Genomic DNA, 72089 nt, shown 5'->3' with positions numbered 1-72089 from the left:
CTGAAGTTTCTTTAATTCTCTTTAAAATAAGCAACAAAATCATTTATTAAAAACAATGGGCAAGGCTGAAGAGTAGAGACACGAGGAAATAATTTTAAAATGGCTATTTTCAGGGAATGGGGAAGAGATGGGATGGTCATGAACATGACCACATTGCTGGACAACTAAGGCCCAGGTGAAATTAGATACTATAGATTTGCAGTAACCATGATCTATAAAGCTGTAATTTCTCCCCTTCTCCACCAGTTGTTATGTACTGGGTATTGAATGGCTCTAAAGCTAGATTTTTTGTAACATGTGTAGAAGAACAAAAAAGCAAGCTAATTATGCCAGTTGTCAATTTATTGTCTTTCAGTTCCAAATCCATCCTTCTTGACATGCCTGGTGATACTGGGGCTGCGCCCTGTAAACATTTCTCCTAGCCCTTTGGCACAATGTTAGGCCTTGTCAGGAGAGTGCTGGAGAGACACTGTAAAAGGGGTCCTTCTGTAAGGGGCTTCTTCTCCTCATACTGATGGTTTCCTTCTTGATCCATAGGTATAGCTGCTGAGGGTGGCCTCCTCATCAAGGACACTTCCTGGACTTGGGCAGCTTCTCTATCAGTGGTGTGCTGGACCCCAGTGGGTGGCTTCTTGGCAAATCTAGTCAGTACCTGGGGGCGGGGTGGGATGCTCTTTTGAGTTTGTTTCTTTCTTGAGTTATTTCCCATAGCCCAAGAGTGGTGGCTGTTCCTTACACTGCTTATTTCTTAGAGTTCTCTTTGTTCATCTTCGTAGTTAATCCCCTGTTACTATGTTTTTATGTTAAAATTGCCCTGCCCACAGTAATCACTGGTGTAGTTTTACCTTCTTACTTCATCCTGAATGATTACACTAATTGAGAATGTTTCCTTCAAAAATAGCAATTTGAATAAGTTAAAATCTCACAGAAGGTTGAATAATGAGATAAGTGATTTGAGGCAGGAAGTTTTGGTCAACTTTAACTACTTCTCCCTACACTCAGTGACAAATATTGGTTTATTTGAATATAAAGATGACCGATTCGCTACAAATGAAAGTAAAAGGAACTATTGAATGTCCACATAAGAGACCTGGAGAGCCATCATTGTGGCTAATAGTTTTGCAAAAGTACATTGTTATACGTGGATTTTCTTCCCATATTAACAGTGACAAAACATCTGCAGAAATTTGCCTCTTTCCAACTTGCTTGAAAGTTCACAGGATATATGAGATGTTTTGACAAATTATATTTAGCCAGATTGTTTTTATATGTTAATAAAATATAATTTTATGCTATACCAGCTCCAAATCTACTCCCACTTGCCCTGCTTTGTGATCCTGGGCTGGACCCTATAAACATTTCTCCTTGCCAGCTGGACGGTGTTAGGCCTTGTCAAGAGAGTGCCGGAGGGACACTGTAATAAGAAGGGGCTCCTTCTCATAATGGTGCTTTCACCACTTATTTTGAGGATAGTATTTATGACACATATAAAGCTCTACTTTTAAGGGGCACCTGGGTGGCTCAGTCGTTAAGCATCTGCCTTCGGCTCAGGTCATGATCCCAGGGTCCTTGGATCAAGCCCCACATCGGGCTCCCTGCTCAGTGGGGAGTCTGCTTCTTTCTCTTCCACTCCCCCTGCTTGTATTCCCTCTCTCGCTGTGTCTTTCTCTGCCAAATAAATAAAATCTTTAAAAAAAAAAAGCTCTACTTTTAATACATGACTGCTATAGGAAAGAAATATTCTCATTTAAGGAAAAATCTGACTTAAATACTTGTTATTTTCTATCATTAGGAAAGCAAAAGCAGGGTTCATGCTTTGTTGATATGCATTATCAGCATTTTTCTGGCCATGGGTGAACACTTTATTCATTCAACAAACATAATTACTGATCTCTGAATAATATACACATCACCATTAGGTGCCAGAGATACAGAGGTGCATAAGTCGTGATCATTGCCCTTGAGAAAATCTAAAATCAAGCAATTACTTTTTTTCACATATTCTAGAAGTCACACTTTTCCCCACATTTTGACATTTAATATCTAAAACTGGTAGCCCTGAGCTATGCCAGCCACCTAGCCGATGACATCTTATCACTTATAGTTACTGAGGACCAGGATGCAGCTGGGAAATCATTGTCATGGCCTACGCATGGGTGAACTTGGGCATAGCAATTCACCTGGTCATGTCAGTTATACAAATACACTACTAGTCAAAAGCCGGGTGGAAGGAGAGAAAAAAACAGACAGAATAGAATCCCTCCCTCAAAGGAACATGAACGAAGAAAGGTATTTCTCTGACCAGAAAGAGACTCCTCTAGGGTTTGTGGGTGGGACAGTGAAGTGGGGTACCTATCAAGTATGAAATTGATGGGTTAGAGGTCCTCCCTTACTGATCAAGCATGCTACTTTTTATTTAATTTTGTGGACATGCACTGGGAAAGCAAAAGGAAAAATCTCAATAATAAGTACAATGACTTTGTTGCTATGTCTGATGGCATGACTAAACAGCTGCAGCTCTGAACACCTTAGCCAACAAATATTAATTGCTCATTTAAAAAATAATGTGAGCCCTAATTGTTTGAAAACCTTCCACTGATTCCTTCTGGTAGACTTTTTAATGTCCGTATCTAATGCTTGAAAAGCAGATGTCAGTAATCTGGTAGAAAAGCCTGGACCCAAGAGTAGACCCTGTTCTTAGTATGTGATGTAGCAGCAATCTCCTGATGCCCCCAAGATGGTACAGAAGAAAACATGGGCATCAACACCTCTAATTCAGAAGAGTTGGACTCTGTAGGGAAAGAAGCTTTAGGAATGGTAAGCAACTTATTTTGGTAACATTTTTCTTACAATGTAAGCATGAGAGTTATATATGATAGAAATCTAGGTCCAAATATGTCCAAAAGAGCTCTTTCAATGAATGTAAAATTAAAAACCTATGATATAATTGGCAACTTTTTTCTTTCTAATGGTGTATAAAACAATGATGCATTTTATAATTGATAGCATCATAGTTTCAATGAAATGTGATTCATAAAATTGCTGCATAAAGAGATGACATAAAAAATATGAAGAGTTTCTTTGCTGTGGACTTGGAGCTTATTATCACATATTACAAAACATCAATTAACTTTTAACCTTTGGAAGGGACTAGATAAATATTTTACCAAGTGCTTAGAAATGAATTTCTCTATTTCCAGTCTCCCATTTCTTCAGATATATGAATCCTATATACAAGTTCTTAGAAGCAGAACAACTAGACTGAAAATCTAGTGTGGAAAGAATAACAAAATTCCATAATTCACATAATTGGTAGTAGATTCTGGAACTTTTTTGGTAAATTCATCACACTTCTATGCATCACTTCTAAGTCTAGCTTCTGTTAAATTCTGCTGTTAAATTCTGCCCCATGCCTCATTCCTTAAATCGTGAGTATGGATTGAGAGGGAGAGAGAGAGTTTATTTTTGTAGACTCACCCGTGAATGGGATCGGGTCTGTTAACTATGTTGCTCTTTCCATCCAAAGAGGCAAAGAGAAAGATTTCAATGATGCTTACAGGATGTTTATGACATTATGAATACCTGTATTTGCAGTGCAAGATAGGATGTGGAGCACGCCAGTTCCTTTGGACCCAGCAGTATGGCTGTCATAGACAGACACAGCCTAACGGTTTTTCCGTTGGTTTTCTGCAGTCCCAACCTAATGTTTCATTCTTCTGTCCTTGCTTATTTTATCCTCATTAGGTTCACAGAGAGTTTAAACTCGTTCCCCACCCAGAAACCCACAGGAATCAGGCAAATGTGTTTTGATGGATTTTTGTAGTTTCCTTTCAGATCCAGATGTTGGACAGCAGCCATCTTAGTAAAAACACTTGCTGCATGAGGCAGGTTAAAAAGGGAAGGAAATCTGAAGAAGGTGTCAATTGGGAGAAATCTATGTTCAGATAGAAACAAATTAACATTTTTATTAGTTACTAGATAGTAATAACTCAAAATTTGAAGTCTACAATCCCTGGAAGCGACACTGACTTCCACTTACCAAGGCTGACCTGGCTTCAGCCACTGCTGAGAGCTCAGTCAGCCAGCGCAGGGATACGACCCTGATACGACATCATGTACTGGGTTGACTGCATTGAAAAAAAAAAGGAAATAATTAGATTTTTGTAAGATTACTGGACACTGCCTCTAGAACTGATATCAATTCAAGGAGATTCAGAATGTCACTGTGGTCCACCAGTGAGAGCAGGGGCTTGTGGAGATCAAGATGATCAGTGGAGTTTGAGCTCAAGTCTCTCTCATAGTGGGTCCAAGTAGGTCCCGGAATTCATCCTCTGGTTATTTCCCCAGTTCCAGAAAGCATAATTGGAATAATAGGCATACTTAGCAAGTAGCAGAATCCCCAGCAGTTTCAAATACTAGTGGTATTAGAATTGCCTTGAAGGCTTATTCAAAAGCAAATTGCGGTGTTTTTGGCCCAGTAGGGCAGGGGTAGGGATTCAAGAAGTTGCATTTCCAACAAGTTCCCAAGTGATGCTGCTGCTGCTGGTAAGAGGCCATTCTTTGAGAGCCACTGAAATAAGCCATGATAATGATTAAATATTTTACTTTTAATTTCTTGCCATAAATATTAGAGACCACAGAGATGCTGTATGGGTCAGAGAAAGGTGTTTTGAGGGTCTGGATGGATCAGTGTAAGCATCCAGCCAATATAAATGATGAGATAATTTAGGCGCTATATCTATAGATACAAAACCAATGAGGGAAATCTGCACAATTCAGGAATTAATGTTTAAATTTTGTTAAGAGAGCTCTTATTAAGTTTGAAGTAAATGAAACTTTTTTCAGCCTTTCATTCTTTTCTGCAATGTGAAGATCATCTGAAATCACATGAACTAGAAGTGGAAATTTTTAAAATAGTATATTGTAAAGTATTTTCAGTAAGAGTTTGATAAAGAACTGTGTAGTAGTTTCTTAGGGTTGCCATAACAAATTACCACAAACTGGTTGGCTTAAAACAATGTAAATTTATTCTCTCACAGTTATGAAGGCCAAAAGTCTGAAATCAATATTATTGTCAGCAGGGCCATCCTACCTCTCAAGGCTTGCGAGTCTCATTAGCTTCTGGAGGCTCCAGGCATTCCTCGGCTTGTAGAAACATAACTCCAATCTCTGCTTCTGTCTTCACATGGCATTCTTCTCCCTGTGTTCCCAAGTCTTCTCTTCTTACAAGTACACTTGTCATTAGATTTAGGGCCCACCTCATCCAGTTAATCCAGGATAACCTCATCCTTTACCTAATTACATTTACAAAGACTCTTTTTCCAAAAAAAGTCACTTACATGGATTCTGGGGTTAGGGCTTGGACACATAATTTTAGGGGCATGTTCAAACCATAACTCATGAAGGAATCCTTTATACCTGATTTATTGTTCACTAAAATTTTACATATTTGGAATTTTAAGAAACACAGAGTGGGATGTACATTTGTAGTCAAACTGCTATGAAGCTATAGAAAAAAAAAACAATGATGATGGTTTTCACACCATTCTTTTATTGGGAAACACTTTTGTTACATCTTACTGAGGTAAAACAAGAGCAAAACCTTGTGTGGTAGATTGTCTGTAAAGTACGCTATCAGTGATTACTCCCATCCTGGTAAAAGAGGAGCCTCTTTTTTCCCTTGAATTTAGGTTGGCTCTTTGCCTTGCTTTGATCAGCCAAATGTGGCAGAAATTCTTTGGTATGATTTTATGGGCATAGGTCTTAAGAAGCTTTGCAGCATTTGTTTTTACATTCTTGGATGCCAGCTATGATATTAAAAAAAAAGTCAAATACACTGCAAGAAAGAGAAACCACATGAAAAGAGAGAGGCATTGGAGGAAAAGAGATTATAAACAGAAAAAGAGGGATAGGGTGCTTGGGTGGCTCAGTTGGTTAAGTGCCCAACTCATGGTTTCACACAGGTCATGATCTCAGGATTGTGAGATTGAGACCTGCATCAGGCTCTATGTGGAGCGTGGAGCCTGCTTAAGATTCTCTCTCCCTCTCCCTTTGCCCTTCCCCCTCTAAGGGCACATGCACACACTCTCTCTAAAAATAAAAAAGAAAGAAAGAAAAGAAAGAGAAAAAAGAAAAAGAGGGATGGCCAGCCCAGGCCCTTCCAGGCAGTTGAAATCATGTGAGTTAAGCCTTAGCTGAGCTGCCCTTATCAAAATTACATGGCACCAAGAAGAGCTGTCACTGCCAAGTGCTGCTCAAGTTACAGAATTATAAGCAAATAAGTAATCATATGCAGCAGTAGACAATTGAAACAGTTTGTTTTAAATTTAAACAATATCTATACATGTAGTACTTAATGAAACTGGTATTTCTTAGGATATAGAGAAAGTAAAAGCTCCCTTATTGTGAAAAAATTCATTTTACTTTTTATTGTTAAAAACTTTTTCAAAAGCATCAAATGACTGTTTTCTGATTTTCTAGTTTTTTCTTTTTTTAAATTTAAATTCAATTAATTAACATATAGTATATTATTAGTTTCAGAGATAGAGTTCAGTGATTCATCAGTCTTATATAATACCCAGTGCTCAATACATCACATGCCCTCCTTAATGTCCATCACGCAGTTACCCCATACCCCACCCCTCCCCTCCAGCAACCCTCAGTTTGTTTCTTATGATTAAGAGTCTCTTACGGTTTGTCTCCCTCTCTGATTCCACCTTGTTTTATTTTTCCCTCTCTTCCCCTGTGATCCTCTTTTTTGTTTCTTAAATTCCACACATGACTCAGATCATATGATAATTGTCTTTCTCTGATCGACTTATTTCGCTTAGCATAACACTCCCTAGTTCTAGCCACGTCATTGCAAATGGCAAGATTTCATTTTTAATGGCTGAATAGTATCCCATTGTGTGTGTGTGTATATAGAAGATGTGGTATATCTTCTTTATCCATTCATCTGTAGATGGACATCTGAGCTCTTTCCATAGTTTGGCTATCATTGCTGCTATAAACATTGGGGTACAGGTGCCCCTTCAGATCACTACATTTGTACCTTTGGGGTAAATACCTAGTAGTGCAATCGCTGGGTTGTAGGGTAGCTCTTTTTTCAGCTTTTTGAGGAACCTCCATACTGTTTTCCAGAGTGGCTGCACCAGCTTGCATTCCCACCAACAGCATAAGAGAGTTTCCCTTTCTCTGCATCCTCAGCAACAGCTGTCATTTCCTGACTTGTTAATTTTAGCCATTCTGATCAGTAGAGGAGGTACTCATTGTGGTTTTGATTTGTATTTCCCTGATGCTGAGTGATATTGAGCATTTTTTCATGTGTCTGTTGGCCATATGTATGTCTTCTTTGGAGAAATGTCTGCTCATGTCTTCTGCCCATTTCTTTTTTTTTCTTTTAAAGATTTTATTTATTTGAGAGAGAGAGAGACAGACAGAACATGAGCAGGGTGGAGGGGCAGAGGGAGAGGGAGAAGCAGACTCCCTGCTGAGCAGGGAGCCCAACATGGTACTTGATCCCAGGACCCAGAGATCATGACCTGAACTGAAGGCAGATGCTTAACCAACTGAGCCATCCAGGCACCCTTTCTGCCCATTTCTTGATTGGATTATTTGTTTTTTGGGTGTTGAGTTTGATAAGTTCTTTATAGATTTTTAGATACTAGCCCTTTATCTGATAAGACATTTGCAAATATCTCTAGTTATTTCTGTCACAGTTATTTATTTTGCCATGAGCTGAAGTGGTAAGACCTGGGAGGGTCAGTAAATAACTTGGTAAGAAGGGGAAGTTGTCAGAGGAGGATGTATTACTCCTTTCTACCTTTTTGCTTTTGCTAGGAATGGTTAGGTGACTGTGAACATATTAGAGATAGAGACATATTGGAGATAGAGCAGTACATGAAAATAAAGTTGTAAAGATATTGAGCCTAGTTGAGAACATTAAATTTCAACCCAAGGAATTTTGACTGGACATAAAGAGACATTTCATGTGATGGATTTGCAAAATATGTTAAGAAAGTTGAAGACTTTCACTTTCAGACTGGCATTCAATGTCTTACCACTGCTCACCAATTAATCTGTATGTATTATGGAGGTGAGGGTACCCAGTGGGAAGCCATTGCAGTGATCAAAAACTAGGATAGACATTAGAGATAAACTGTAAATGAGAGAGCCAATGAAGAACTAATGAACCACAACTTCCTGCACATTTTTCCATTAAAATGGGTTTTCTGTTGCTTGCAGGCATTATGAGCAGCAATCCTTGATAATAAAAGAAAATAGCAATGGAAGCTGCAGATGTAGGAAGCCAGTTAAGGAACCAGCTATAAAGGCTAGTTTTAATCATATTGAACTTAGGTGGCATCTAAACATTAACAGATGATTATGAAAGGAAAAGGAAAAAATATGTGTGTATACATTTTGAATTCACTTTCTCTTTAATGCAGAACAATATAGCAGAGGGGCTTAAAAAATGAGATCTGGAGAATAACTAGGTTGTAATTCTGGCTCTAATATTTAAGTCTGAGGCATTAAGAAATTTACCATCCTGTTGTTGAATCAGTTTTCTCATCTGTACAATGGAGATAATAAAAGAACTTATCCTCCAGGATTGCTGTGATGACTAAATGGGCTGATATATATAAGGCATTTAGAACAACATGTGGCACATAATACCTGTCATATAAATGTTAACAAATAATTATAAGGCAGTTGCCTTGCTGATATCCATTCTCCCCCTTGTTTTTTAGCAACAGAAATCCTGGATTTTTAGGGGTGGCAATGTTCTCAATTAAAAGAAAAACTACATTTCCAAATCTCTCTTATAGATATGGATGACAAATGATCTGTAAAGGAAGCTATTGGGTGTAACTTATGAAATTTCTTTAAGAGGGCTAATTCAGGTATTTAGAATAATTTTTAATTAGTCTTTTTCTCCTTTTCCTTTTGTGGAATAAATATATTATGACTGGAACTATAGGAACCCTCTTGGACCATGAGGGAAAGACCGAAAGAGCAGAACCTTTGATTCTGATATCTTTGAATCACTGAATCATGCCAGCAAACATTTTCAATCCTTGTTAGACTTCTCATTACATAAGAAAAATATAGATGTAAACCCTTGTGCATTTAAGTCATTGGAGACAGATCTCTTTTAATGTCTAACTTAATTCCTAATTGATAATGTATTACTATGAATGAGATGTCCAATTAAGAAATAATTGCCTTAGAAGAATGAAAGTAAATGGATCCAAAGGCAATGTGTCATGAAAGCCAAAAAAGAACAATATTTCCAAAAGGAGGGATTTATCTTAAATAGTAGTGACTTGCTTCTAGATGTTAGTTGTAATCTCCAAGGTAACCATGTACTAAAAAATATGCAAAAAGAGGAAATGAGGAGAGAATCAAAGGTTACACTAAAAAAATTAGGATGAAAAAAGGCACTGTTGGAGGATTTGAGTCACAAAAAAGATATGAGACTTATAGAACACAAATAGCAAAATGGCAGAAGTAAGTCTTTATCTAGAATCACTTTAAGTGTAAATAGATTAAACCAATCAATTAAAAAAGATTGGCAAAAAGGATTGAAAAAAATCCTATGATAACTATGTTCCATACAAATAGAACCCAAAAGAAAGCTGGATGGCTATGCTAATATCAGACTAAATAGACTTTAAAGTCAAAAATTGTTGCAAGTGACAAATAAGGATATTATCTAGTAAGATAAAGGTCAAATCATCAAGAAGACATCATAACTATGAACATATATGCATCAAACAATAGAGCCTCAAAATATGTAAAACAAAAGAGCAGAATTTAAGGCAGAAATAATTCTACAATATTAGTTGGAGACTCCACATCCCACTTTCAATAATGGACAGGAATAATGGATAGAAATGTACAGTTACAAAAACTGACTCAAGAGGAAAGAAATAGAAAATATGAACCTACCAATAACAAGAGATTGAATGAGTAATCAGGCTTTCCAACAAAGAAAAGCATAGTATTAGATGGCTTCACTGATGAATTCTACAAAACATTTAAAGAATTAACACCAGTTCTTCTCAAACTGTTCCAAAAACTAGAAGAGAAAGGAATACTTCCTAACTTGTTCTATGAGGCCAGTATTATTCTAATACCAAAGCCAAAGATATTAACAAAATAGAAACTGCAGACCAATGATTCTTATGAATATAGATGCCAAAATCAAATATATTTCCCCAAATATACTGACTAATGAACTGAATCCAATAGCATATTGAAAAAGACCAAGTGGGATTTATCCCAGGAATGCAAAGGTATTTCAATATAGGAAAATCAACCAGTGTAATATATATTACATTAATATAACAAAGAGAAAGATTATATGATCATCTCAATCAATGCAGGAAAAGTATTTGACATAATTCAACACCTTTTCATGATAAAAAGAAAGAAAAACACTTAGAAAACTAGGAATAGAAGGGTAATTTCTCACTGTGACAAGGGCACAAGATGACAACAATACCACAAGCTATAAATTCAATACAATGCCTATCAAAATTTCAATAATCTTTTTTTTTTTTTTTTTTGCAGAAATGGGAAGGCTGATCTTCAAATTCCTGTGTAATTTCAAGAGGCCCTCAAAAGTCAAGACAGTATTGGAAAAGAAGAATATTAAGGGTCATACTTCATAATTTCAAAATCTAATACAAAGCTACAATAATCAAGACTGCGTGCGTTACTGGCATAAATATGGACATATAGACCAGTGGAATAGAATTTAGAGTACAGAAAACAATCCAAATATAAGTGATAAAACAACCTAAATATATAAGTAGTAAATATAAGTGCTAAAACTGTAAAATTCTTAAGAGAAAACTTAATATTCAAAACCTTGGATTTAGGGGCACCTGGGTAGCTCAGTTGTTAAGCGTCTGCCTTTGGCTCAGATCATGATCCCAGGGTCCTGGGATTGAGCCCCACATCAGGCTCCCCACTACGTGGGAAGTCTGCTTCTCCCTCTCCCACTCCTCCTGTTGTGTTCCCTCTCTCACTGTCTCTCTCTCTGTCAAATAAATAAATAAAAATCTTAAAAAAAAAACAAAACCCCTCAGATTTGGCTAGCCAAAACAATCTTGAAAAAGAGCAAAGCTAGAAGTATCACAATTCTAGATTTCAAGTTATAACACAAAGCTGTAATAATCAAAACAGTACGGTATAAGCACAAAAATAGGCACATAGATCAATGGAATAGAATGAAAAGCCCAGAAATAAACTCACATTTATATGGTCAAATATAATCTTTTTTAAAATTTTTTTATTGTTATGTTAATCACCATACATTACATCATTAGTTTTAGATGGAGTGTTCCATGATTCATTGTTTATGCATAACACCCAGTGCTCCATGCAGAACGTGCCCTCTTTAATACCCATCACCAGACTAACCCATCCTCCTGCCCCCTCCCCTCTAGAACCCTCAGTTTGTTTTTCAGAGTCCATCACTTCTCATGGTTCCTATACCCCTCCGATTTCCCCCCCTTCATTCTTCCCCTCCTGCTACCTTCTTCTTCTTTTTTTTTTTTCTTAACATATATTGCATTATTTGTTTCAGAGGTACAGATCTGAGATTCAACAGTCTTGCACAATTCACAGCGCTTACCAGAGCACATACCCTCCCCAGTGTCTATCACCCAGTCACCCCATCCCTCCCACCCCACACCCCACTCCAGCAACACTCAGTTTGTTTCCTGAGATTAAGAATTCCTCTTATCACTGAGGTCATATGATACATGTCTTTCTCTGATAGACTTATTTCGCTCAGCATAATACCCTCCAGTTCCATCCACGTCGTTGCAAATGGCAAGATCTCATTCCTTTTGATGGCTGCATAATATTCCATTGTATATATATATCACTTCTTCTTTACCCATTCATCTGTTGATGGACATCTTGGCTCTTTCCGCAGTTTGGCTATTGTGGACATTGCTGCTATAAACATCGGGGTGCATGTACCCCTTCGGATCCCTACATTTGTATCTTTGGGGTAAATACAGAGTAGTACAATTGCTGGGTCATAGCGTAACTCTATTTTCAACTTTTTGAGGAACCTCCATACTGTTTTCCAGAGTGGCTGCACCAGCTTGCATTCCCACCAACAGTGTAGAAGGGTTCCCCTTTCTCCCCATCCTCGCCAGCATTTGTCATTTCCTGACTTGTTAATTTTAGCCATTCTGACTGGTGTGACGTGCTACCTCATTGAGGTTTTGATTTGGATTTCCCTGATGCCGAGCGATGTTGAGCACTTTTTCATGTGTCTGTTGGCCATTTGGATGTCTTCTTTGGAGAAACGTCTGTTCATGTCTTCTGCCCATTTCTTGATTGGATTCTTTCTTCTTTGGGTGTTGAGTTTGATCAGTTCTTTATAGATTTTGGATACTAGCCCTTTATCTGATATGTCATTGGCAAATATCTTCTCCCATTCTGTCGGTTGTCTCTTGGTTTTGTTGACTGTTTCTTTTGCTGTGCAAAAGCTTTTTATCTTGATGAAGTCCCAATAGTTCATTTTTGCCCTTGCTTCCCTTGCCTTTAGCAATGTTTCTAGGAAGAAGTTGCTGAGGTTGAGGTCGAAGAGGTTGCTGCCTGTGTTCTCCTTTCGGATTTTGATTGACTCCTGTCTCACATTTAGGTCTTTCAACCATTTGGAGTCTATTTTTGTGTGTGGTGTAAGGAAATGGTCCAGTTTCATTCTTCTGCATGTGGCTGTCCAGTTTTCCCAACACCATTTGTTGAAGAGACTGTCTTTTTCCATTGGACGTTCTTTCCTGCTTTGTCAAAGATGAGTTGACCATAGAGTTGAGGGTCCATTTCTGGGCTCTTTATTCTGTTCCATTGATCTATGTGTCTGTTTTTGTGCCAGTACCATGCTGTCTTGATGATGACAGCTTTGTAATAGAGCTGGAAGTCCGGAATTGTGATGCTGCCAGCTTTGCTTTTCTTTTTCAACATTCCTCTGGCTATGCGGGGTCTTTTCTGGTTCCATACAAATTTTAGGATGATCTGTTCCATTTCTTTGAAAACAGTGGATGGTATTTTGATGGGGATTGCATTGAATGTGTAGATTGCTCTAGGTAGCATTGACATCTTCACAATATTTGTTCTTCCAATCCATGAGCATGGAACGTTTTTCCATTTCTTTGTGTCTTCCTCAATTTCTCTCATGAGTATTTTATAGTTTCCTGAGTACAGATCCTTTGCCTCTTTGGTTAGATTTATTCCTAGGTATCTTATGGTTTTGGGTGCAATTGGAAATGGGATCGACTCCTTAATATCCCTTTCTTCTGTCTTGTTGTTGATGTATAGGGCTGCCACTGATTTCTGTGCATTGATTTTATATCCTGCCACTTTACTGAATTCCTGTATGAGTTCTAGCAGTTTTGGGGTGGAGTCCTTGGGGTTTTCCACATAAAGTATCATATCATCTGCAGAGTGAGAATTTCAATTCTTGGCCGATTTGGATGCCTTTGATTTCTTTTTGTTGTCTGATTGCTGTGGCTAGGACTTCTAGTACTATGTTGAATAGCAGTGGTGATAGTGGACATCCCTGCCGTGTTCCTGACCTTAGGGGAAAGCTCTCAGTTTTTCCCCATTGAGAATGATATTTGCTGTAGGTTTTTCATAGATGGCTTTTATGATATTGAGGTATGTACCCTCTATGCCTATACTCTGAAGAGTTTTGATCAAGAAAGGATGCTGTACTTTGTCAAATGCTTTTTCTGCATCTTTTGAGAGGATCATATGATTCTTGTTCTTTCTTTTGTTAATGTATTGTACCACGTTGATTGATTTGTGGATGTTGATCCAACCTTGCAGCCAGGGATAAGTCCCACTTGGTCATGGTGAATAATCCTTTTAATGTACTGTTGGATCCTATTGGCTAGTATTTTGGTGAGAATTTTTGCATCCATGTTCATCAGGGATATTGGTCTGTAGTTCTCCTTTTTGATGGGGTCTTTGTCTGGTTTTGGGATCAAGGTAATGGTGGCCTCATAAAACGAGTTTGGAAGTTTTCCTTCCATTTCTATTTTTTGGAACAGTTTCAGAAAAATGGGTATTAATTCTTCTTGAAATGTTTGGTAGAATTCCCCTGGGAAGCCATCTGGCCCTGGGCTTTTGTTTGTTGGGAGATTTTTTTTTTTTTTAATTTTTAAAATTTTTAATTATTATTATTTTTTTAATTCTTATGTTAATCCCCATACATTACAACATTAGTTTTAGATGAAGTGTTCCATGATTCATTGTTTGTGCACAACACCCAGTGCTCCATGCAGAATGTGCCCTCCTCAATACCTGCCACCAGGCTAACCCATCTTCCCACCCCCCTCCCCTCTAAAACCCTGTTTGTTTTTCAGAGTCCATCGTCTCTCATGGTTCTTCTACCCCTCCGATTTCCCCCGCTTCATTCTTCCCCTCCCACTACCTTCTTCTTCTTCTTCTTTTTTTTTTTTCCTTAACATATATTGCATTATTTGTTTCAGAGGTACAGATCTGAGATTCAACAGTCTTGCACAATTCACAGCGCTTACCAGAGCACATACCCTCCCCAGTGTCTATCACCCAGTCCCCCCATCCCTCCCACCCCACCCCCCACTCCAGCAACACTCAGTTTGTTTCCTGCGATTAAGAATTCCTCATATCAGTGAGATCATATGATACATGTCTTTCTCTTTTTGACTTATTTCACTCAACATAATACCCTCCAGTTCTATCCACGTCGTTGCAAATGGCAAGATCTCATTCCTTTTGATGGCTGCATAATATTCCATTGTATATATATACCACTTCTTTATCCATTCATCTGTCGATGGACATCTTGGCTCTTTCCACAGTTTGGCTATTGTGGACTTTGCTGCTATAAACATCGGGTGCACGTACCCCTTCGGATCCCTACATTTGTATCTTTGGAGTAAATACCCAGTAGTGCAATTGCTGGATCATATGGAAGCTCTATTTTCAACTTTTTGAGGAACCTCCATACAGTTTTCCAGAGTGGCTGCACCAGTTTGCATTCCCACCAACAGTGTAGGAGGGTTCCCCTTTCTCCGCATCCCCGCCAACATCTGCCGTTTCCTGACTTGTTAATTTTAGCCATTCTGACTGGTGTGAGGTGGTATCTCATTGAGGTTTTGATTTGGATTTCCCTGATGCCGAGCGATGTTGAGCACTTTTTCATGTGTCTGTTGGCCATTTGGATGTCTTCTTTGGAAAAATGTCTGTTCATGTCTTCTGCCCATTTCTTGATTGGATTCTTTGTTCTTTGGGTGTTGAGTTTGATGAGTTCTTTATAGATTTTGGATACGAGCCCTTTATCTGATATGTCATTTGCAAATATCTTCTCCCATTCTGTCGGTTGTCTTTTGGTTTTGTTGACTGTTTCCTTTGCTTTGCAAAAGCTTTTTATCTTGATGAAGTCCCAATAGTTCATTTTTGCCCTGGCTTCCCTTGCCTTTGGTGATGTTTCTAGGAAGAAGTTGCTTCGGCTGAGGTCAAAGAGGTTGCTGCCTGTGTTCTCCTTTAGGATTTTGATGGACTCCTGTCTCACATTGAGGTCTTTCAACCATTTGGAGTCTATTTTTGTGTGTGGTGTAAGGAAATGGTCCAGTTTCATTCTTCTGCATGTGGCTATCCAATTTTCCCAACACCATTTGTTGAAGAGACTGTCTTTGTTCCATTGGACATTCTTTCCTGCTTTGTCGAAGATGAGTTGACCATAGAGTTGAGGGTCCATTTCTGGGCTCTCTATTCTGTTCCATTGATCTATGTGTCTGTTTTTGTGCCAGTACCATGCTGTCTTGATGATGACAGCTTTGTAATAGAGCTGGAAGTCCGGAATTGTGATGCCACCGGCTTTGCTTTTCTTTTTCAATATTCCTCCAGCTATGCGGGGTCTTTTCTGGTTCCATACAAATTTTAGGATTATTTGTTCCATTTCTTTGAAAAAAGTGGATGGTATTTTGATGGGGATTGCATTGAATGTGTAGATTGCTCTAGGTAGCATTGACATCTTCACAATATTTGTTCTTCCAATCCATGAGCATGGAACGTTTTTCCATTTCTTTGTGTCTTCCTCAATTTCTTTTATGAGTATTTTATAGTTTTCTGAGTACAGATCCTTTGTCTCTTTGGTTAGATTTATTCCTAGGTATCTTATGGTTTTGGGTGCAATTGTAAATGGGATCGACTCCTTAATTTCTCTTTCTTCTGTCTTGTTGTGGGTGTATAGGAATGCCACTGACTTCTGTGCATTGATTTTATATCCTGCCACTTTGCTGAATTCCTGTATGAGTTCTAGCAGTTTTGAGGTGGAGTCTTTGGGGTTTTCCACATAAAGTATCATATCATCTGCAAAGAGTGAGAGTTTGACTTCTTCTTTGCCAATTTGGATGCCTTTGATTTCTTTTTGTTGTCTGATTGCTGTGGCTAGGACTTCCAATACTATCTTGAATAGCAGTGGTGATAGTGGACATCCCTGCCGCGTTCCTGACCTTAGGGGGAAAGCTCTCAGTTTTTCCCCATTGAGAATAATATTTGCTGTAGGTTTTTCATAGATGGCTTTTATGATATTGAGGTATGTACCCTCTATGCCTATACTCTGAAGAGTTTTGATCAAGAAAGGATGCTGTACTTTGTCAAAAGCTTTTTCTGCATCTATTGAGACGATCATATGATTCTTGTTCTTTCTTTTGTTAATGTATTGTATCACATTGATTGATTTGTGGATGTTGAACCAACCTTGCAGCCCAGGGATAAATCCCACTTGGTCATGGTGAATAATCCTTTTAATGTACTGTTGGATCCTATTGGCTAGTATTTTGGTGAGAATTTTTGCATCCATGTTCATCAGGGATATTGGTCTGTAATTCTTCTTTTTGATGGGGTCTTTGTCTGGTTTTGGGATCAAGGTAATGCTGGCCTCATAAAATGAGTTCAGAAGTTTTCCTTCCGTTTCTATTTTTTGGAACAGTTTCAGAAGAATAGGTATTAATTCTTCTTGAAATGTTTGGTAGAATTCCCCTGGGAAGCCATCTGGCCCTGGGCTTTTGTTTTTTGGGAGATTTTTGATTATGGCTTCAATTTCCTTAGTGGTTATAGGTTTGTTAAGGTTTTCTATTTCATCCTGGTTCAGTTTTGGTAGTTGACACATCTCTAGGAATGCATCCATCTCTTCCAGATTATCTAATTTGCTGGCATAGAGTTGCTCATAATATGTTCTTATAATTGTTTGTATTTCTTTGGTGTTGGTTGTGATCTCTCCTCTTTCATTCATGATTTTGTTGATTTGGGTCATTTCTCTTCTCTTTTTGATAAGTCTGGCCAGGGGTTTATCAATCTTGTTAATTCTTTCAAAGAACCAGCTCCTAGTTTCGTTGATCTGTTCTACTGTTCTTTTAGTTTCTATTTCATTGATTTCTGCTCTGATCTTTATTATTTCTCTTCTCCTGCTGGGTTTAGGCTTTATTTGCTGTTCTTTCTCCAGCTCCTTTAGGTGTAGGGTTAGGTTGTGTACTTGAGACCTTTCTTGTTTCTTGAGAAAGGCTTGTATTGCTATACACTTTCCTCTTAGGACTGCCTTTGCTGCATCCCAAAGATTTTGAACAGTTGTGTTTTCATTTTCATTGGTTTCCATGTATTTTTTTCATTCTTCTTTAATTTCCTGGTTGACCCATTCATTCTTCAGTAGGATGCTCTTTAGCCTCCACGTATTTGAGTTCTTTCCGACTTTCCTCTTGTGATTGAGTTCTAGTTTCAAAGCATTGTGGTCTGAAAATAGGCAGGGAATGATCCCAATCTTTTGGTACCGGTTGAGACCTGATTTATGACCTAGGATGTGATCTATCCTGGAGAATGTTCCATGGGCACTAGAGAAGAATGTGTATTCCGTTGCTTTGGGGTGTAATGTTCTGAATATGTCTGTGAAGTCCATTTGGTCCAGTGTGTCATTTAAAGTCTTTATTTCCTTGTTGATCTTTTGCTTAGACCATCTGTCTGTTTCAGTGAGGGGGGTGTTAAAGTCCCCCACTATTATTGTATTGTTGTCGATGTGTTTCTTTGCTTTTGTTATTAATTGCCTTATATAATTGGCTGCTCCCATGTTAGGGGCATAGAAATTTACAATTGTTAGATCTTCTTGTTGGATAGATCCTTTAAGTAGGATATTGTGTCCTTCCTCATCTCTTATTACAGTGTTTGGTTTAAAATCTAATTTGTCTGATATAAGGATTGCCACCCCAGCTTTCTTTTGGTGTCCATTAGCATGGTAAATGGTTTTCCACCCCCTCACTTTCAATCTGGGGGTGTCTTTGGGTCTAAAATGAGTCTCTTGCAGACAGCATATCGATGGATCTTGTTTTTTAATCCAGTCTGTTAGCCTGTGTCTTTTGATTGGGGCATTTAGCTCATTTACATTCAAGGTAACTATTGAAAGATAGGAATTTAGTGCCATTGTATTGCCTGTAAGGTGACTGTTACCGTATATTGTCTGTGTTCCTTTCTGGTCTATGTTGCTTTTAGGGTCTCTCTTTGCTTAGAGGACCCCTTTCAAGATTTCCTGTAGGGCTGGTTTTGTGTTTGCAAATTCCTTTAGTTTTTGTTTGTCCTGGAAGCTTTTTCTCTCTCCTTCTATTTTCAATGACAGCCTAGCTGGATAGAGTATTCTTGGCTGCATATTTTTCTCATTTAGTGCTCTGAATAGATCCTGCCAGTCCTTTCTGGCCTGCCAGGTCTCTGTGGATAGGTCTGTTGCCTATCTAATGTTTCTACCATTGTAGGTTACATATCTCTTCTCCCGAGCTGCTTTCAGGATTTTCTCTTTGTCTATGAGACTCGTAAGTTTTACTATTAGATGTCGGGGAGTTGACCTATTTTTATTTATTTTGAGAGGGGTTCTCTGTGCTTCCTGGATTTTGATGCCTGTTTCCTTCCCCAAATTAGGGAAGTTCTCTGCTATAATTTGCTCCATTATACCTTCTGGCCCTCTCTCTCTTTCTTCTTCTTCTGGGATCCCAATTATTCTAATGTTGTTTCGTCTTATGGTATTGCTTATCTCTCGAATTCTGCCCTCATGATCCAGTAGTTGTTTATCTCTCTTTTTCTCAGCTTCTTTATTTTCCATCATTTCATCTTCTATATTACTGATTCTCTCTTCTGCCTCATTTATTCTAGCACTTAGCGCCCCCATTTTTGATTGCACCTCATTAATAGCCTTTTTGATTTCTACTTGGTTGGATTTTAGCTCTTTTACTTCTCCAGAAAGAGTTTCTCTAATAACTTCCATATTTTTTCAAGCCCAGCTAGTATCTTTAAAGTGATGGTTCTGAACTCTAGATCTGACATCGTAGTAATGTCCGTATTGAGTAGGTCCCTGGCAGTCGGTACTGCCTCTTGTTCTTTTTGTTGAGGTGATTTTTTCCATCTTGTCATTTTGTGCAGAGAAGAATAGATTAATGAGAGAACAAAATGCTAGCAGAGTAACCACGTCCCCAGAAAATATACTCTAAACAAATCAGAAAAGACCTGAAGCAGTGGGATAAGAAGGGGAAAGAGAGAGAAAAGAAAAAGAAAAAAAAAAAAGAAAAAGTTAAAGATAAAAACAAAAACAAACAAAACAAAACAACAACAACAAAAGAAAAACCAGAATGTGATCAAATATGATCTATATGGTATATAGATCAGTGTCACACACTAGATTTGGGGTGTATTTTGGTCTTTTAGAAGAAAGTGTTTCCCAAAATTTTAAAGAAAGAAAAACTTATATATGTACAAAAATAAGGGTTGATATGATGAAGGGATGGAAAATGACTGTAAAAATGGAAATTATAAAAAATTTTATAAAAGGAATTGATAAGAAGTTGTTTGAAAAAAGAAAGAAGAGGATTTAAAAAAAGAAAAAAGAAAAAGAAAAAAAAAGGGAGAGGATGTGATCAGGCAGGGGAATAGAAAACACCATATACTAGAGATTTAGGGTATATTTTAATCTGTTAGAAGAAACTATCTCAAAATTTTAAAGAGAGAACAACTTATATATATAAGCCAAAAGTATGGGTAACTACTATGAAGGGATAGAATATGACTCTAAAAATGAAAAATAAAAATGTTTTTTTTAAAAAAAGGGATTGATAAGATGTTGTTTGAAAAAGGGAAAAAGAAAAATTCAAAAAGAAATAAAAAGACAAAAAGACAGTTAAAAAAATTAACTTTAAAAGACTAAAGAATCATGGTAAAAAAGCCATGAATTCTATGTGCAGTAATCCCCTAGCGCTGGAGCTCTGCCGTTCTCCTTGATCGGTAAACTTGGTCTTGGCTGGCTGTTCTCGCTGATCTTCTGGGGAGGGGCCTGTTGCCGTGGTTTCCAAATGTCTCTGCCGGAGGCGGAATTGGCCCGCCCTTGCCCCCTCCCGGCTAAGTCATCTGCTCGGCTTTGCTCTCCGGGGCTTTTGTTCCCTGCGAGCTTTCTGGACAGCTTTGGAGGCAGAGAGTGAAAATGGCGGCCTCCAATCTCCGCCCTGAAGGAGCTGAGAACTCGGGGCCCCGCTCCTCAGTGAGCCCCCAGAGAAAAGCCGTCAGTCACTCCCGTCTCCCCGGTCTGCAGCTGCACTCCGTGCTCAACTGGCCTGTGACCGCGCGTTTCTATCTCTGGCACCCGATCCGGTCTGGAGTCTCCAAACCCAGCAGATCCCTGCGGTGCAGTCCTGCGCGGCTCCTCCCGGGGGAGGAAGGTGAGTCTCCCCGGATCTGCCGCTTGTTGGGTCCCTGCTGGAGGAGCAGGGGCCCGACTGTGCCGCGGATCACGGTTTATGGCCACCCCGAGCTGAGAGCCTGCGCCTGGGCTCCGCCTCTGCAGCCGGCTTCCCTGCTCCGTTACCTGGGAGCTCCGCCGCCCTCAGGCACCCCCGGTCTTTCTGTGACCCCGAGGGTCCTGAGACCACACTGTCCCGGAGGGTTCCACCCCCCGCTTAGCCACCAGAGTGACGTCCCTCAGCGGAGCAGACTTTTAAAAGTTCCGATTTTGTGGTCTGCGGCTCTATCACTTGCCAGAAGCGGCCGACAAAGGCCCCTCCCCCGCCGTCTATCCTCCCGAATATCACCGCGGATTCACTTCTCCGCACGCCCTACCTTCCAGAAAGTGGTCGCTTTTCTGATGAGAGAGTTGTTGCTCTTCTTTTCTTCGATCTCCTGTTGGGTTTGTAGGTGTTCAGAATGGTTTGATCCCTATCCAGCTGAATTCCTGAGAGGAGACGAAATCCAGGTCTCCTACTCCTCCGCCATCCTGCTCCGCCCCCCTGTTGGGAGATTTTTGATGACTGCTTCAATTTCCTTAGTGGTTATAGGTCTGTTCAGGTTTTCTATTTCTTCCTGGTTCAGTTCTGGTAGTTGATACATCTCTAGGAATACTTCCATTTCTTCCAGATTATCTAATTTGCTGGCATAGAGTTGCTCATAATATGTTCTTATAATTGTTTGTATTTCCTTGGTGTTGATTGTGATCTCTCCTCTTTCATTCATGATTTTGTTGATTTGGGTCATTTCTCTTCTCTTTTTGATAAGTCTGGCCAGGGGTTTATCAATCTTGTTAATTCTTTCAAAGAACCAGCTCCTAGTTTCGTTGATCTGTTCTACTGTTCTTTTGGTTTCTATTTCATTGATTTCTGCTCTGATCTTTATTATTTCTCTTCTCCTGCTGGGTTTAGGCTTTATTTGCTGTTCTTTCTCCAGCTCCTTTAGGTGTAGGGTTAGGTTGTGTACTTGAGATCTCTCTTGTTTCTTGAGAAAGGCTTGTATTGCTATATACTTTCCTCTTAGGACTGCCTTTGCTGCATCCCAAAGATTTTGAAGAGTTGTGTTTTTTTCTTCATTGGTTTCCATGAATTTTTTTAATTCTTCTTTAATTTCCTGGTTGACCCATTCATTCTTTAGTAGGATGCTCTTTAGTCTCCATGTATTTGAGTTCTTTCCGACTTTCCTCTTGTGATTGAGCTCTAGTTTCAAAGCATTGTGGTCTGAAAATAGGCAGGGAATGATCCCAATCTGTTGGTACCGGTGGAGACCTGATTTGTGACCCAGGATGTGATCTGTTCTGGAGAATGTTCCATGGGCACTAGAGAAGAACGTGTATTCCGTTGCTTTGGGATGGAATGTTCTGAATATGTGTGTGAAGTCCATTTGGTCCAGTGTGTCATTTAAAGTCTTTCTTTCCTTGTTAATCTTTTGCTTAGACGATCTGTCCATTTCAGTGAGGGGGGGTGTTAAAGTCCCACACTATTATTGTATTGTTGTCGATGTGTTTCTTTGCTTTTGTTATTAATTGCCTTATATAATTGGCTGCTCCCATGTTAGGGGCATAGATATTTACAATTGTTAGCTCTTCTTGTTGGGTAGACCCTTTAAGTAGGATATAGTGTCCTTCCTCATCTCTTATTACAGTCTTTGGTTTAAAATCTAATTTGTCTGATATAAGGATTGCCACCCCAGCTTTCTTTTGGTGTCCATTAGCATGGTAAATGGTTTTCCACCCCCTCACTTTCAATCTGGGGGTGTTTTTCGGTCTAAAATGAGTCTCTTGTAGACAGCATATCGATGGGTCTCGTTTTTTAATCCAATCTGAGAACCTGTGTCTTTTGATTGGGGCATTTAGCCCATTTACATTCAGGGTAACTATTGAAAGATAGAAATTTAGTGCCATTGTATTGCCTGTAAGGTGACTGTTACTGTATATTGTCTGTGTTCCTTTCGGGTCTCTGTTGCTTTTAGGCTCTCTCTTTGCTTAGAGGACCCCTTTCAAAATTTCTTGTAGGGCTGGTTTTGTGTTTGCAACTTCCTTAATTTTTTGTTTGTCCTGGAAGCTTTTTCTCTCTCCTTCTATTTTCAATGACAGCCTAGCTGGATATAGTGTTCTTGGCTGCATATTTTTCTCATTTAGTGCTCTGAATAGATCCTGCCAGTCCTTTCTGGCCTGCCAGGTCTCTGTGGATAGGTCTGTTGCCAATCTAATGTTCCTACCATTGTAGGTTACATATCTCTTCTCCCGAGCTGCTTTCAGGATTTTCTCTTTGTCTCTGAGACTTGTAAGTTTTACTATTAGATGTCTGGGTATTGACCCATTTTTATTGATCTTGAGAGGGGTTCTCTGTGCTTTCTGGATTTTGATGCCTGTTTCCTTCCCCAAATTAGGGAAGTTTTCTGCTATAATTTGCTCCAATATACCTTCTGCCCCTCTCTCTCTTTCTTCTTCTTCTGGGATCCCATTATTCTAATGTTGTTTCATCTTATGGTATCACTTATCTCTCGAATTCTGCCCTCGTGATCCAGTAGTTGTTTATCTCTCTTTTTCTCAGCTTCTTTATTTTCCATCATTTGGTCTTCTATCTCATTGATTCTCTCCTCTGCCTCATTTATCCTAACAGCTAGCGCCCCCATTTTTGATTCCACCTCATTAATAGTCTTTTTCATTTCGACTTGGTTAGATTTTAGTTCTTTTATTTCTCCAGAAAGGGTTTCTCTAATAACTTCCATGCTTTTTTCAAGCCCAGTTAGTATCTTTAAAGTGATGGTTCTGAACTCTAGATCGGACATTGTACTAATGTCCGTATTGAGTAGGTCCCTGGCAGATGGTACTACCTCTTGTTCTTTTTGTTGAGGTGATTTTTTCCGTCTTGTCATTTGTCCAGAGGAGAATAGACTAATGAGAGAACAAAATGCTAACAGGGTAACAACGTCCCCAGAAAATATACTCTAAACAAATCAGAAAAGACCTGAAGCAGTGGGAAAAGAAAGGGAAAGAGAGAAAAAGAAAAAGAAAAAAAAGGAAAAGTAAAAGATAAAGATAAAAACAAACAAAAACAGAACAAAACAAAACAAAAACAGGATACGATCAAATATGATCAGGCTGGTACATAGATCAGTGCCACACACTAGATTTTGGGTGTATTTTGGTCTGTTAGAAGAAAGTGCCTCCCAAAATTTTAAAGAAAGAAAAACTTATATATGTACAAAAATAAGGGTTGATATGATGAAGGGATGGAATATGACTGCAAAGATGGAAATTATAAAAAATTTTATAAAAGGAATTGATAAGAAGTTCTTTGAAAAAGGAAAGAAGAGGATTTCAAAAAAAAAGAAAGAAAATAAAAGGAGAGAATGTCCTCAGGCAGGAGAGTAGAAAAAAATCATATAGTAGAGATTTAGGGTATATTTTTATCTGTTAGAGGAAACTATCTCTAAATTTTAAAAAGAGAACAACTTTTTATATGTATGCCAAAAATACGGGTAACTACTATGAAGGGATAGAACATGACTCTAAAAATGAAAAATAAAAATGTTTTTTAAAAAAGGGATTGATAATATGTTGGTTGAAAAAGGGAAAAAGAAAAAGTAAAAAAAAAAACAGTTAAAAAAAATTAACTTTGAAAGACTAAGGAATCATGGTAAAAAAGCCATGGATTCTATGTGCAGTATTCCCCTAGCACTGGAGTTCTGCCATACTCATTGATTGGTAAACTTGGTCTTGGCTGGCTGTTCTCGCTGATCTTCTGGGGGAGGGGCCTGTTGCCGTGGTTCCCAAATGTCTTTGCTGGGGGCGGAATTTCCCCGCCCTTTCCTGGTGTGGCCTAAGTAATCTGCTTAGGTTTGGTCTCCCGAGCTTTTGTTCCCTGCAAGCTTTCCCTACAGCTTTGGAGGCTGAGAGTGAAAATGGCGGCCTCCCAATCTCTGTCCTGGAGGAGCTGAGAACTCTGGGCCCCACTCCTCAGTGCGCCCCCAGAGAAAAGCAGTCAGTCACTCCCGTCTCCCAGTCTCCGGCCGCACTCCGTGCTCACCCAGCCTATGACTGAGCGTTTCTATCTCTGGCACCCGACCCCATGTGGAGTCTCCAAACCCAGCAGATCCCTGTGGTGCTCTCCCGTGCTGCTCCTCCCGGGGGAGGAAGGGGTGTCTCCCTGGATCTGCCGCTTGTTGGGTCCCTGCTGGAGGAGCAGTGGCCCGACTGTGCCGCAGATCATGGTTTATGGCAACGCTGACCTGAGAGCCCGCGCCTCGGCTCTGTCTCTGCAGCCAGCTTCCCCTCTCTGATACCTGGGAGCTCTGCCGCACTCAGGCACCCCTGGGCTTTCTGTGACCTGAGGGTCCTGAGACCACACTGTCCCGCGAGGGTTCCACCCCCCACTTAGCCACTGGAGTGACGTCCCTCAGCAGAGCCGACTTCTAAAAGTTCTAATTTTGTGCTCCACGGCTCTATCACTTGCCAGAAATGGCCAAGGGAGGCCCCCTCCCCCACCATATATCCTCCCGAATATCGCCTCGGGTTCATTTCTCCACACATCCTACCTTCCAGAAAGTGGTCACTTTTCTGTTCAGAGAGTTGTTGCTATTCTTTTCTTCGATCTCCTGTTGAGTTTGTAGGTGTTCAGAATGGTTTGATCCCTATCTAGCTGAATTCCTGAGACCAGAAGAAATCCAGGTCTCCTACTCCTCTGCCATCTTGCTCCACCCCCTGGTCAAATATAATCTTTGACAAAGGAGGCAAGAATATGCAAAGGGAAAAAAAGACAGCCTCTTCACCAAATGGTGTTGAGATAACTGGACAGCTACATGCAAAAGAATGAAACTGGACCACTTTTTTACACCATACACAAAGATAAATTCAAATTGGATTAAGTACCTATATGTGAGACCTGAAACTGTAGAAATCCTTGAAGAGAGCACAGACAATAATTTCTCCAACATCAATGTAGCAACTTTTTTTCTAGATATATCTCTTGAGGCAAGGGAAATAAAAGCAAGACTAAACTATTGGGAGTACATCAAAATAAACAGCTTCTGCACAACAAAGGAATCATCAGCAAAACTAAAAGATAGCCTACTGAATGGGAGAAGATATTTGCAAATGACATCTCTGTGAAAGGGTTAGTATCCAAAATATGTAAAGAACTATAACTCAACATCCAAAAAACAAATAATCCAATTTAAAAATGAGCAGAAGATGTGAGCAGACATTTCTCCAAAGAAGACATCCAGATGGCCAACAGACGCATGAAATGGTGCTCAACATCACTCATCATCAAGGAAATTAAAATCAAAACCACAATGAGATATCACCTCACACCTTGTCAGAATGGCTAAAGTAAAACACACAAGGAACAACAAATGTTCGAGAGGATGTGGAGAAAAAGGAACCCTTGTGCAATGTTGGTGGGAATGTAAACTGGTACAGCCACTGTGGAAAGCAGTATGGAGGTTCCTCAAAAAGTTAAAAATGGAACTACCCCATGATCCAGTAATCACTCTACTGGATATTTACACAAAAAATACAAAAACACTAATTCAAAGGGACACATGCACCCCTATGTTTATTGCAGCTTTATTTAAATACCAAAATCATGGAAACAGCCCAAGTGTCCATCAATAGATGAATGGATAAAGATAAAAATATATATGTTATATATTTATTATATATATTATACACACTACATCAGACACACACACACACACGTGTGTGTGTATAAATGGAATACTACTCAACCATAAAAAAGAATGAAATATTGCCATTTACAACATAGATGGAGCTAGAGAGAGTATCATGCCAAACAAAATAAGTCAGTTAGAGAAAGATACCATATGATCTCACTCATATGTGGAATTTAAGAAACAAAACAAATGAGTAAAGAAAAAAAGAGATAAACCAGAAAACAGCCTCTTAACTAAAACTAGCCTTTTACAGGGAAGGGGGGTGGCAGATGGGTGAAATAGATGAAGGGCATTAAGAGTTACACTTATCATGATGAGCACTGAATAATGTATGGAATTGTTGAATCACTATATTGTACACCTGAAACTAATATAATGCTGTATGTTAACTATACTGGAATTAAAATTAAAAACTTAATTTAAAAAAAGTACAGAAGAACAAAAAAAAAGCACCTTGGCTTTGGCAGTGGATCCTTGCAGATGACACCAATAACATACACAACAGAAGAAAAAAATAGATAAATTGGACCTTAAGAAAATTAAAAACTTTTGTGCACCAAAGAACATCATTAAGAAAGTAAAAAGACAACTTACAGAATAGAAGAAAATATTTACAAATCATATATCTGATAAGTATCTGATATGGCTCTAGTATCCAGAGTATATAAAGAACTCCTACATCTCAACAACAAAAAGATTAGCAACCCAATTTTAAAAATATGCAAGATGAACCATGAGAGACTATGGACTCTGAGAAACAAACTGAGGGTTCTAGAGGGGAGGGGGGGTGGAAGGATGGGTTAGCCTGGTGATGGGTATTAAGGAGGGCACGTTCTGCATGGAGCACTGGGTGTTATATGCAAACAATGAATCATGGATCAGTACATCAAAAACTAATGATGTAAAGTATGGTGATTAACATAACATAATAATAAAAAAATAAAAATATGCAAATGACTTAAAATGACATTTCTTCAGAAAAGATACACAAATGGCCAACAAACACATAAGAAAGTATTCTACATCATTAGTTATTAGGGAAATGCAAGTGAAAAACCACAATGAAATACCTCTTCACACCCACTAGGATGACAGTAATTAAGAAAAGAGAAAATAAGTGTTGTCAAGAAGCTAGAGAAAATGGAACACTTGTACATTGTTGATAGGCTTAAAAATGGTGCAGTCACTGGAAAGCAGTTTGGTGTTTCTTGAAAAAGTTAGAATAAATACATGATTTCACAATTCTTCTCCTAGCTATTTATCCTCTCAAATTGAAAACATGTACTCAGGGGCGCCTGGGTGGCTCAGTCAGTTAAGCATCTGCCTTTGGCTCAGGTCATGATCCCAGGGTCCTGGGATGGAGCCCCACATCAGGCTCCCTGCTCAGCAGGAAGCCTGCTTCTCCCTCTTCCTGTGCCTGCCGCTCCCCCTGCTTGTGCGCTCTCTCTCTTTGTCAAATAAATAAATAAAATCTTGAAAAAAAAAAAAAAAGAAGAAGAAGAAAGAAAACAAGTACTCAAACCAGAGGACCAGAATTAATGTTGAGCAAGGGGGCTAAGCAGATGGGAGGTACCCAAAGTTAACCATATATACAGTTGCTCTAGCAAAAAGATACAAGGACAAATACTGGTCACAGCTATAGTTCACCAATTAGCCTAATGAGCAGCTAAGCGTTTTATGTGTACTTCTTGGGTTATAAAAGCAATTTGATTACTTATTATCTATATTTAGCACATTTTATGAGTCTCTCCTATGTCTGAAACCTACTAACTTATTTATTATCTATATACTTATCATGGCTTTCAAGCTTTATACATCCCATTTGTTTTTCTTGTGTTCCATAGCAGAGTTAAATACTCTTAATCTATGAAACAAATATTAATTAATGGGAAATGACATATTAATACCATGAGCTATGTTCAAGGTATTATGTTATATGTATTTTACATATAGTAAAATTTACTCTAGGTTTTTAGCCAATGGGTGAAAATTAGATAAGATTAAGCAGTGATAACCCACATTTCACTGACTAATATTCTTGTCTCTCTAACACAAATCCTAGTACTATCCAAATTCTCTGACAGGTAATTTGGAGAATCCTGAGTGCCTCTGGTACACTCACAAATAGTCTGCATCTTATCTGTACTGTACTCAACTGGTGGATACAGTGCACACAGTGAATACAGTTTTTTTTTTTAATTTTTCTCTCCTGATCTTAATGAGGTTCTTAGATATGAGTCCAATGTGTGAGCTAGGTAAAACCATATCTCAGTGATTCTAAGTGATTTCAAAAATGTAGTATCTAAGGCTGCCTTACTGGATTATGCTTAATATTCTTGGATCTTTCTTTAAGAATCTTTTTTTAAGGTACTATGGTCCTGTTGCAATGGGTTTCTTGTGGTCTTACCCCACAGACTCATCAGGAACAACCACATATATGTGTCAGTCTCTGACTGAAGCTGAGATACTCACACCCTCACACATATCACATATTTATTATTCCAAATCCTTTTAACAAGCTTGAATGATAGGTACCATCATATTTGAAGAACATGAGTTTCCTCAGACATAAAAAACTTGCCCAAGTATGATAGCCCCGGCTTAGGCCTGTCCTGCTCAATCCCCCACAAGCTTTGTCACCCTAGAGGTGACTGCATATATGCTTATATCATCTCGTGGATAGAAGATGCCTTGTCATTACTAAACATATAAACTCCTAATAATGATGCTAGATGACACTTGTAGGGAATGACATTATTTCCGGACCCTGATTGTTAACTCCAGGTGATGGGGCTTGTGCTGAAGTATAATCATGCCCTTCTCGTTCCTCCATACTGATGGTAGCTGTACAGCTTGTCATTAAGTTGGGGAGTGAAAACTGGACAGATGATTAGTCCAATATTGCTATCATAGATTCCTCTTCATATCTTCTATGAGCCTTGGCAACAAGGAAATGGAAATTAATCTCTACACCCAACATGAGGCTTGAACTCACAACTCTGAGATCAAGGGGTCAGATGCTCCACCAACTAAGCCAGCCAGATGCCCCTAGGAAACAGAAACTATTATGAGACCTTATAAATACTACAGTTTCTATCTTATAGTTCCAGATTACATTCTGGTGACTGTAGGAAATACTGTACCCAAAGACCATGTCTCTGACTAACAGAAATCATAGAATTACAAAAGTAACTATAAGCAGCAGCCTCTTCATGAAGACCTATCCACTTGGGTCTGTCATTTTGGAGGCTGAAAAATTGTCTCCTTCCTTTAAGGAAAAGTTTTAACCAAGAGGCAATATTTAAGCAGATCCCCAGAACTCAAAGTCAATGGCATATTTCAGAACAATCAAATTTAATATGGTTTGAGGTTTTGGAATAAAATCTCATATGATCCTAAGCAAAGAGTGAAACTCCCTTCCCAGAGTCCAGGAAAGAGCTTGAACTGACGATACTAAAAAATAGGTTAAACCAAACCAAAGGAAGCAGACAGTAGGATGGGAGGCTTTGCCAACACAGGGTGGACTGGAACAGATAGTCACATACATTATCATTTTCCAAAACATCCTCTCTCCTGGAAGCCAGTGTTACCACTTGGCCTGCCAAAGCCCATGTGACCAGCCATTAATAACAAACTCAGGTCAACCATATCCTATGAAGTTCTTAACCCTTTAATCTCACAACAGTGCTGTTTTGAAGATGAACTGGTATATTTCTGTGTTGAAGGAATTTAAAGATTTGAGGTAGCCCAGAAAAAGTTGTCTAAAGGGACATTTTTCTTTCAGAAGTTATGTAGTCTGTTCCTTGCTGAGAACTGCAGAAGATGACAGTTAAGAGATGACAGTTAAAATTGTGCCTAACATTTTAAGCCAATCACTATTTATGGAAAATTATTCTCTATGTTTGGATAGTCCTCAAACAAACAAACAAAAATTTAAGAGAGCATTCTATTTAAATACATGAAATAAAAATTTTACTAGTTACTAAAATGTTACTTTTCCCTCTCTAGGCAGACACTGTATTTAGAATGCTCATTCACTTTCTAATTTAATCTTCTAAATAACTCTCTTATGCAGAGTTTAAAGTTAGAGAAACCAAGACCTAGAGGGCTAGGTAATGATTCCATTGAGAATGGGGGATTGGCTTTATGGGATTAAGGTCTCCCCAATCCCTCTACTACCCATATTATTCTCAGAGAAAACACAACCAAACTTTTCTTTGCAACTAAAATATGCATTTCTTAGTGAAACTTTTTTCAATTTTTTGTGTTAAAATACTCATAAAATTTACCATCTTAATGCTTTTAAGATGTGCAGTTCATTGATAATAAGTACAATTTATATTGTTTTGCAACCATCACCACCATCCATCTCTAGAACTCTTTTCATCTTGCAAGACAGAAATTCTATGCCCTTTAAACTTTAAGTCTCCATTCTCTCCTCCCCTCCCCACTGGCAACCACCATTCTACTTTGTGATTCTGTGATTTTTTGACTACTCTAGGATCTCACATAAGAGGAACCATACAGTATTTGTCTTTTTGCGACTGGTTTATTTCACTTAGCTTAATGTCCTCAAGGTTCACCATGTTGTAGCATGTCAAAATTTCTTTACTTTTCAAAGCTGAATAACGTTCCATTGTATGCATATGTGGTGTTTTGTTTACCCATTCATTTGTTGATGTATACTTGCATTGCTTCCCATTTTAGTTATTGCAAATGATGCTGCTCTGAACATAGGTGTACAAATAAATATCTGAGTTTCTGCTTTCAGTTCTTTTGAGTGTATATTCAGAAACGGAATTGCAGATCATATGGTAATTTCATGTTTAATTTTTTCGAAGAAACACCATATTCTTTTCCATTTTACATTTCCACCAACAGTGCACAAGGGTTCATTTCTCCACATTCTCACCAACGCTGGTTTGTTTTTGTTTCTCTTCTGTTTTGTTTGATAGTAGCCATCCTAATGGGTATGAAATGGTGTCTCATTATGGTTATATGCATTTCCCTAATTATTAGTGATGAGCATCTTTTCATGTGCTTACAATATACTCCCTCATGGTTTATAATCCTTTTAATATGCTGTTGAATTCAGATTGTTAGTATTTTTTTGAGGATGTGGCATCAATATTCATAAGGTATATTGCTATATAGTTTCCTTTTCTTGTAGCATCTTTGCTTGGCTTTGGTATCAGGGTAATGCTGGCCTTATAGAATAAGTTAGGAAGGGTTCCCTCCTCTACATTTCTTGGAGAAGTTTAAGAAGGATTGGTGTTAGTTCTGCTTTAAATGGTAGAATTCACCAGTGAAGTCATCAAGGCCAGGATTTTTCTTCATTGGAAGGATTTTAACTATTGATTCAATGTCCTAACTAGTTATAGACCAATTTAGATATTCTGTTTTTGTGTGATTCAGTCTTGGTAGGATTTGTGTTTCTTGAAAAATGTCCATTTCATCTAGGTCATCCACTTTGTTGGAGTATGATTGTTCATAGTACCTTCTTATAATGCTTTTTATTTCTGTAGTAATATTACCACTTTCATTTATTATTTTAGTATGATTTTGAGTTTTTTTCCTTAGTCAGTCTAGCTGAAGTTTGTCAATATTTTTGATCTTTTTGAAGAACCATCTTTCAGTTTTTAGTTTCATTGATTTTTATCTATTATTTTCCTATTTTATTTATCTCTGCTCTAATCTTTATCATTTCCTTCCCTTTGTTATACTTGGGCTTACTTTATTTTTTTGTTCTAATTTCTTAAGTTGTAAATTTAGGTTATTGATTTGAGGTTTTATTTATATTTTTAAAATTTTATATACATATTTTTTAATAGTTTTTTATTGTTATGTTAATCCCCATACATTATATCATTAGTTTTAGATGTAGTGTTCCATGATTCATTGTTTGTGCATAACACCCAGTGCTCCATGCAGAACGTGCCCTCCTCAATACCCATCCCCAGGCTAACCCATCCTCCCACCCCCCCCCCAGAACCCTCAGTTTGTTTTTCAGAGTCCATCATCTCTCATGGTTCGTCTACCCCTCCAATTTCCCCCCCTTCATTCTTCCCCTCCTGCTACCTTCTTCTTTTTTTTTTTTTTTCTTAACATATATTGCATTATTTGTTTCAGAGGTACAGATCTGAGATTCAACAGTCTTGCACAATTCACAGCACTTACTAGAGCACATACCCTCCTCAGTGTCTATCACCCAGTCACCCCATCTCTCCCACCCCACCCCCCACTCCAGGAACCCTCAGTTTGTTTACTGAGATTAAGAATTCCTCATATCAGTGAGGACATATGATACATGTCTTTCTCTGTTTGACTTATTTCGCTCAGCATAATACCCTCCAGTTCCATCCATGTTGTTGCAAATGGCAAGATCTCATTCCTTTTGATGGCTGCATAATATTCCCTCTGTCGATGGACATCTTGGCTCTTTCCACAGTTTGGCTATTGTGGACATTGCTGCTATAAACATCAGGCTGCACGTACCCTTTCAGATCCCTACATTTGTATCTTTGGGATAAATACCCAGTACTGCAATTGCTGGATCATATGGTAGCTCTAGTTTCAACTTTTTGAGGGACCCCCATACTGTTTTCCAGAGTGGTTGCAACAGCTTGCATTCCCACCAACAGTGTAGGAGGGTTCCCCTTTCTCCGCATCCCTGCCAACATCTGTCCTTTCCTGACTTGTTAATTTTAGCCATTCTGACTGGTGTGAGGTGGTATCTCATTGAGGTTTTGATTTGGATTTCCCTGATGCCGAGCGATGTTGAGCTCTTTTTCATGTGTCTGTTGGCCATTTGGATGTCTTCTCTGGAAAAATGTCTGTTCATATCTTCTGCCCATTTCTTGATTGGATTCTTTATCCTTTGAGTATTGAATTTGATAACTTCTTTATAGATTTTGGATACTAGTCCTTTATCTGATATGTCATTGGCAAATATCTTCACCCATTCTGTCGGTTGTCTCTTGGTTTTGTTGACTGTTTCTTTTGCTGTGCAAAAGCTTTTTATCTTGATGAAGTCCCAATAGTTCATTTTTGCCCTTGCTTTTGGTGATGTTTCTAGGAAGAAGTTGCTGCGGCTGAGGTTGAAGAGGCTGCTGCCTGTGTTCTCCTTTAGGATTTTGATGAACTCCTGTCTCACATTGAGGTCTTTCAACCATTTGGAGTCTATTTTTGTGTGTGGTGTAAGGAAATGGTCGAAATTCATTCTTCTGCATGTGGCTATCCAGTTTTCCCAACACCATTTGTTGAAGAGACTGTCTTTTTTCCATTGGACATTCTTTCCTGCTTTGTCAAAGATGAGTTGACCATAGAGTTGAGGGTCCATTTCTGGGCTCTCTATTCTGTTCCATTGATCTATGTGTCTGTTTTTGTGTCAGTACCATACTGTCTTGATGATGACAGCTTTGTAATAGAGCTGGAAGTCCGGAATTGTGATGCCACCGGCTTTGCTTTTCTTTTTCAATATTCCTCTGGCTATGCGGGGTCTTTCTGGTTCCATACAAATTTTAGGATGATCTGTTCCATTTCTTTGAAAACAGTGGATGGTATTTTGATGGGGATTGCATTGAATGTGTAGATTGCTCTAGGTAGCATTGACATCTTCACAATATTTGTTCTTCCAATCCATGAGCATGGAACGTTTTTCCATTTCTTTGTGTCTTCCTCAATTTCTCTCATGAGTATTTTATAGTTTCCTGAGTACAGATCCTTTGCCTCTTTGGTTAGATTTATTCCTAGGTATCTTATGGTTTTGGGTGCAATTGTAAATGGGATCGACTCCTTAATTTCTCTTTCTTCTGTCTTGTTGTTGGTGTATAGGGATGCCACTGGTTTATGTGCATTGATTTTATATCCTGCCACTTTACTGAATTCCTGTATGAGTTCTAGCAGTTTTGGGGTGGAGTCCTTGGGGTTTTCCACATAAAGTATCATATCATCTGCAAAGAGTGAGAGTTTGACTTCTTCTTTGCCAATTTGGATGCCTTTGATTTCTTTTTGTTGTCTGATTGCTGTGGCTAGGACTTCCAATACTATGTTGAATAGCAGTGGTGATAGTGGACATCCCTGCCATGTTCCTGACCTTAGGGGGAAAGCTCTCAGTTTTTCCCCATTGAGAATGATGTTTGCTGTAGGTTTTTCATAGATGGCTTTTATGATATTGAGGTATGTACCCTCTATGCCTATACTCTGAAGAGTTTTGATCAAGAAAGGATGCTGTACTTTGTCAAATACTTTTTCTGCATCTATTGAGAGGATCATATGATTCTTGTTCTTTCTTTTGTTAATGTATTATATCACATTGATTGATTTGCGGATGTTGAACCAACCTTGCAGCCCAAGGATAAATCCCACTTGGTCGTGGTGAATAATCCTTTTAATGTACTGTTGGATCCTATTGGCTAGTATTTTGGTAAGAATTTTTGCATCCATGTTCATCAGGGATATTGGTCTGTAGTTCTCCTTTTTGATGGGGTCTTTGTCTGGTTTTGGGATCAAGGTAATGGTGGCCTCATAAAACGAGTTTGGAAGTTTTCCTTCCATTTCTATTTTTTGGAACAGTTTCAGAAGAATAGTATTAATTCTTCTTGAAATGTTTGGTAGAATTCCCCTGGGAAGACATCTGGCCCTGGGCTTTTGTTTTTTGGGAGATTTTTGATGACTGCTTCAATTTCCTTAGTGGTTATAGGTCTGTTAAGGTTTTCTATTTCTTCCTGGTTCAGTTTTGGTAGTGGATACATCTCTAGGAATGCATCCACTTCTTCCAGGTTATCTAATTTGCTGGCATAAAGTTGCTCATCATATGTTCTTATAATTGTTTGTATATCTTTGGTGTTGGTTGTGATCTCTCCTCTTTCATTCATGATTTTGTTGATTTGGGTCATTTCTCTTTTCTTTTTGGTAAGTCTGGCCAGGGGTTTATCAATCTTGTTAATTCTTTCAAAGAACCAGCTCCTAGTTTCGTTGATCTGTTCTACTGGTCTTTTAGTTTCTATTTCATTGATTTCTGCTCTGATCTTTATTATTTCTCTTCTCCTGCTGGGTTTAGGCTTTATTTGCTGTTCTTTCTCCAGCTCTTTTAGGTGTAGGGTTAGGTTATGTATTTGAGACCTTCCTTCTTTCTTGAGAAAGGCTTATATTGCTATATACTTTCCTCTTAGAACTGCCTTAGCTGCATCCCAAAGATTTTGAAGAGTTGTGTTTTCATTTTCATTGGTTTCCATGAATTTTTTAAATTCTTCTTTAATTTCCTGTTTGACCCATTCATTCCTTAGTAGGATGCTCTTTAGTCTCCATGTATTTGAGTTCTTTCCGACTTTCCTCTTGTGATTGAGCTCTAGTTTCAAAGCATTGTGGTCTGAAAATAGGCAGGGAATGATCCCAATCTGTTGGTACAGGTGGAGACCTGATTTGTGACCTAGGATGTGATCTATTCTGGAGAATGTTCCATGGGCACTAGAGAAGAATGTGTATTCCATTGCTTTGGGATGGAATGTTCTGAATATGTCTGTGAAGTCCATTTGGTCCAGTGTGTCATTTAAAGTCTTTATTTCCTTGTTGATCTTTTGCTTAGATGATCTGTCCATTTCAGTGAGGGGGGTGTTAAAGTCCCCCACTATTATTGTATTGTTGTCGATGTGTTTCTTTGCTTTTGTTATTAATTGCCTTATATAATTGGCTGTTCCCATGTTAGGGGCATAGATACTTACAATTGTTGGATCTTCTTGTTGAATAGACTCTTTAAGTAGGATATAGTGTCCTTCCTCATCTCTTATTATATTCTTTGGTTTAAAATCTAATTTGTCTGATATAAGGATTGCCACCCCAGCTTTCTTTTGGTGTCCATTAGCATGGTAAATTGTTTTCCACCCCCTCACTTTCAATCTGGGGGTGTCTTTAGGTCTAAAAGGAGTCTCTTGCAGACAGCATATCGATGGGTCTTGTTTTTTAATCCAGTCTGATAGCCTGTGTCTTTTGATTGGGGCATTTAGCCCATTTACATTCAGGGTAACTATTGAAAGATAGGAATTTAGTGCCATTGTATTGCCTGTAAGGTGACTGTTACCATATATTTTCTGTGTTTCTTTCTGGTTTATGTTGCTTTTAGGCTCTCTCTTTGCTTAGAGGACCTCTTTCAATATTTCTTGTAGGGCTGGTTTTGTGTTTGCAAATTCCTTTAGTTTTTGTTTGTCCTGGAAGCTTTTTCTCTCTCCTTCTATTTTCAATGACAGCCTAGCTGGATATAGTATTCTTGGCTGCATATTTTTCTCATTTAGTGCTCTGAATAGCTCCTGCCAGTCCTTTCTGGCCTGCCAGGTCTCTGTGGATAGGTCTGTTGCCAATCTAATGTTCCTACCATTGTAGGTTACATATCTCTTCTCCTGAGCTGCTTTCAGGATTTTCTCTTTGTGTATGAGACTTGTAAGTTTTACTATTAGATGTCTGGGTGTTGACCTATTTTTATTGATTTTGAGAGGGGTTCTCTGTGCTTCCTGGATTTTGATGCCTGTTTCCTTCCCCAAATTAAGGAAGTTCTCTGCTATAATTTGCTCCATTATACCTTCTGCCCCTCTCTCTCTTTCTTCTTCTTCTGGGATCCCAATTATTCTAATGTTGTTTCATCTTATGGTATCGCTTATCTCTCGAATTCTGCCCTCGTGATCCAGTAGTTGTTTATCTCTCTTTTTCTCAGCTTCTTTATTTTCCATCATTTGGTCTTCTATATCACTGATTCCCTCTTCTGCCTCATTTATCCTAGCAGTTAGCACCCCCATATTTGATTGCACCTCATTAATAGCCTTTTTGATTTCTACTTGGTTAGATTTTAGTTCTTTTATTTCTCCAGAAAGGGTTTCTCTAATAACTTCCATGCTTTTTTCAAGCCCAGTTAGTATCTTTAAAGTGATGATTCTGAACTCTAGATCTGACATCGTACTAATGTCCGTATTGAGTAGGTCCCTGGCAGTCGGTACTATCTCTTGTTCTTTTCGTTGAGGTGATTTTTTCCATCTTGTCATTTTGCCCAGAGGAGAATAGATTAATGAGAGAACAAAATGCTAACAGGGTAACAACGTTCCCAGAAAATATACTCTAAACAAATCAGAAAAGACCTGAAGCAGTGGGAAAAGAAAGCGAAAGAGACAAAAAAGAAACAGAAAAAATGAAAAAGGAAAAGGAAAAGAAAAAGATAAAGATAAAAACAAAAAAAGAACAAAACGATAAAAAAACAGAATGTGATCAAATATGATCAGGCTGGTATATAGATCAGTGCCACACACTAGATTTTGGGTGTATTTGGTCTGTTAGATGAAAGTGCCTCCCAAAATTTTAAAGAAAGAAAAACTTATATATGTACAAAAATAAGGGTTGATATGATGAAGGGATGGAATATGACTGTAAAGATGGAAATTATAAAAATTTTTATAAAAGGAATTGATAAGAAGTTGTTTGAAAAAAGAAAGAAGAGGATTTAAAAAAAAGAGAAAAAAAAAGAGAATGTGATCAGGCAGAGGAGTAGAAAAAAACCATACAATAGAGATTTAGGGTATATTTTGATCTGTTAGAAGAAACTATCTCAAAATTTTAAAGAGAGAACAACTTATATATATATGCCAAAAATACGGGTAACTACTATGAAGGGATAGAATATGACTCTAAAAATGAAAAATAAAAACTTTTTTTTAAAAAAAGGGATTGATAAGATGTTGGTTGAAAAAGGGAAAAAGAAAAATTCAAAAAAAAAAAGAAAAAAAGATAAAAGACAGTTAAAAAAAATTAACTTTGAAAGACTAAAGAATCACGGTAAATAAGCCATGAATTCTATGTGCAGTATTCCCCTAGCGCTGGAGTTCTGCTGTTCTCATTGATTGGTAAACTTGGTCTTGGCTGGCTGTTCTCGCTGATCTTCTGGGGGAAGGGCCTGTTGCTGTGGTTCCCAAATGTCTTTGCCGGAGGCGGAATTGCCCCGCCCTTGCCTGGCCCGGCGTAAGTAATCTGCTCGGGTTTGGTCTCCGGAGCTTTTGTTCCCTGCGAGCTTTCCGTACAGCTTTGGAGGCTGAGAGTGAAAATGGCGGCCTCCCAATCTCCGCCCCGGAGGAGCCGAGAAATCGGGGCCCTGCTCCTCAGTGAGCCCCCAGAGAATAGCCGCCAGTCACTCCCGTCTCCCCGGTCTCCGGCCGCACTCTGCTTCCCTGGCCTGTGACCGAGTGTTTCTATCTCTGGCACCCGACCCCGTGTGGAGTCTCCAAACCCGGTAGATTTCTGCGGTGCGCTCCCGCACCTCTCCTCCCCAGGGAAGAAGGTTAGTCTCCCCTGATCTGCCGCTTGTTGGGTCCCTGCTGGAGGAGCAGTGGCCCGACTGTGCCGCGGATCATGGTTTATGGCAACCCCGAGCTGAGAGCCCACGCCTGGGCTCCGTCTCTGCAGCCAGCTTCCCCGTTCCGATACCTGGGAGCTCTGCTGCACTCAGGCACCCCTGGTCTTTCTGTGACCCCGAAGGTCCTGACACCACACTGTCCTGCGAGGGTTCCACCCCCAGCTTAGCCCCACCAGAGTGACGTCCCTCAGCGGAGCAGACTTTTAAAAGTTCCGATTTTGTGCTCTGTGGCTCTATCACTTGCCAGAAGCGGCCGACGGAGGCCCCTCCCCCACCATCTATCCTCCTGAATATCGCCTCGGATTCACTTCTCAGCACGTCCTACCTTCCAGAAAGTGGTCGCTTTTCTGTTCAGAGAGTTGTTGCTCTTCTTTTCTTCGATCTCCTGTTGAGTTCGTAGGTGTTCAGATTGGTTTGATCCCTATCCAGCTGAATTCCTGAGAGGAGACAAAATCCAGGTCTCCTACTCCTCCACCATCTTGCTCTGCCCCCCTATTTTTATTTTTTATATTTTTTAAATTTATTCAGTTAATTAACATATAATGTATTATTGGTTTCAGAGGTAGAGGTCAGTGATTATGTATTATCCAGTGCTCATTACATCACATGCCTCCTTAAATTTCCCTCTCAGCAGTGCTTTCACTGCATTCTATAAATTTTGGTGTGCTGTACTATTATTTCCATTTGTACTTTAGTATTTTTTTAATTTCCCTTGTGATTTATCTTATTCATTGGTTGTTTAAGAGTGTATTATATTAATTTCCACAAATTTGTGGGATTTCCAATTTTCCTTCCTAACTTCATCTCATTGTGGTTGGAGAAGATGCTTTGTATGACATAAGTATTTCTAAACCCACTGAGATTTAACTTGTGGCCTAATACGTTATCTATGTGTAAAATGTCCCATGTGCATTTGAGAAAAATGTGTATGCTGGTGTTATTGGGTAGAGAGATCTGTATGTGTCTGTTAGATCTAATTGATTTATTGTGTTTCAAGTCCTCTGTTTCCTTATTTATTATCTCTGTCTTGTTCTATCCATTATTGAAAGTGGAGTATTGAAGTATTCAATTGTTATTGTAGAAATGCCAATTTTTCCCTTTAATTCTGTCAATTTTTGATTTATACATTTTGATAATCTGTTTAGTAGGTGCATTAATGTTTATAATTTTTATGTCATCTTGCTGTGTTGAAGATTTTATTAATGCATAATGTTCTTTATCTTTTATAAACTTCTTTGATTTAAAGTCTGTTTTGTCTGATATTAGTATAGCCACTTATGCTCTCTTTTGGTTACTCTTTGCATTGGATATCTTTTACCATTTTTTTCACTTTCATTCCATTTGGATCTGCAATGAGAATGTTGTAAATAGCTTATAGGTGCAACTTAAAAAAATACATTTTGCCAACCTCTGGCAGTTTAATGGAGAGTTTAATCCATTTACAGTTAAAATAATTACTGATACTGAGGGACTTCTGTAGTTTCGCTATTTGTTTTCTATATGCATTATATGTTGTTGTTGTTCCTCTCTTTCTGCATCATTGTCTCTTTTGCATTTAGTTGATTTTTTATAGTAAAATGTTTTAATTCTCTTCTCAATTTTTTGGTGTGTATTCTATAAGTATTTTCTATTTTCCTTGTGGTTACTATGACCATTGCACTTAAAATCCTAGAGTTATAACATTCTAATTTGAATTTATAGCATCTTAATTTCAAAAACTTAAAAAAAACTGGACTCGTGTATACCATGGTCTTCATCCTTTTCAGTTACTGATGTCATAGAATTACATATTTGTACATTGTGTATCTGAAAACATAACTTAGTAAGAGAGATAAAGAATGTCTTCAATAGGCTCAACAATAGCCAAGGAAAGAAAACACAAAGAGACAAACAAGTATCAAAAGATCACAACAGAGGGTGCCTGGGTGGCTCAGTTGGTTAAGTGACTGCCTTCGGCTCAAGTCATGATCCTGGAGTCCCTGGATCGAGTCCCGCATCGGGCTCCCTGCTCGGCAGGGAGCCTGCTTCTCCCTCTGACCCTCCCCCCTCTCATGTGCTCTCTGTCTCTCTCATTCTCTCTGTCTCAAATAAATAAATAAAATCTTAAAAAAAAAAAAGATCACAACAGAGTGTGCAAGAGGTGTGCAAAAATATCAAGTGATCTACCATATGTAATTGTATTTCCAGAAAGAGACAAGGGGAAGAACATAGCAGAAGAAATATTAGAAGAGACAATGACCAAGAATTTTCCAAAATTAATGACAGATACCAAAACACAAATTCAAGAATCTCAGAAAACAACAAGCAGAGTAAATACCAAAAATAAGCAAACTAAAACACCTAGATATATAATATGCAAACTGTTGAAACTTAAAGGCAGAGAAAATCAATGTCATCATGAGAAGATTCACTTCTGCCTTCTATCTTTTATACTTGTGTACAGTTGACTGGCTAAACATAAATCATATTCAAGATCTAGATTTGGTAAGGGAATGTGAAAATGTAGTTTTTAATTTTCCAGACTCTGCAAACCAGAATACACACTAGAAAGATAGTGACATGGATTTTGAGTACCAAATCAGTGTGCCTACCTTGCAATGTACATGTAAATAGTTTTGCTTTGCATGTGGTTTTTTTCATGTACCTTATAAATATTCAAAAATGCATAAATACAAATATAAATGTATAATTTATACAGGAAATTACAATTTGAACTTTACAAATACAGTATCTATATGTATAGATAATCTATACTTATAGTTGTATATATGTATATTTGAGCTTTGAACAACTCAGAGGTTAAGGGTTCCAATTCCCTGGGTAGTGAAGAATCTGCATATAACTTTTGACTTCTCCCAAAATTTAGCTATGACTAGCCTACTATTGACCAGAAGCATTATCAATAACATAAAAAGTTGATTACACATGTTTTGTGTGTTATGTGTATTATATGCTGTATTCTTTGTAATAAAGTAAGGTAGAGAAAAGAAAATGTTATTAAGGAAATAATGAGGAAGAGAAAATACACTTACAGTACTGTAATGTATTTATTTTTAAAAATCCATGCAGTGTAAGTGGGCTCATGTTGTTCAAACCTGTGTTGCTCAAAGGTCATCTGTGCTAATTTCAGTATTCAGTGGTTTGTTTCTAAAAAGTTTACAGCAAATATTTCTACCATCATCAATATTTGAGAGCATACGTTTCCCTACATCTATGCTAACCATCAAGGATAAAGCTTTCAATTTTTTTTTTTTTTGCAGTCTGTTTGGAGAAAAGTGATTTATTATTACTTTAATATGCATTTTCATATTACTGTGATAGCACTATGTATTACATTTCCCACCTTTTGTCATTTTCTAAAATGACTTTAGTCAAATATTTAAGGTATCATATATACTATGGATACTGGGATCTATCTCTGGATGCTGTGTTCTGTCACCCTGAGTAATAAGTCAGTCCATAACTGTGCCAATCATATTTGTTTTCCTTATATCTTTGTACTAAGTTCTTATAGTCTCAGAAACAAGTCTCCCTTTTTCTATTATTTTTTTTATAATTGTCATGGCTATTCTTGGACCTTCTTTCCATATAAAATTTAGGATAACTGCATTGTATGGTGACTAACGTAACATAATAAAATAAAAAAAATTTAGGATAACTTAATCCAATTCCAATAAGAAACTGTATCAGAATTCTAATGAAATCTTAGTACATTTTATATTGTTTGGTAAGATTAACATTTTTATGATGGCAATTCTTCCAATTCCAGAATATATCCATATGCTTAAATCTTGATATGTCTTTCACTAAAATAATATGGATTTCTGTATATACATCTTGTGACTTTTATTACCTTTATAACCTATTATATAAATTATCATACTAACATTTTCACTTACTTCACTTACTGATCCTTCCTTTTTCCTCCAAAAACTCAAGCCTCGATCAACCCAAATGTCTACAATAGGTAATTACACACCTAGACCCCTGGATCTACCTGATTAAAAATAATCCATACAGATTAGTGCCCAATTCAGTGTCTCCATGATCATCTGGGCTCTCAATACTGTCTTGCCATTTCTTTCACATTTCTCCAGTTAACTCTTCTCATACTCACGATACTTATTTTATGCCTTCATCACTGTCATCAAGTTTCTTACTCATTATGGCCCTATACGCATCATTTACTATATAGGAAATTGACACTCAGTTGAATTGACTATATTAAATGTTCTTCACATGCAAAACAACACAGTGAAAATGAAAATGTAATTGAAATTGGAAAAAGATTTATAATATCCATGATAGGCAAAGGTTTATTTGTACTATAAATAAAATAGACATAAATAAGAAAAAAAATTAACATTTCCATTTAAAAATGGACAAAGAACTTGAACATCCATATGAATGGTTGGATGAGATAGCATTTTTTCACCCATCAATCTACACAATATTGGGCATGGGAGGGACTTGTTTGACAACTATGTAAGGAAATTGCTACTATCTGCAGGTGGTGGGAAATCAACAAGTTATACCAATTTAGATACATATTATCATAATTTTAAACTTTAATTCCACCTTTAGGAACCCATCCAAAAAACATTTTTTTCTACCAATGTTATAGGAAAAAGTAGACATAGAATATAAAACTAAAGACTGAAGTTTGGGTAGCAACTATTTATAAATCCTGCAATAAATAAAATAAGCTAGTCAAGAGACACATTGCAAGAAGTAGGTGGGAAACTCAGAAGTTCAATGAAAAGATTTCAGAAAATGAAATTCCAACAGTATGTCAACAGCATCAACTTCTATAAAGAATCAATTAACTTGAGTTTCAAATGGATGAGATGGGCTGACCCATTTAAAAGCTGATATATAGCTGTTTGACACTGTCAAGAACTTGTTTGACACTTAATGATCATTTTTGGAAATTGTAAAATGCACCTGTTGCTCACCAATTGGTGAAACCTCCCTAAGGAGTGAACACATATATATTCACTGTTACTGACTTCTTAAAGTCTCTTGTATTCAAATCAAAGCCATAAGAGAGAGAAACCTAAAATTTGAATCTCAAGCTTTTCACTGGGCAACATCACATTGTTATTTTGCTCTAGGCCATCAAAATAAAAACTACTCAAGAAGTCAGCTGCTGCTATAAAGGTCATCTGGAAAGTCCAGGGAAGGGGCCTGAGCTGCTGCTGGGAAAGGGAAATTGTCCTCTGGCCCGTGATCTGGCATGTTTGTCTGCTGAGTGGCTTTGGTGGTTTCATCTATTGCTGAAAAGCCAAGAGAAAGGAATAAAACAGGACTGTAATCCACACCACAATGAGCAGGATGAGAAGAGCAGCCAACTGAGTGTTTTGTTTATGTGCTGCCCCTTCTGGCATACCAAATTGCTGCAGTTACGGGCTTCTGATCATCATTTAAATATGAGTGATTCAACCTTGACATTTGTTGGGTTTTTTATACAGCTTGCTAATAACCCAAAGGTGCTAGAACATACAACTCCAAATTATAATTTTTCAAAGCATAGTGGTGACATGGCATGAAGAGTAAACACCTCCCATATTCTTGTATGTTGTGTACATTCATCAGATGTCCACAGAGAGAAAGACTAGATAGAAGTCTATATTATGTATTAATAAAATCTTCAACATAGCAAGATGACATAAAAATTATAAACATTAATGCACCTACTAAACAGATTATCAAAATGTATAAATCAAAAATTGACAGAATTAAAGGGAAAAATTGGCATTTCTACAATAACAATTGAATACTTCAATACTCCACTTTCAATAATGGATAGAACAAGACAGAGATAATAAATAAGGAAACAGAGGACTTGAAACACAATAAATCAATTAGATCTAACGACACATACAGATCTCTCTATCCAATAACACCAGCGTACACATTCTTCTCAAATGCACATGGGACATTTTACAGATAGATAACATATTAGGCCACAAATTAAATCTCAGTGGGTTTAGAGATACTTATGTCATACAAAGCATAATACCCATCACCAGGCTAACCCATCCTCCCACCCCCCTCCCCTCTAGAACCCTCAGTTTTTTTCTCAGAGTCCATCGTCTCTCATGGTTCATCTCCCCCTCTGATTCCCCCCCTTCATTCTTCCCCTCCTGCTATCTTCTTCTTCTTCTTCTTCTTTTTTAACATATAATGTATTATTTGTTTGAGAGGTACAGATCTGTGATTCAGCAGTCTTGCACAATTCACAGTGCTCACCATAGCACATACCCTCCTAAATGTCTATCACCCAGCTGCCCCATCCCTCCCACCCCCCACCACTCCAGCAAACCTCAGTTTGTTTCCTGAGATTAAGAATTCCTCATATCAGTGAGGTCATATGATACATGTCTTTCTCTGATTGACTTATTTCGCTCAGCATAACACTCTCCAGTTCCATCCATGTCGTGCAAATGACAAGATTTCATTCCTTTTGATGGCTGCATAATATTCCATTGTATATGTATACTACATCTTCTTTAGCCATTCTTCTGTCGATGGACATCTTGGCTCTTTCCATAGCATCTTCTCCAACCACAATGAGATGAAGTTAGGAAGGAAAATTGGAAATCCCACAAATTTGTGGAAATTAATATAATACACTATTAAACAGCCAATGAATAAGATAAATCACAAGGGAAATTAAAAAAATACTAAAGTACAAATGAAAATAATAGTACAGCACACCAAAATTTATAGAATGCAGTGAAAGCACTGCTGAGAGGGAAATTTAAGGAGGCATGTGATGTAATAAGCACTGGATAATACATAATCACTGACCTCTACCTCTGAAACCAATAATACATTATATGTTAATTAACTGAATAAATTTAAAAAATATAAAAAATAAAAATAAAAACCTCAAATCAATAACCTAAATTTACAACTTAAGAAATTAGAAAAAAAAAATAACAAAGTAAGCCCAAGTATAACAAAGGGAAGGAAATGATAAAGATTAGAGCAGAGATAAATAAAATGAAAATAGGAAAATAATAGAAAAAAATCAGTGAAACTAAAAACTGGAAGATGGTTCTTCAAAAAGATCAAAAATATTGACAAACTTCAGCTAGATTGACTAAGGAAAAAAATTCTCTCTTCTGTTTTTCCCTTGATCCTAAAGTGCTGATGGAGATAACCAGAAAATAAATTATAAGAATGTTCCATTAAAGATATCGAACTGATTAGCAAAGATGAACAAAGAACCAAATCTTTATGTAACTGGAAATCTTATAAGAAATATGAGGAAATAGAATCCATCTCTTTAGTAAGAGAAAATTGTCCCAAATCTTCTGGATAAATAGGAACCTAAGTCCTTAATTCCTAACTGACTTAGCAATTATGCTCATTAATCCTAAGTATCTAATAAGACAGGTATCTAAATATCCAAGTATAAGGATAATTATTATAATACAGCTTATACTATAAAAATGTAAACAATCTAAATGTTTAACAGTGATTGAATTATATGTCAATTTAATCAGTCCTTTAAAACATTGTGGAAGCATATTTGACATGGGAACATGTCATATGTTCTTTCTCTTGCTAATATTTTAATATGAAAAAATTACAAACCTACAGAAAATTGAACAAACTGTATAGAGAGCACCTACACAACTACCACCTAAATATGGTAATTAACACTTTACTATACCTGCTTTATCACATATTTATCCATCTCTGTATGCATTGATCTTTTTTAAGAATGTATTTCAAAGTAAAATGCAGACATCAGTTCTGTTCCCTTAAGTACTTTAGCATGCATATTATTAACTAGAGTTCAATATTTGTTGTTTTTTCCTTAGGTAAAAATTTGCATACAATGAAATGTACAAATCTTAAGTGGACCATTAAGTGGACCAGTTTTGACACATGTATACAACTGTGTAACGCAAACTTCTATCAAGATATAGAGCATTGTATCCACCCCAAAGTTTCACTCTTGCCTCTTCCTCTCTCCCTGCCCCATTTTGCCAAGGCAACCACTTTCCTGATTTTTTTCATCACAGCTGAGATTTCCCTACTCATATGAATGAACTCATAGAATATATACTCTTGGGGGAAACTTCTTTCACTCTGCATTATTTTTTTGAAATTCATCCATATTTTTGTGTATATGGGTAGTTTATTCCTTTTCCTTGCTGAGTACTACTCCATTGTATTACTCCACTGTATAAATGCACCACAGTTTCTTCATCCATTCTCCTGTTTTACAGACACCTGGGCTAGGAAATATGTAATATGTTCTTAAATGAAAAGAAAAAGACTGTAAGATAAGATAGGTCATGTGGGTTTCATATTTGTAAAATACACAAGACACTCAAATGTGTGTATATGTATGTGTGTGTGTCTATCTCACAGAGACATAACACGCTTTGGATGCCTGAGATTCAGATTGTTATATATATTGTTATATATATAGTTCTATATAGTTCATATATAGAACTGTATATATAGAAAGCTATCTGATAGTCGCCAACACTATAACAGAGTATTACCCCAGTGGTTGAATTTGGGTGATTAACATTTTGCTTGTGTGCTTTCTAGCTCTTCTACAATTAACATTCCAGAACTAACAGCCCCTCTTTGTTATTAGACTTCACGGGATGGGACTGTAGGGATCTGAGACTGAAAAGAAAACACTGAGCTGTAACGTGAGTTTCCTTCCCTGCAATCAGCAGGAAGAACAGCCATGTAACTGCTTGGCTGGAAGAGCCGCGACATGATCATCTCCCCACAGAGAGAGGTTCGGTTACTATAAAGGGACCAAAGTGCCATCTGTGGAGAAACAGCTTGTGAAAAACTTCTCTCTAAACACAGACTCATACTGGAGTGCTGTGCCTGGATTTGAAAGCCACCTCATAAAATCCCCAAAGTTATTTTTTCACTATTTTACAAAAATTCCGAATTAACCTTTTGTTTCTTGAGGAGAACACGGTGAAGAAAACAATGGAGCATTTTACTAAAGGTCACTGAGAATAGAGTGCCAAGGAGAAAGGAAACCTGAATTTGCATGGAAGGATAAAACAATAATGCTGACTAAAGGCCTCACTTTCTATCATCTTTGAAGCTACATGAGGTATACAGGGTAGGTTTTGCTTTCACTTGCAAAGTGGGAATAATTAAGTGACATCACTTGGCAAAAATCATGGGAAGTGGTAGCTTAGAACCCTTGTGCCTTTGTTCTTTTTTTTTTTTTAAGATTTTATTTATTTATTTGAGAGAGAGAATGAGAGACAGAGAGCATGAGAGGGAGGAGGGTCAGAGGGAGAAGCAGACTCCCCGCCGAGCAGGGAGCCTGATGCGGGACTCGATCCCGGGACTCCAGGATCATGACCTGAGCCGAAGGCAGTCGCTTAACCAACTGAGCCACCCAGGCGCCCTGTGCCTTTGTTCTTAAACTAAAACTCTCCCTGCTCTATCTGTTGAGGACCCTCAACTGTGTCATTGTATTTAAAGTGTTTTGGGTTTTTTTTTAATGTATGCAAACTGCTATGGCACTCCAAACTTCTAAGAGAGTCAACATTTTAGGGTTTAGAGAACTTAAGAAGTGGAGGATGAGATGACAGAGGGAGCAAAGAGCAAACAAAGAAAGACCTCAAAAGGACCTGTGTCTGCTGAGACGATGAGCAAACAATAGAGGTCAACACATGAACCTCCCAAAGTGGTTGTTCCATTTTGCATTCCTATCAACAATGAATGAGAGTTCCTGTATGGATCTTGGATCCATACTGGAGTGAGTGGGAACATGGGGACAGAGAAAAAGCAGCCAGTGATTTATTCTAACTCTCACACCATTGTCTCTCTCTTTTCCCTCATTTTCCCTTTTATCAGCTCAAGTGCCCCCAGTGATTCCCTTCATGTAGGTAATTAAAAGAGTCTTATCATTTCCTTCACATCTCCATGGAAAGCAAATTCTGACTAGGATAATCAGGATGCCCTGAGACTGGCTTATCCACTGAGAAACTGAGCAGGGTCAGAAGTTCTTCAGTCCCTCACATCTGGGGCCTGTGAGAACATTTCACATCCCAGCTTCATTATGTAAACTTTCACTTTCGGAAATATTTTAAAGGGCTCGATTGCTGTAGGTGGTTCTAGTTTGGGTCAGTGTTGGGAAAGAAAGTTCTGGCCCAGTTGATTGCTCCAACTGCCCCGGGTTATGGCTGGAAGCCTCAGTCAGGAAGAGCCCAGATGCCCATGTTTTCTCTTTTGTCCACTCCACGGGCCATTTAGAAATGTAGTTGTCATGATTTGCTACATCATTTTGGAAACATTTTCTAGGAAATCTTAGCTTGGGGTGAAGTGCACTACATATGGCAAACCCCGACTTATGAGCCGAATGGAAATACGCGTTTCCAAGAGAAGTACATACCTCCTTTTAGTGTTGACCCAATCTGGATATGGTGTAACACATCCATATTTAGAGTTGATTTAAGCTACTGACTGTGAGTTCACTTACTAAGTTAACAGAAGAGTCCAAATTCAATGAGGGCATTTGTTTCAACACAATAATTATTGCAATAACAATGTGTTTGCTTTCCTCTTATAAAATAACTAATTTGAATGTATGGCTTAAAGAAAACCTTTTTAAGTTTCATATTTTGTAAATTAGGATATACCAAAAAAACTAAGGAAACACACCATCATAAAAGTGTTCTCAGAATATTAGAATAGAAAGGAATCTTATAAAGAAATTGACCCTGAAAAGAGATTAGACAGAAGTAATGGATTCACTAATGTCATCAGTATCAAAACACTAGAAACTATTCTGATTTCAGTTTTTCCTCCTTAAATTATGAATTATTTGAAATGCATAGGAAAGAATGGACAAGAATATAATCCAACATTCTTGATATAAAATTTTACCATATTTTATTCAACAATTTTTAATCTAAATTTTAAAACCCTATGTACTTTTCACTGACCGATTCTCTGTCTCTCTCCTCAGAGTTAACTATTCTGTTTGCTGTTTATCATTTCCAGATATGTTTTAATGCTTTTAAGTCATATTTAATTATCCATAAATGTGAGTATGACATTATTTTTCATGCATTTAAACTTTTTTCTATTTGTAATTCTTGTATTTTCTGCAATTTTTGAATTCTGTGTAATGAAGAATTAAAAAATAATACTGAAGACTAGCCATAGACTTAGGAGAAAATATTTGCTGAAGACACATCTGATAAAGGACTATTATCCAAAATATACAAAGAACTCTTAAAAGTCAACAATAAAAGAACAAACAACCCAATTTAAAAAATGGGCCACAGGCACCTCCTCAAAGAAAATATACAGATGGCAAATAAGCACATGAGAAGATTCTCCACATCGTATGTCATCAGGGAAATGCAAATTAAAACAACGAGATACTATTGCATACCTACTAGCATGGCCAAAATCCTGAACACTGGGAACAACAAATGCTAATAAGGATATAAAGCTACAGGAACTCTCATTCATTGTTGATAGGACTGCAAAATGGAACAGCCACTTTGGGAGATAGTTTGGTGGTTTCTTACAAAACTAAATATACTCTTACAATGGGATCCAACAATCATGCTCCTTCGTATTTATCCAAAGGAGTCGATAACATGTCCACACAGATTTTTACCTGCACATGAATGTTTATAGTACTTTTATTTATAATTGCCAAAAACTGTAAACAGTCAAGATGTCTTTTAGTAGGTCAGTGGATAAACTGTGGTCCTTCCAGACAATGGAATATGATCCAGGGTTAAAAAGAAAAGAGCTACCAAGCCATGAAAAGACATGGAGGAACCTTAAGTGCATATTACCAAGTAAAAGAAGCCAATCTGAAAAGGCTACATACTATATGATTCCAACTATATGGCATATTGGAAAAGGCAAAACTAGAGACAAGAAGATCACAGGTTGCCAGGAGTTGGGGGTTCAAAGGCAGAGCACAGATTTTTAGGAAAGTGAAAATATTCTATAAGATACCATAATGATGAATTTATGTCATTTTACATTTGTCCAAAACTATAGAATGTAAAACACTAGAGTGTGGGCTCTGGGTGATTATGATGTGTCAGTGTAGGTTCATCAATTGTAAGAGATGGACCACTCTGATGGATGGACCACTCTGGTAGGGGATGCTGATAATGGGGGAGGTTGTGCATTTATGGAAATGGGGGTATATGGGAAATATGTGTATCTTCCCCTCAATTTTGTTGTGAACCTAAAACTGCTCTAAAGAAATGAAGTCTTTTTTTTTTAAAGATTTTATTTATTTATTTATTTGAGAGAGAGAGAGAGAGAGAGAAACAGCATGAGAGGGGATAGGGTCAGAGGGAGAAGCAGGCTCTCCGACGAGCTGGGAGCCCGATGTGGGACTCGATCCCAGGACTCCGGGATCATGACCTGAGCCGAAGGCAGTCGCTTAACCAACTGAGCCACCCAGGCGCCCAAGAAATGAAGTTTTAATTTAAAAAATTAAGTCAAAAAATTAAGCCTGATTAGCGAAAAAAATTCTGATAATAATACTGATTATATATATATATAATATTATGTACTGATCACATCTAGTATAATATATATAATATCAGCATGTAATATATCAGTATATCAGTATGTAACAGTATTATTATATATAAAAATATATACTGATTATATATGTATTACAATATATAATATAATATTAATAATGTAATTGTAATATATAATACATATATTATCAGACATCTGCTGTTGTTGTAGTAGATGAGAAAAACAAACACCACATGGAGACTGTAAATTGTTTTTGCATAACCTGTAAATATTCTTGGAAGTGTTTAGTAAAAAGGGTTTTAACGTTTTTTTTTTTAAAGTAACTGTCATTGTTTACATCTGTAACTTTTCCCTTTCCTGTTCTCATTAAAACATTCAGGTGAAAATGTAGGCACAGTAGCTTCCAGCTTTAGAATAAACAACCATTTGGATCGAAAAGACACACACACACACATACACACACATATGTATAATGATGTGTAAATTTCATCACTTTTATTTTCTGGTTTGAACTACTAGATAGATAAGGTTTGAGATTCCAAAATACAAGATTTCCAGGAAGTGAAGTTATACATCAAAATTTAAGAGATGGATGGAGCAGCCCACAAAGAAGTTAGAGGGAACAGAGTGCAGAAGAAAAATAGAAGAATGCGGTGTTATCACAGGGCATCATCAAAGTATTGGAGTAGTTAACAGTGTCCAAAGTGACATTATTTTAAGGAATACTGAGAGCACAGTTAGAGTTTTCGCGTAGGAAGGAATGAGAACTGAAGAATTCATTTCACCACAAGATATGCAAACATTCAACCCTTTGCTCCGCCCACAGTCCCAAAGGCACACAATTAAGTTCTTTCATTTCAGGAAACTTATGAGAGAATATACAGAATAAAAGAATTTCAGACTTTATAATTCTTCACATGAATAATTTCTTTTTTTAATTTTTATTTTATTATGTTATGTTAGTCACCATACAATACATCATTAGTTTTTGATGTAGTGATCCACGATTCATTGTTTTTGTATAACATCCAGTGCTCCATGAATAATTTCTATAAAATAGTTCAGAGTACAATTCCTTCTTGTTGATTATTTCCATCTATAAGACTGTCACTTAAAAACATTATTTATCAAAACCAAACCCTGTATAAATCCTTACCCACTATATTACATTGCTTCCTCCAAAAGAAACTTAAGAGTTTGGGTTTGGAGCCAGTTGGAATTCCATCAATAGCATGTATTAGCTGTATAACATTGGGCAATTATTTAACCACTATGGGCTTCAGTTTCCTCTCTCTTAAGTGGAAATGATAGGGTTGTTTTGAGGATATGACAGATAATTCATGTAGTAAGGACTTAATAGTTATAATAATACTAAGGCTCTCATAACATGTTTTAAAATGCCATTGCCTTTGCTTTTTGTAATTTTTCCTCTCAACAACTATATCCAGGTCTTTTGTGTTTGAAAAGCACCTTGTAACCTATGCTCTGATTTATATGCACTTATTTATAACTGCTATTAGTACAAACAATATGACATCTCCTTGACAAAACTGAGCCCTGCCCCTTTGCAGAACTTTTTAAGTTTTTTACCCTTAGCACTTGAGTGGTTTCTGGCTCCTAGTAACATGTCCTATTAATGAATTGAAGGACAAAATCAGGAAAATCTTGACAGATACAGAAAATGTACATGATGAAATTTAACATTCATTTATAATTTTAAAAATACAAATACTCTTAGCAAACCAGATTAGAACAGATTTTTTAATAATCTAATAATGAATATCTACCAAAAAAACTTCAGCAAACATATATAGTGATGAAATAATGAAATTAGACCCTTGGAAATTGGGAATAAGGCAGGGATGTTATCACTTCTATCAACAATTGCTCAAGTTCATGGTAGAACAGTAAGTCAACAAAAAAGGCATGAAAGATTTAAAGTTTGAAAATGAAAAAATAAAAGTGAACTTTTACTATATGAAGATAATATGCTTATATATGAAGAAATTTTCAAATAATTCACAGATATATCATGAGACTTAAAGAGTGCTTTGCAAGGTTGCTATATAGGAAATCAATATTTCACAATTAGTTCTTTTCTATATATTAGAAAGTGTTAGGAAATAAAATTTATTAAATGCTTTTATAATAGCATCATGATATCATATACCTAGAATCAATCTAACCAAAGTTGTGCTAGACTTCTATACAAAAAAACTGTAAGCACTAAAAAAAATTGAAGAAAAACCAAATCTAAATTGTGTTATAAAATATGAATGGATTGGAACACTCAATCAATTGTAATCTAAACTCTTGTGGATTTTTTTTTTTTTAATTTGACAAGCTGAATCTAAAGTCTATAAGAAAATGCAAAGTACTTAAGAGAGTCAAGACTTTCTTAAAGAAGAAACATAAGATAAGAGGACCAATTCTCAGATACCAAAATTTATTATACAGTTTGAAACAGACCTCCAAAGTAAAGCTCTCAGATCTGGCTAGACTCCACTTTGCATGGGCAGTATCTTGACTAGGGTTTCCAGGACCCAGGAAAGCTGTGTTGAGCTATTCCACACTTACTTTTGCTCAGTGTGGCCACCTTGTTTCCACTGATTTTTAGTGCCTTTGTCTAGAAATGTAAATCTGTAGCTCATCTTATGTATTTTTCAGAAATGTTTGTGGTGTGAAGAATTCACCAGTCTCACTAGAATTGGAGACAAATGCCAAGATTCTCAAGGAGAGAAGGGAACCAGAGGATGACAGATTTAGACACAATAACCCAATGGTAGGAAGCTGGTTCTTTGGGGACAATTTTTATGGGCAAGTCCTATCAGTTGAATCTGTCTACTAAACCTCTAATTTCAACTGGTAGGGCTTTGGGTTAAATAAATCACACACTGTTGTGTGATATAAGAAATAGATAGATCCCCACCAGCTCCCAAGTCTGGTAGCCAAGTGCCGAGCACAAAGCAGCAAAGTTGTAAGGATGAATAAAATCTTTAAAGGAAGCTGAAATAGCAAAGGGAGAATTGTCTATGATCCATGTGTTGCAAGAGGAAGGCCTCCCTCCAGGGACCATGGATAACCCCGGGGAAGAAAGAAGGCCTGAAGCTCTCTCAAGTGCCTGCTGGACTGGCAGTCAGTGACTTTATAATCAGAAATTAAATAAATGCTTGAATTGTGGATGGGTGAAGATGAGAGAGTGGAGCTTTCAGTTCCCCTGACCTCTGTGTGGCAGGGGCTAAAAATGCAGGGCTGACTACAAGGCAAATGACGTTCTTAGTGCCTATGTTATTCCTTTTAATTCAGAAAAACTCTATTTTTACATGCAAGTTCACCTTTTTATTCTTAAAGATGGCTCTTCTGCCTTCCAAAAAGAGCTAGACCAGGCTCTCATTTAACTAGTTTGTATAAAAGTATTCTGAGATGTTTGAGATTTTGTTTTAAAAAGTAGAGCATTGAAGGTACCTAATGGAGACATGGGTCATTTGTGAGTAAAGTTTAAAAATTATTTTTGACATGATCTTTTTAAGGAAAACGTTACTTTGCTGGATGAAAACTGAAGAAAAGCAATGGAGAGGATGTCAGAAAACAATGGATTTAGAAAAATTTTCCACTAAATGAAAACTACAGAGAGCTGCTTCAGGTATAGCTGGATCTAAATGCTCTCACCATATGATCAGAAGATTATCTGTATTCATCTCTTAGCTTTGAATTTTTTTTCATTATCTTCATTTTCCAAAAGATTATTCCTGGCTGGTAGTAAGATGCACATGAGTAACTCAAGTCTTCATTCTACCACCTTCACAACTCCAGTGAAACAAATGCACCCCCTTTCTTTTTCTTTTTTGTTTACTTCATCTTTCAATTTTATTTGTTTTTTTTTGTTTCTGAGATATAATTGATATACAGCACTGTATTAGTTTCAGGCATACAATATAGCAATTGCATATTGGTATATACTGCAGACTGATCACCACATAAGTCTAGTTAACATCCATCACCACACATAGTCACACATGTTTTTCTTGTGATGAGAACTTTTTAAATCTACTCTCTTAGCAGTGCAAACAAATGCACCCCTTTTCTGATATAATTGGTAAAAATCTTTGGATTGACTCTAGTTTTCCAGACCTGTGTGACTGGGGCTGGGGTCAGCCCCACCGTAAACACATAGACAAAATAAATGTGGAAGGGGGTTTCCCCAAAGTGGTGCTATGCTGATGAACACTTTCCACTGCAAAATATTTCCTAAATGGAGCTGTGATCAACTCTATTGCTAAGGAAGTATTTGTCATGTTTCTGACATGATGGTCTTGCTAATATGCCTGGAAGAGAGTCGGGTTATCTTCACTACTGAAATCTGCCTCCTGTGCCAGTATTCACACTTCCTAGTGGGTGAAGCCCACTGGAACCTGTGGTGTAACATGGTTTTTTTCCCCCATGGAAACTTTGGTGATTTAAAACGAGTGCTATTTTTCAAGTCTCTGTTTTTCTAAAAATTTAATAAAATACTTAATATATGTGAATTTTTAAGATATGGCCCATAATTACTTAGCTGATGTCCTGGGCTACATTTTTTTAAGATTTATTCATTTGAGAGAGAGAGAGCACAAGCATATGAGCAGGGGCAGAGGCAGAGAGGGAGAGAGAGAGAGAATCCTCAAGCAGACTCCCTGCTGAGTACAGAGCACAACGTGGGGCTCGCAGGGCTTGATCCCAGGACCCTGAGATCATGACCTGAGCCAAAATCAAGAGTCAGACACTCAACAACTGAGCCACCCAGGCGCCCCTGTTTTGGGCTACTTTTATCCCCGAAAGTATTCTTTATGAGATACCTTAACTCCAAAAGTAAAGATCCCCACCACTAAAGCCATTGGACAGCCATTTACTAAGTGCCTGCATGTTAAGCTCTAACTATTTATGTACAGGGTATGTTAATTAACCAGTAAATTAGAGTCTCTGGACTTTCCCCAATTTTGGGTCTATTTCTTCGCTCCCTAACCTGATTTAGATTTTCTCCCATGTAGGAAGTTTAAATTTCATCAACACAACTTCAGTATTTCATGGTAACAAAGCTGTATTTGAAGGTACATACTAACTAGTAAGTGTGGTCTGATACAAGTAATACCATTCATAACAAAGAGCAACAAGAAAGTTGCAGTTTCAAGTCATGTTTTAGTAAATAGAACACGAATATGAACTCTTGACACCCAGGCATGGTTTCTGCCACTTAATTAAAATAGTGAATGTGATAAAATCCTTAAAACTAGCCTGTGTCAGAAGCTCCAACCCATGTGGCGCTGCCAGGTGCTGTTCTTGAAACAACTTACAGTAAAAGAAAAAATGTTTTCTTCGGTCATCCTTTTTTTTTTTTCAGGAAGAAGTAAAAGGCAACTTAATGAATTAGGGATGATTGGAGGCGGTTTACAAGGATTGAGTCCAAAGGTAAGTTGGAGTTTGTAGGAAATAGCATTTAACCAACTGAGCCACCCAGGCGCCCAGTAGGAAATAGCATTTAATTCTCTCCCTTTTTTGCTGGTATCCCCTGCTTAGGCTCTCGGTGGCAGCCAGTGTTCCTAGTTATCTGAAGGGCAAGAAAGCCTGAAGACAACTACGAAGAATCCAAGCCACATCATCTAAAATATAGAGTTGTGATCATAAATACAAACAGTCAAGGACTCCCCAAACCCTGGCATTTCTGAAAATAGGCATATCCAGGTGCCGCGCCTGGCACTGGGCGTGTGGGTGACAGCCAGACTGACCACTGTGCGGACAGTCCGTTCTGTGAGGCTCCACTGACATGAGTCTTTCTTCAGGGCTAAGATCTCCTTCAAGGACTTGGGATGAGCTCTTGGAGCTAACTGGCTGACCTGGGAAACCCACACCAAGCAGCAAAGGTACCAGAGAGGGATTGGGTTTAAAGTTTTAGTTATCTTCTCCAATATCCACCTCATTCTGGGAAGGAGGCAGAGAGCTCATCTGCTTTGCAAAGGTGAGACAAAGTTATCCAAGGAAACATAAAAGGCAAGGTCAGTTTAGATTCAGAAAATCACTGCACCAAAATTCCATAAACCTCTCCCTGCAGAAATGAGGCAGGCAGTTCTGGGTCAAGCCATTTCTTAACACATGTGCAAAATGGACCGACCACCCAAGAGGTGGCTCTTCCAGAGCAAAATGGCCTGTGTGCCTTCTGCCTTCCTGCATCTGCAATTCTGGGCCCAGGAGCAAGCTGATGACATCAGTCTAAGGGCAGGGAGGACCTTTCCTATTCATTGTTGGGCATCTAAGTTGGCAGCTATCAGGAGAGAACTCGTAATTCAAAGACTTCACCAGCGGCTTATATGCAAAGTACTTCTAATAGCAAAGCATAGAAGAGGATTTAACAAGTAAAAACAGTCATCTCACAAATGCATTTTTAAATCTTTCTTTCACATTTGTACAATGTGACAAATTCGAACAAAGGTGCCCTGGGGTTTTCTTGGAATAATTCATAACCCGGTGGTTTTGCTGTTATATTGCTCCTCCTAAAGTCCCACAGTGTAAGCCTCTCTTTCCATATTATACCCCTAGTATTGTTTATTCTCCCTATTGTGTGACTTGCCTTTTCAGCTCTCTCCTCCAAATTACACAAAGTTTAGCTTGAGGCTTTGACATCTATTAAAACACCAGGTCTCCTTCAGGTAGTAATATACTTGATGACTGTTTTCACTTAGGACATGAAGTTTGTTATCCTATCAGCTGGGCCCAAAACAACCCCAACCAAGTTCACCAATTTGCAGACTGCAAATATTTTATTTGGCTGGCTCAGTGATTTTTGTTTTGTTTTGTCTTGGTTTTGTTTGGTTTTGCTTTGTAATTGAGTTTGAATGACTTTTGGCAGAAGATTCTTTCTCAAATTCTGTAGACCCCACCCCTCCCTAATGCCATGAACCATACAGACATTGGGGTTTGTGATGATTGCCTGATATTGTAAATGGTGATAGCAGGCACCCATGTCTCATTCACAATCTCATGATGAAAGCTTTCAATATTGTGGCTCTAAATTTGATAAGATTCTTTTTTTGGTTTGTATTTGTACTATTTGTGTGGTTTGTGTTTTTTTGTGAGATTATCAGATAAAGAAGACCTTTCTATTTCTTGTGTACTATAAGTCATTATCTCAAAAGGGTGTTGAGTTTTACCAAATGCTTTCTCTGTCTCTACTGAGATGACCATATTATTTTTCTCCTCCTTTTCTGTTAATTGCTAAATTACATTGCTTGACTATCAAATGTTAACCGAACATTATATTTTCAGAATAACTCTCTTTTGGTTATGATACATTATCCTTGGTATACAGAACTTGATTATGTTTGCAATTATTTTGTTTAGAATTGTTACCTAACTTGAAGAGAGAGCTTAGGTTTTAGTTTTCCTTTTTAGAAAAGGACAAGTCCTTGATAGGTTATGGAGGTCAAGGAAATGCTCAGCTCTTTACAGAAGTTGGGAGGGGTTCTCTATTTTCTGGAAGACCTTGAGTAAAACGTATGTTATTTTATACTGTGGGAAGGGTTTTAACTTCAAATTTTAGTAGATACAGAAGTATTTGTGTCTTCTTTTTCTATATGTGACACTTTGGTAATTTGAATTGCTCTAGAAATTTGACCTTTTTAAAAAATGAAATTTCAAGTTAATTGATGTAGGGTTCTAAATAATAGCCTCTTATTATCTTCTTAATGCCTGCATGATTTCTAGGGATGTCTCCTTTTCCATTTCTGATATTGGTAATTTGAGCCTTTTCTCTGTTTTTCACCAGTCCTGCTAGGAGTTTATTGATTTTATTCATCTCTTCTCGGAATTAACTTTTGGCTTTATTTTACCTACTTGTTTCTTTTCATTTGATCACTTTTAATTGATAATGACTCAGGTCTGATGGCACCATAACACGTAGTTCAGGATCCAGATATTTGTAGCTATGTGCAGAAACATCATGGATGTGAAGGCTGCAGACTCTGACTATCCGGGTGTGTTGTCCAGTGGCCTCAACATCGTGCACAGCATTGCTGTCAGTGATGTGGTTTTCTGAGATAATGAACAGTTTGTGGACTCAGTGCAGGGAAAACAAATGCAATCTTCTCTCCATTTAGTTATCACTGGAAGATTCAATGTATATTCAAGCTGTACAGAAATCGTTTGTGTTAGTATAAAGGAAGGTAGTCTCTAGGTAGGTGTTTTCATCTATGTAAATATCCAGCAACACAGAGTGGAAGTTGTGTGGGAGCTGTTACAGTTATCTGACTGCGGGACACCTCGTATCCCTGACCCCTCTCACTGAATGTCCACAGTGTTTCCCAGTCAGTGTGACAAGAGGGGCAAAAAAGCCTCCTAAAATTTCCAAAATGTCCTTGGGTGGCTCTACCATCCCACTGAGGTGTAACCACTGTCATATGGCAGACTATCCTCACTTTTTCATTGTCAAAAATAGATCTTTCTTTAACTCCTCCATCTCCACTATAATTCAGGGTTGACTACTGGGCTCCACTTTGCCTCTTCTGCTTGGACAAGTTGCGGCTCCCCAGGGGCTTGCCCTAACAGAGGCTTCCTCTGGGCTGTATTCAGTCCTCTCACCACCACCACAGCGATGCCAGCGCAAAATCTATTCCCATCCTATGGAGCAGCCTGGATTTGGGTCTCTATAAAGCCCTGTGGTATGCTTCCACCACTCTTCTTCACTTGGGTCATCCTGGACTGACCTGCAGTGCAGCCTGAGCTCTGTATTCCAGCAGGTGGTTACCTTGGCAGTAAAACTCCCTCCCTGGAGGGCCCAGGGAATTTTACAGATCCATAATTGACATCAGGGCTGAGTGGAGGCACAGTATGTACTGACTGGGTTTGGTACACCAGTTCATTACATATTTTAGGGGCACTGCCTGGATTATTTGTCAGTTTCAAAATCCTTCACCCACGCTTTTACCTAGTTGCTACTTCTGCCTCTTTGGGCCCTTAACTACCTCTCCTGGGTCAACATGATGTTGTGTATTAATAATAAAACTCTCATTCTCTATGCTGGTAGCAAATTCTAGGATGATGTTAACCAATCAGATTTCAGGGGCTGCAGCTTTCAGTCCCAATAGCTAACTGGGATTTCCCCCACTGTGGGTCCATGCCACTGATGGATTCAATATGCACTTGATCTTGAGGCCCTCAGTTCAGGCACCTGTGGCCCTGCCTGCTTTGAGACTGCATCCCTCCTTTAAGCACACCCACCCAGCTGATACATCAAATCTCTTCTGACCTTTTCTTTAACACAAGTCGTTGCTTTCCTACCAAGGTAGAGTGAGGCCAGCAGCAACGACAGGGTGACCGGTGGATCTCTGCTGCAAGGGCTGCTCAGGTACCCACCTGACTTGTTGAGACTCCTCCTCCCGATGAAACTCCTACCAGCGGTGCCCCTGGAGACTCCCATAGCCAAGCAAACCATGTCCCCAGCTGCTCACCAGTGCACTGCCCAATCAGGATTGAAAAGGAGCCTGACCTTTGCAGGAGTACTGATGTTTTGTTTTGTTTTGTTTTAGTCATGCTTCCATCTTTCCTGCTGTGCTCCAGCAAGTATTGCCAGAGGCAATATGTCATCAATTTTAACACAACTAACAGATGGCCAGCAAATGGTTGTTTGAACTTTCCCTGAGTATACATGTTGGTGTAACAAGACAGGGCAGACCTGAAGCCTTTTTCAAAAGAGGCTACTATTTATCGAGGCAGCTGTTCTGATACCAGATCCAGATTACACTTACATTGGCATCCACCTTGTTTGTGTGTGCTTCTGCATTTCTCTCCTGTCCAATTTTCCGGTATCCTAATATTCTTCTATACTCTGGGATTCTTACTTTACCTCCTCACTTGCCAGGGTTGGCACTATTTGCCTCCTGTCAAACACAGATGAATCCAAACCATGAGCAGAGATGCTCACACAGGTGGCCTGTTGAGAATCTGGCCTCATCCTAATTTGGGCCAGAAACTGACTCCTTTGACATGTGGATTGTTCCTGAATTTGGTGCCCGAAGTAGGTACTGCCAATAATGTAATATAAAATGAGAACACACATAGAATAGATTCTGGGAGATATCAGTGTATATAAGCTACTTAGACTTTCACTAAAACTTTTCTTTGTAAATATTTTCTTTATAGTTAGTCACTAAAAATTACAGAGCTTCAGTCACCCAAAATGTATTTCTTATGCATAATCACTGAAACCAGAAATGTAACCTGATTCTGAAATTGAAACAAGACATTTTATTCTGGTTTTCTTCATGGGAAATGACTGACTTTGGTAGAGTAGAAATAGAAAGTTAGAAGCTTATGAATAAGAACCAAAAATGTATAATGCATAAAGTACCCATTACAATGTTTGATAAATCAAATTTAATAGATACAATTTAAGATGGCTAAAGGGTTTATTGGCTTTGTAAAAACTAAGCTATATCTGAGTTGAACTTCTGGCTGCTGAAAAGTTTGCTGAAATGCCTGGTCAAATGGACTTGTTCTTAAGCACAGAGATGGTTTCAGCTGTACCTGTGAAGCCACAGCTGCAGACCACATGCATCTCCTCTCAATGTCCTCGTATGTTCCCTAGCTTCGTCACCATGGCCACACTATAGATTTGAAGAAACATTTTCTCATTTAACAGGAGACCTGTTCAAGAGGAATTATGGACCAAAAAATACCTTTTCCATCAAACTTCTGTGGCCTTTCCCATTAATATGCTGTGTTGCTAACACAGAAAAGTCGGTTATGGAAATAAGAAAGTCCACCATGGAAAGTGAATAAAGTACTAATCTTTGTAAGGAGCACAAGCTGGGATATTAGGAAGTGGAATTTAAAACATACTAAGATTTCACTTGTGGGAATTTTCATACATGGTATTTCCTTAGTATAAAGATATATATTCAAGACACATTTATAAGAGAAAAAAAAAACCAAAGACATATATGCAACAGAAAGTTGGTTAAGTACAGGAGTCTTCCATATAATATAATACTGAATTATCACACTTCTTAACATAGATCTTTACTAAATACTACATAAAATATTTACAAAAGAATACCAAGTGAAAAAAAAAGTTATGGAACACACCTGGTTGATCAAATTTTTATAAAAATAAATTTATGTATTCATACAAAATCTAGATAGAGATACATCAATATGTAATAATAACGAATGGTAGGGCGTTAGGCAATTTTATTTTTCTTTACTACTTCTAATTTTTCTGCAATGGACTTGGATTGATTCTGTATTAAATATGCTGACTAGGGCGCCTGGGTGGCTCAGTTGGTTAAGCGACTGCCTTCGGCTCAGGTCATGATCCTGGAGTCCCGGGATCGAGTCCCGCATCGGGCTCCCTGCTCGGCAGGGAGCCTGCTTCTCCCTCTGACCCTCCCCCCTCTCATGTGCTCTCTCTCTCTCATTCTCTCTCTCTCAAATAAATAAATAAAATCTTTAAAAAAAAATTAAATAAATAAATAAATAAATAAATAAATAAATAAATAAATATGCTGACTACACTAGAAAGTATACTTCCCAATGTCCCAGCTTCTAGTCAAGGAAATGACTAGTAGAAATGAAAGTAGGTCCACAGTGTTATATAGTGCCTTCACGGTCTTTCTTACTTTTGCCTGAGCTACCAGCTCTCTTGCTTTGGAAACTTCTGTCCTATATCAAATGCCAGATTAGTTGATGGAAAACTCTTGTTGGCCTTAGCTTTTACCATAAGTGAAATGGGCTCGTTTTATCATATATTCAGAATGAAATTTACAATATAGATATGGCTGGTTATAAGCATGACATGTGCATTAATACTACATCAAAATGGCCTAAAAGTTTAAAATATTCAGTGCTGTTTTTAAGTGTAAAAGACAAGGGACCCAGAAGAGAGACCATCTTCTAGCTCAAACTATAGATGGCTGAAGTGTAGCATATTCAGTATTCTGTGTTTATTAGGACTGAGGCAAAACTGTGTTTTCTCTAATAGCATAATCTACTACACTTAGATTAAAACCAGTACTTGAGTCTTTCTGACACATTGTTATACTAACAACCTTTAACTTTTAATAAAAATTGTTTTACCATAAAAGAAAAATTAATCTGTAATAATTATTGACCTGTTTGAGGTTTTTCTTCAAAAGAGATTGAGCTGGTAGGCTAGGTGAGTGCGAAAGATGTCTGATATTCAAACATACCTTTACTCAAAGGCAAGTAGCCGCAGAGCATTTGACTGCAAAGGCAAGTAGCCGAAGTTGCTGTTCATAAGAAAACAAGTGTGCAAATGACAGTTCTTCCACATACTGAATATGTACTCTGTATTATCTTTAAACGTCATTACAGTCTTGTTTGGCAAGTGAGAGAACTATACTAACTAAAGTATAGACATGGCCTAACCCAACAAGCTGAGAAATGGCAGAGTCAGATTTTAGACTATTTTAGTTCAGTTTTAAAGTCCTGCTTTTCCTGAAGCTATAATAGCCCTATAATTTTACCATGCCTTTATAGGAATTCTTATGCTTTTTACAGTACCACCACATAATAAATACTTAGGTATCTTTTGGCTGATATGACAGTCAAAAGAAATGTTTAACACGTATATGGCTAATAGAAGATTTTGCAACAGAAAAATCCAAAAGACCTGGAATTTTTGTTACTCTAAATGTAAATCCTGTCTATTCCTTCCTGAAAGGTGTTGTGATACAAGACATTTAAACTTGCTTATTGAAAATAGACAAGTCTTTAACTGTGTTTTGATCCAGTTCCAAACCAAAGGAACTCTTGTGCTGGGGCTTAAAACAGAGCGCTGAAATGATACATGTCCCTTGCTAGACTGGGAACCGCAATCCCTTAATTCAGATGACCTCAAGGCTTGACCAGAGAGTACTCAGCTGCTTCTTCCGGTTACCTTTTCATGCTGGCTTGTCCTTAATATAGTTAATGCTCCCCAGATGTATCAGCTGCTAGCTCTCTTTAACTCTCGCTGGACTGCTTTTCACAGGCACAGAGGGAAAAGAAATATCTCCTGATACAGAAAATTTCAAGTCTCTCAAGGGCCCTCAGGGCATAGTGATGCCATGCCGGCAAAGCTACCAAATGCATGTTTTTATTTTAAATGTCTTATTTTTAAAAATAAAACAGAATACAGTAATAAACTCCCCATGTGCCAATACGCAGCTTCAACAAAATGATTTTTTTTTTAAAGATTTTACTTACTCATTTGACAGAGAGAGAGTTAGCAAGAGCAGGAACACAAGCGGGGGAGTGGGAGAGGGAGAAGCAGGCCTCCCACCAAGCAGGGAGCCCGATGCGGGGCTCGATCCCAGGACCCTGGGATCATGACCTGAGCCGAAGGCTGACGCTTAATGAATGAGCCACCCAGGCACCCCCAACAAAATGATTTCATAGGTACCGTTACCCACATTCGCCTTCCCAGATGATTCTGTAGCAAATTTCAGACTTTTAATTTTATAAACAAACGTTTCAATGTGTAACTCTAAAAGAAGACTCTCTTCTTTCTACATAACCACAGTACCATGATAGTATCTTTAAAAATGAATAATTCTGAAGATCATCAAATATTTGGTTAGTGATTACATTTCCAACTATATCTTTAATGTCACAAGGTTTTTTAGTTTGAATTAGGATCCAAACAAGGCCTACATGTAATGATTGGTTAATACATTCTTTTTAAGTCTCTTTTCACCTATTGGTTTCCCCTCCATCTTTCTTTTCCTCTTTTTAATTTATTTGCTGAAGAAACTCGATTATTTCTCCTGTAGGATTGTTTGTCCTGATTACATCTCCATAGGACAGTTTAACATGTTCCTTTTTCCTGTGATTTGTCTGCAATTTAGTAATTGGATCTGAAGGACTGACCAGATTCAGGTTTGATTTTTTGAAAACAAAAACAAAAACAAAAACAAAAAACTCCTTCTTCTATCAGGAGACATCTAATATCTGGTTATCTTTCTCTTTTTGATATTAGCAATAATTGATGCTTAATGCCTAGATCCATTAACTCATTTTGGGTTACAAACAGATGATATCCCAATTCTATCATTTCTTTTTCATTTATTTGCTCACATACCACAATAAAGAAAATCTTACTCTTATCTACTGTTTGACTACCCAGTGGTTCTTTGTTTACAGATTTTCAAAATAATATGTTCACTACCATCTTCCAATGGCTGACCAATTATTTTTTTTAAGTATCATTGTGATACTTATTTGATGAAATACAATACTTATTTGATAAATTTCAGTCTTCTGAAGTTTTTTCCTCATTGATCTTCATATTGCTTCATCTTTGGTAGTCTCTGCTAGTTGATTTTCAAGTCTTTGACACAGAGTTACTAATCTTTGATAGCTTCCTCATTATTTGATGTGACAAGAGTTTCCAAGATAATCTCATATATTTCTTGTCCCGGATCTGGACCTAGAATTAACCATTTCTCCAAGGAGTTCTTGTTCCTTTCAGAAGGAGATTGGATTTCAACACCAAAGTCTGGGTGCTAAAGGTACTTATTGCTACTAGGTGCATCAGTGTTTCTAGGACTATTCAGTTGAAAAAATTAGAAATAGTTTCTTTCAAGTAGAAAATGTCAGTTTATATTGATACTTCAAATTCAGGACTAAAAGCTCTTAATCTCTTCTTTCTAACATCACTTTTTCCTTTCTCCCTTGCCAAGAATCTTGCTTGTGAAGGACACTGGATATTGTAATATTGCAGAATTATACTTCATGAATACAACATTTCTTGAATTACAAAACCATTGCTTCCACCTATGCTATGATTACTGAAAACTTTACGATTTTTTTCTAGCTTTTATTTTTTTTTGCCCTTAAGGCATATATTATTAGAGATGTGCAATCAAAAGCTGTTTTTTAAAAAGTTATTTGGATTAGTTTCTGGGTGGTTATGACAGCACTAGTTACCTATTTAGATTCACTTGTCTCATTTTAATTCAGCTTTTAGGGATTTAATTTTTTTATTATAAAAATGCTTACATGGTTTCAAAGTCAATTCCATAGAGCAAGATATATGCAAAGAAGTCTACCTTCTATCCCTGTTCCTTCATCTTATTCACTCTGTACCCTTAAGAGAGATGTCAGCTCCAAACTCATTTTATGAAGCCAGCATTACCTTGATCCCAAAACCAGACAAAGACCCCATCAAAAAGGAGAATTACAGACCAATATCCCTGATGAACATGGATGCAAAAATTCTCACCAAAATACTAGCCAATAGGATCCAACAGTACATTAAAAGGATTATTCACCATGACCAAGTGGGACTTATCCCTGGGCTGCAAGGTTGGTTCAACATCCGCAAATCAATCAATGTGATACAATACATTAACAAAGAAAGAACAAGAATCATATGATCCTCTCAATAGATGCAGAAAAAGCTTTTGACAAAGTACAGCATCCTTTCTTGATCAAAACTCTTCAGAGTATAGGGATCGAGGGTACATACCTCAATATCATAAAAGCCATCTATGAAAAACCTACAGCAAATATCATTCTCAATGGGGAAAAACTGAGAGCTTTGCTCCTAAGGTCAGGAACGCGGCAGGGATGTCCACTCTCACCACTGCTATTCAACATAGTATTGGAAGTCCTAGCCACAGCAATCAGACAACAAAAAGAAATCAAAGGCATCCAAATTGGCAAAGAAGAAGTCAAACTCTCACTCTTTGCAGATGATATGATACTTTATGTGGAAAACCCCAAAGACTCCACCCCAAAACTGCTAGAACTCATACAGGAATTCAGCAAAGTGGCAGGATATAAAATCAATGCACAGAAGTCAGTGGCATTCCTATACACCCACAACAAGACAGAAGAAAGAGAAATTAAGGAGTCGATCCCATTTACAATTGCACCCAAAACCATAAGATACCTAGGCATAAATCTAACCAAAGAGACAAAGGATCTGTACTCAGAAAACTATAAAATACTCATGAGAGAAATTGAGGAAGACACAAAGAAATGGAAAAACGTTCCATGCTCATGGATTGGAAGAACAAATATTGTGAAGATGTCAATGCTACCTAGAGCAATCTACACATTCAATACAATCCCCATCGAAATAACATCCACTTTTTTCAAAGAAATGGAACAAATCATCCTAAAATTTGTATGGAACTAGAAAAGACCCCGCATAGCCAGAAGAATGTTGAAAAAGAAAAGCAAAGCCGGCGGCATCACAATTCCGGACTTCAAGCTCTATTACAAAGCTGTCATCATCAAGACAGCATGGTACTGGCACAAAAACGGACACATAGATCAATGGAACAGAATAGAGAGCCTAGAAATGGACCCTCAACTCTATGGTCAACTAATCTTTGACAAAGCAGGAAAGAATATCCAATGGAACAAAGACAGTCTCTTCAACAAATGGTGTTGGGAAAATTGGATAGCCACATGCAGAAGAATGAAACTGGACCATTTCCTTACACCACACACAATAACAGACTCCAAATGGTTGAAAGACCTCAATGTGAGACAGGAGTCCATCAAAATCCTAAAGGAGAACACAGGCAGCAACCTCTTTGACCTCAGCCAAAGCCACTTCTTCCTAGAAACATCACCAAAGGCAAGGGAAGCCAGGGCAAAAATGAACTATTGGGACTTCATCAAGATAAAAAGCTTTTGCAAAGCAAAGGAAACAGTCAACAAAACCAAAAGACAACCGACAGAATGGGAGAAGATATTTGCAAATGACAAATGCAAATTTGCAGATAAAGGGCTAGTATCCAAAATCTATAAAAACTGATCAAACTCAACACCCAAAGAAGAAAGAATCCAATCAAGAAATGGGCAGAAGACATGAACAGACATTTTTCCAAAGAAGACATCCAAATGGCCAACAGACACATGAAAAAGTGCTCAATATCGCTCGGCATCAGGGAAATCCAAATCAAAACCTCAATGAGATACCACCTCACACCAGTCAGAATGGCTAAAATTAACAAGTCGGGAAATGACAGATGTTGGCAGGGATGTGGAGAAAGGGGAACCCTCCTACACTGTTGGTGGGAATGCAAGCTGGTGCAGCCACTCTGGAAAACTGTATGGAGGTTCCTCAAAAAGTTGAAAATAGAGCTACCATATGATCCAGCCATTGCACTACTGGGTATTTACCCCAAAGATACAAAAGTAGGGATCCGAAGGGGTACGTGCACCCCGATGTTTATAGCAGCAATGTCCACAATAGCCAAACTGTGGAAAGAGCCAAGATGTCCATCGACAGATGAATGGATAAAGAAGAAGTGGTATATATATACAATGGAATATTATGCAGCCATCAAAAGGAATGAGATCTTGCCATTTGCAATGACGTGGATGGAACTGGAGGGTATTATGTTGCGCGAAATAAGTCAAACAGAGAAAGACATGTATCATATGATCTCACTGATATGAGGAATTCTTAATCGCAGGAAACAAACTGAGTGTTGTTGGAGTGGGGTGTGGGGTGGGAGGGATGGGGTGACTGAGTGATAGACACTGGGGAGGGTATGTGCTCTGGTAAGCGCTGTGAATTGTGCAAGACTGTTGAATCTCAGATCTGTACCTCTGAAACAAATAATGCAATATATGTTAAGAAAAAAAAAAGAAGAAGAAGAAGGTAGCAGGAGGGGAAGAATGAAGCGGGGGAAATTGGAGGGGTAGATGAACCATGAGAGATGATGGACTCTGAAAAACAAACTGAGGGTTCTAGAGGGGAGGGGGTGGGAGGATGGGTTAGCCTGGTGGTGGGTATTGAGGAGGGCACATTCTGCATGGAGCACTGGGTGTTATGCACAAACAGTGAATCATGGAACACTTCATCTAGAACTAATGATGTAATGTATGGGGATTAACATAAGAATTAAAAATATATATATATAAGCTGAAAAAAAAAGAGAGATGTCAGCTTTAGGATTTGCACATATAACTATTACATATTATATTTCTTCCCTTATTACCATCATTTATCCATAGTGCTATAATTAACTATATGCTAATGCTCACCAACAGTCCTTATATTGACATATCTCCAGTCATTTTAATTGTCTGAAGGTTATTCTCTAATAGATACCCCAGGAATAACTCATGGGATGTTGAAGAGAGTTTGACTTTATACTTGAACAGCAGCTTATCGGATGCCTGGGTGGCTCAGTTGGTTAAGCGTCTGCCTTCGGCTCATGTCATGATCCCAGGGTCCTGAGATTGAGGCCCGCATTGGGCTCCCTGCTTCTCTGCCTGCCCTTTCCCCCCACTCGTGCATGCTTGGTCTCTCTCTCTCTCTCTTTTATAAAAATAAATTTAAAAAATACTTAAAAAGAAAAAGAACAACGATCCTTAAAAAAAGAAAGAAAGAAAGAAAAGGAGCTTATATGAATATAGAACACATGGCTTGGATTTTATTTTTTTGGTTTACCCTAGAAGACATACAGTGTTGTTACTGAAAATTCTTCACAATTTTATTTTCTTTCAGTTATAAGTGACTTAAACTTTTTTTCCAGATGTCAAGAGAGTTTACTCACTTTCTTTAATGACCAATAATTTCAGTAGACTTTCTTCACTGTTCTCATTCTCTTTTCCCAAGTACACAGTGTGCACTTTCTATATATTCTTAATTTTAGGAAAGTTTTTTTTCATTATAGATTTTTAGCATATCTCTCTTGTTTTATTGTTCTTTTATTTTGGTTTTCTTCTTTGGGGACTCTTATTATACATGTGTTATTTCTTCTTTTCCTATCTTTCATAAGGCTGAATGTATCAGAGATTTCCAGAGGGCTTCTACCTGAACTATACCTATTAAAAGCCCAACTTTAAATGAGCAGGAAAATGTTGAGGAACATAGTCTAAAGATAGGATGATGAACTACCAGGTGAATCAAATGTTTATTCTCCTATGATTCAGACAACCAACAGACTACATGTAATCTTATGTCCTCTTATTTTCCTAAGTGGCTAAAATAAGAAATTATATGAAATTTGTGATTGCATTTGAGATTATGCACAGTTACCAAAGTAAAGTTTACAAAATAGTTCCAGGCGAAATTATTTATAATTCATTGCTGGGCAAAGCTTTATTTTCCCTAAGACCTATGTTTCTTTTTTCTAATGAGAGTCACCATAACCCTTATGGCTGCTAGGAAATCTGAGCCAAATTGTGGCTCAGTCTTGTAATAATAAACATAATTATGACAGGATCCTTAACACATGCATGTATTCTTGAACTTGGCCCCAGCTTTTATTTCAAAGGTTTTAAAACTTTGGTGTCAAAGGACAAGCTTGCAGAGAAATTGTATACAAAATTTAGTTTCTATATATATATATATTTTTTTTTTTTTCTGGGTAAGTCTGGACATTTCATCAGATTTTGATTCCAAAAGTGATCTGTGATGCAAAAAGAATGTGAAAACTATTGTTCCTCTATTAATTATTTCATTAATAAACCGGAAACTTCTGTTCTAGATTAATTTTAAACTCTCAGTGATTTACATCAAAACGAATTATTTACTTTTGGAATCATACTAAGCTTTTCTTTATCTTGACAAAATATAATTAATAATGAACTGATGAATTTAAGTACAGACCTCAATCACTGAAAATGAAGTCATGCCATTTACAAGTGTAGATTATGTAATAAAGGGAGAAAAACACTAAGCTCTGTTTTTACAAATACTAAGAGCCTGCTGAAAATTAAACTGGGTTCACTAACTTTAGAAAGAAGGCTGCTTCCTATACGATCATTCTAAACAGTGTCCTCCAAATAGGTCGAGACACAAACTGCTTCAATAAATTATTTCTATATAAAATATAGAATAATAATTATACAAAAATAATTATTATTCTTTAATTTAATTATAATTAAAAATAATTAAACAAAAATAATTATTTCTATATAAGCTAGTTTCATTTTTTTAATTTTAATTTTTTATTTTTTTAAGATTTTATTTATTTGTTTGAGAGAGAGAGAGAGCACAAGCAGGGGGAGGGGTAGAAGGAGAGGGAGAAGCAGACTCCCCACTGAGCACAGAGCCCCGACACAGGGCTCAATCCCAGGACCCTGGGATCATGACCTGAGCTGAAGGCAGATGCTTAACCAACTGAGCCACCCAGCCACCCCTAAAATTTTTTTTTTAAGATTTTATTTATTTATTTGAGAGAGAGAGAGAAAGAACATGAGTGAGGGAAGAGGCAGAGGGAGAGGGAAAGGGAGAAGCCCAATCCCTGCTGAGCGAGGAGCCCAATGCAGGGCTCCATCTCAGGACCCCAAGACTCCAAGATGATGACCTGAGCCAAAGTCATACGCTTAACCTACTGAGCCACCCAGGAGCCCCTGAGCTACTTTCATTTTATTTCTTCTCTTTCTCTTCCTCCTATAATGCACTGTGTTTTCTTCCACATGGGTAAATGTCTTGAGGTCTTTTGGTGAATATTTATCAAACTGGTCATGGGCTTGTTACCATAAATCAGACATCTCTGGAGAAATGCTTCCATCCACCTAACCAAGAATTAAGGTCTGCAAATATTCTCTTGCCTGATGCATAAAGACAAAAGATGTTATAAGACAGAGTGTGTTACAGAATTAAAATAAATACTAAGTTTACATTAATATGATATCTATCTGAGTAGAGTGAAGAGGTAGA

Source organism: Mirounga angustirostris, unplaced genomic scaffold (genome assembly GCF_029215605.1).
Source record: "Mirounga angustirostris isolate CCGP_5_RB_7025 unplaced genomic scaffold, mMirAng1.0.hap1 SCAF_12, whole genome shotgun sequence".
NCBI lineage: Eukaryota > Metazoa > Chordata > Mammalia > Carnivora > Phocidae > Mirounga > Mirounga angustirostris.
The sequence above is the reverse complement of the archived record's forward strand: the minus strand, read 5'-3'. Positions refer to the sequence as shown.